Source organism: Martes martes, assembly GCF_963455335.1.
Source record: "Martes martes genome assembly, chromosome: 8".
NCBI classification, from domain to species: domain Eukaryota; kingdom Metazoa; phylum Chordata; class Mammalia; order Carnivora; family Mustelidae; genus Martes; species Martes martes.
In genome coordinates, this window is record NC_137895.1 from 80,934,055 (window position 1) to 81,006,143 (window position 72,089).

Below are 72,089 nucleotides of genomic sequence, written 5' to 3' on the forward strand. Positions count from 1 at the left end.
CTTTCCTGCTGTATTTTTACATTCTTTTAATTTTAAATGTTTTATGTTTTTATATTTCTGATGGGTTTTAGGTATGGCTGGATTTTAAGTCTATTCTGAAACCTCTGTCTTCTAATTAATGAATTTAACTCATTTATATTCAGTGTTAAGCTGATATTTTCAATTTTGGCCATTTTATTTTGTGCTGTCTACTTACCTTTCCTTTATTATGCTTTCTCTTTCTTAATTTCTTGATTGTTATTGAATTGAAAACATTTTGTTTATTCCTTTTTCCCTGCCTACTGGGTCAAAAGACAAAATGTACTCCATTACTGTTCCACTAATGGTAAATCTCAATGTTTTAACATTAGGCTAAATTTAATGAATATCTCTACTGCTGTCCCAAACAACTTAATTCTAAATACCACTCGACTAATTTACATGTTTTTGTGAGGTAAGTTTCATCTTGTTTTATACTCTTAATATGATGATTGATTATTTATACATAGTCACCCAATTATAAATTGTTACTTTTCCTTCTGGAGCGTCATTGGTATTTTTCCTATGTATATAGTCCATTTTTATGAAGTACCTCCTTTTTTCAGTGAGTGGCAATTCTTACTGAAAACGTCTTCAGTTTTCTGTCATTCTTGAATGATGGTTTAGCTGTTTATAAGTTTTAGATTTACAGTGGTTTTCTATGGACTTTTGGAGATGTTATTTGGATTCTGTTGGTGTTGGTAGAAAGTCTGCTGTCAGTCTGCCATTCCTTTGTAGGTAATCTGTCTTTTCTTTCTTGGCTGTTTTTCTTTTTTGGCTGTCTCAGTTTCATTAAGATAAATCTAGTGATTATTCTTCTTCCTTTTTAAAAAAAATCTTCCTCTGAACTTAAAGTGCTTTCTGAATATGATGATTTCTATACTTGATCAATTCTAGAAAATTGTCAGCTATTATCTTTTTAAATATTACTTCTCTTTCATCCATTTTCTAGGCTCTCCTAAAATCCTGTTAGACCAATTCTACCAATTTTCGGCCCTATTTTCTCTTATGCAATTTTTAAAATCTTTTCATCACTTCAGTTGATTAGGTAATTAGGTAAATAATTTATCTCTACATTCCAGACACTATTTCTCCCTTCAGCTGTTGAATTTGCTATTTAATATTAGCTAGTGAATTTTTAATTTAAATTATTATACTTTCAGGTTTAATTTTAGATGTTTTACTAGTTCTCTCTTCAAATTTTCCTGGCCATTTTTAATAAGATATTGATCTTTTCTCATATTTTAATTATTTAATTTTTAATATTTCTAAGCAATTTAAGCATATTTTGTTAGTTCTATCAATAATTTGTTATCTGAAGATCATAAAGACCTATACCTGTTATTTTTTTATCACATGAAATTTGCTTTTATATTGTTTTGTTATGTATTGCAATTTTGGGTTGTGAAGTCATTTTTTATTTAGAGGCAGAGATAGAGAGAGAGCATGCAAGCATGGGGGGAGGCAGAGGGAGAGGGAGAAAGAGAATCTTAACCAATGTGGGGCTTGATCTCGTGAGATCATGGCCTGAGCCAAAATCAAGAGTGGGATGCTTAACCACCTGAGCCACCCAAGCATACCATGAAGTAATTTTTAATGCAATTGTGTCTTATAGAAATCCACTGTTATCTGACTTTCATGTGTGTCACTTTAGAGATACTTTGTGGCTACTTCTGCCAGTTTTTCCAGCCCTGTCAAGATGAGGTCTTGGGAAGATGCATATTGAAGAATTCAAACTGAAACCCAAGCTATATATTTTAAAAGAAAAATGCCATATTTTATGCTGTAATTTTTGATTATTTTGTAGGTTTTGTTTTTATTTTACAGGTGTATCTCAGATGTATTGTGGCTTTAGTTCCAGATAACACAAAAAAGTGAATGTTACAATAAAGTGAGTCAAATGAATTTTTGGTTTCCCAGTGCATATGAAAGTTATGTTTACACTATACTGTGTCTATTATGTGTTCAATAATATTATGTCTCAAAAATGTCCATGTCTTAATTTGAAAACATTTTATTGCTAAAAATGCTAACCATCATCTGAGCTTTTAGTGAATCATCTTCTTTCTGGTGAAGGGTCTTACCTCAGTGTCAATGGTTGCTGACTAATCAAAGTGGTGGTTGCTGAAGGTTGGGGTGACTGTGGCAGTTTCTTAAAATAAGACAACCTTGAAGTTTGCTATGTCAATTGACTCTTCCTTTCATGAACAATATCTCTGTAGCATGTAATGCTGCTTAATAACATTTTATCCACAGTGAAGTTCTTTCAAATTTGGAAACCACTTTCTTTACACATCTATAAAAAGCAATTACTCATCCACTAAAGTTTTGTCATGATTGCAGGAATTTCAGTGACATCTTCAGGCTCCACTTCTAATTCAAGAATCTTTACCATTTCTACCACCTCAGCAGTTATTCCTCCACTGAAGTCTTGAACTTTCAACTTGTAAAAAAAAAAAAGGAATATCTATTAAGTACAGTATAATGAAGCACAACTAAGTGAGGTGTGCCTGTATTTGGTTTTCCCATATCACCAAAAGTGGAAATACTTTATTTTCTACCAAGAGTCAAAATAATCTTTTCATGGAATATAAGTCTAGTCCTAGAAATCCCCAGCTTAAAACTCTTCAGTGGTTTTATTTTTCTTTTCTAAGAATAGAATAGGATCTAAGATCATTAACATGTTCTTCAAGGCCCAAGTTAATCTGACCCATGACAATTTGCCAGTTTTATCTCAGTCGCTTTCCCCAACTTACTGCTCTTTGTGTGTTCCTCAAGAGTATCATGTTCCTTCCCAACTCTGAGCCTTTGCACATATTATTCCTTCTGCCAGAAAGCCTCTTCTCTGTCTAAGCCTCACTTAGAAAATGCCCACTTGTCTTTTTGGTCTCAGCTTGAATGTCTCTTCCTCAGAAAACTTTCTCTGAATGCCCTAGTCTCATAGCCAGTCAAGGTTATACTCCCATATTACTTACTTTCAGAGTACTCTGAGGATTTTCTTTAAGTATAATTAAATAATTTCTTTTTAATTTAATGGCTGTCCTCTCCACCTGAATAAGCTTTGTGTACATGAGATTGAGTCAGTCAGTTGTTCTGTTCATTCCTAACAGTTAGTACATTGCTTGTGTTGCAGAAGAAAATAAACAAAGCTTAGGATTGTGTTTTATGTTTTAAAACTGATAACCACATTTTTTATTTAATATAAATTTTCTACAAAGAGCTGTATCAGGAAATCAAATTGATGTCCCAAATATATTGAATTGCAAAACTTTCAGAGTGTGGAAGATAAAAAGCTTAATTGTAGGCAGGAAGATAACTGTTTAAATTTTTTAAGTAATGTATGTTAAATTTCATTGTTTCTGAACCAATAAGTCATAAACATAACAAACTATTACTGTTACACTAGCTATTGTTACCACTTTTTATTACTATTCATGTTTCTCAAATCTTGATATTCATAAAGAAATAAGAAACACATTTCATCAAAGACAAGCTGTAATAATGATACTACCATCTAATAAAATAAGTCCCCTTTTCTTTTCAGTGGCAGGAAACTTAAAGAAGTATGTTGCTTATAAGAAAGAACAGACCAGGGATACCTGGGTGGCTCAGTGGGTTAGGGCCTCTGTCTTCAGCTCAGGTTGTGATCCTGGGGTCCTGGGATTGAGCCCCGAATCAGGCTCTCTGCTCAGCAGGGAGCCTGCTTCCTCCTCTCTTTCTGCCTACTTGTGATCTCTGTCTGTCAAATAAATAAATAAAATCTTTAAAAAAAAAAAAAAAAGAAAGCACAGACCAGTCAAATTTCGTTAGCTAACCGAATTTAACCTCCTTAACACAGAGACATTTTATAAAAAGATAATCTGAATTAAACAAATACTGTTTAGTTCAAGTAATTATTTTCATTGTCTTACTTTTTTTTTCTCATTGTCTTACTTAAAGTTGATTTGGTTCTTAAAGGAAGATGAATATTTCTGCTTTTGTATTTTTTTCTTTCTCAAAGAAGGAGCTTATATCACTCTCTGCATGTGCCACATTATAGGTAGCAATAAATATATGCTGAATAAAATGATCAGTTAACAATCTGAATGCCATTTAATAATGATTTATTGAACTTTATTTTTTTAATGTGAACTATTGACTTTATTTTTTTTATTCTGTTCAGTTGTCCAACATATAGTATATCATTAGTTTTTGATATAGTGTTCAATGAATCATTAGTTGCATATAACATTATATGCAACATTAGTTGCATATAACCCAGTGCTTGGATATGGATAGAAGCAAGATGTCAGAGACAGACTTCAGGGTAGCAATTATGAAGTCAATAGCTAGGCTTGAGAAAAGCATTAGTGACAATATAGAATCTCTAAGGGCAGAAATGATATCTAATCAGGATGAACTTAAAAATGCTATGAATGAGATGCAGTCTAAACTGGATACTCTAACAGCCAGGGTAAATGAGGTAGAAGAATGAATTAGTGATCTAGGAGAGTCATTGAACTTTAAACTTTTTAAAGATATATTTTATACTCACAAGAGGCCATTAAAATGACTCTTCTTGGATTTTCCTTCCAACAAAAAAAATTTATATATATATATGTGTGTGTGTGTGTGTGCATACATATATATGTATACATATATATACACAATGTACATATATATACATTGCTTCTTTCTCTCTCTATGTGTGTGTGTATATATCCTTCTTGTAAAAAAAATATTCCCAAGACATTTTTTAGCACTGATTTGTATCTCTGACCTGAATTATTGTGAGAGCATCCCAGCGATATTTCTTACTTATCTCTGTTTTCTTCAACCACACCACCATGCCAATGTATCATATACCTTTCCAACATTTCTTTATTCAGAATTAATTAAATGAGTATTTACTGAGCATCTGTATGCCTGGTATTGCTCTAGGTTTTAAGGACTCAGGAGTAAACAAAACTAGTGCTTCCCTTTCCTCGTAGAACTTTCTTTCCCCAGGGTAGAGAGGAAACAAACGAACAATAAACACAAGTTCTATTGGTAGTTAGATAAACTGCTATAAAGATAACAAAGGAGAGAGAGAGAACAGAGTGTAATTTTATTTTGGCTGGGATTTTCAAAAAGACCTTTCTAAGGAGGTAGTGATATTTCGGCAAAAATTTAAATGAGGTGAGGGCATGAGGCATGAAAATATCTACAAAAGAGGGTTAGAAGCTGAGGATCACCAAGTACAAGGCCAGAGGTGAGTGCACGCTTGGTTTTCAAGAATAGTAGAGGCCAGTGTGGATGGAACATGAAGAGCTTGGAGATATTGGAAATGATGTTGGGGAAAATAGCCTAGAACCTGGTCATTTATAGCTTAATAGGTCATCAGAGGACTCCCAGTTTTATTCTAAGTGTGAAATGCAGCCAATGGAAGGTCAAAACAGGAAAATTACATGATTTGGTTTATATGATAGAATTCTAGCCTCTAAGTAAGGGAGTTGAAAGAGAACTGAAGTTATCCAAATGAGGGATAACAGTGGCATGGACTAGGATTGAGATAATAGTGGCAATAAGAAATGGTCATATTTGAGGACTACTTTGAATTTAGCTTCTACATCTACTGATGGACTAGGAGTCAAGGATTACTACTTTTAATTTTATCTGAGTGCCGTGAGGTGCTCTGAGGTGCTATGAAATCACTTCAAGGTATTATTAGTTTGGGATGCCTATTAGACATTCAGGTAGGGATATTGCTTAGGGCATTCAGTACAGGAGTTTGGAATTCAGGGGAGAGTTAAAGCTCAATATATAAATTTGGAAATCAGCAACATAAGTGGTATTGAAAAGCATACAATTAAGTGAGATATTTCAGGATAGTGTTTTCCAACCTTTTTTCATGTCATTGCCCACCCCCCAAAATATAATATCTGTACACTTGAAAAGGCAGACAAAGCTGCCTGAAGCTAGAGGTGATGAGTAAGAACCTGCAGGGATCACATCTTGGAAACATTTATAACCTGTGTGTTCACACTGGCTAGAACAATAATCAAAAAGCATGCCATGGTCACTCAAACATTTTTAGAGATCACAAAGTAGGAGAGGATTTAGCAAGAGACTAAGAAAAACTTGCTGGTGGAAAAACTAGGAGCAGGAGGCATCCTAGAGCCAAGAAAAGAAAGTGATTCAACAAGGAAGGAGAATCAACTAGTCAGCTGCTGCAGTAAGGTTGAATAAGATGAGGATCAAGAATTGACTACTACCTGTTTTTGAGATAAATGAACTAAGGCTCAGAGAGTTTTCTCAAGGTCAGGCATGGGCCCGAGAGTCTACATTTTAAATATGATTCCAGGTAATGCAGATCCTGATGGTTCATTGATCACATTGAGTATCAAGGCTCTTCTGGTTTTTTTCATATAAATATTCTTTTCATTTTTTAAATTTAATTCAATTAATTAGCATAAATTATTGGTTTCTGAGGTAGAGGTCAGTGATTCATCAGTCTTATATAATACCCAGTGCTCATTACGTCACATACCCTCCTTAAGGTCTGTCACCCAGTTACCCCATCCCCCACCCACCTCCCCTTCAGCAACCCTGCTTGTTTCCTATGATTAAGGGTCTCTTATGGTTTGTCTCCCTCTCTGATTTCATCTTGTTTTATTTTTTTCCTCTCTTTCCCTATGGTTCTGTTTTGTTTCTTAAATTCCACATGTAAATGAGATCATATGATAGTTGTCTTTTTCTGATTGGTTTATCTTGCTTAGCATAATACCATCTAGTCCCATCCACATCATTGCAAATTGCAAGATTTCTTTTTTTTTTTTTTTGATGGCTGAGTAGTAATCCTGTGTGTGTGTGTGTGTGTGTGTGTGTCTGTACACAACATCTTCTGTATCCATTCATCTGTCAATGTACATCTGGGCTCTTTCCATAGTTTGGCTCTTGTGGACATTGCTGCTATAAACACTGGGGTGCAGGTGCCCCTTTGGGTCACTACATTTGTATCTTTGGGGTAAATACCCAGTAGTGCAGTTGCTGGGGCATACAGTAGCTCTATCTTAAACTTTCTGAGCAACCTCCATACTGTTTTCCAGAGTGGCTGCACCAGCTTGCATTCCTACCAGCAGTGTAGGAGGGTTTCCCTTTATCAACATCCTCGCCGAATGTGTTGTTTCCTGACTTGTTAATTTTAGCCATTCTGACTGGTGTGAGGTGGTATCTTATTGAGGTTTTGATTTCTATTTCCCTGATGCCAGATGAGGTTGAGCATTTTTTCATGTGCCTGTTGGTCATTTCTATGTCTTCTTTGGAGAAATGTCTGTCCATGTCTTCTGCCCATTTCTTGATTGGATTATTTGTTCTTTGGTTGTTGAGTTTTATCAATTCTTTATAGATTTTGGATACTAGCCTTTTATCTGCTATGTCATTTGCAAATATCTTCTACTCTGTCAGTTGTCTTTTGGTTTTGTTAACTGTTTCCTTTGCTGTGCAAAAGGTTTCTACCTTGATGAAGTCACAATAGTTCATTTTTGTCTTTGTCTCCCTTGCCTTTATCAGATGTTGCTACAGCCAAGAAGAAAGAGGTTGTTGCCTGTGTTCTCTAGGATTTTGATGGATTCTTGTCTCACATTTAGGTCTTTCATCCATTTTGAGTCTATTTTGGTGTATGGTATAAGGAAATGGCACAGTTTCATTCTTCTACACGTGGCTGTCCAATTTTCCCAACACCATTTGTTGAAGAGACTATCTTTTTTCCTTTGGATTGTCTTTCCTGCTTTGTCCAATATTAGTTGACCATAGAGTTGAGAGTCCATTTCTGGGTTCTCTGTTTCTATTCCTTTGATCTATGTGTCTGGTTTTGTGCCAGTACCATCCTGCTCTTCCAGACCAAACCCTCCTGCCTAATTTTTTTCTTTAATTTTTAAATAGTAAATACATTTTTTAAATAAAATGGATTATTAGATTGGGCAAAATTCAGATTCATGGGAATATTAACAATTATTATTTTAGTCCAGTCATGAAAATGAAAGCCTTATTGGAATGGGTTCAAAAGAATATAGAAGACAAAGAGAGAGCAACAGTGCATTTAAGGAAATCTCTTGAGGAGTTTTACTATAAAGGTGAGCAGAGTAATAGAATAGTATCTGAACAGGGTTGTGTGAGGGTTTTTGTTTTCTAAAGACGCTATTATAACATGCTCATAGACTGAATAATAATCTATTGTAAAGGAAAATGTGATATTTCAGGAGAAAGAAGGGATAATTGTTAGGAGGTAAGTCCCAGAGTAGGTGAGAAAATCTTCATCTGCACAATTGGGTTACGTGGGTCCATGTACAACCAGTTTAGTCGGCTTTATATAGGGAAATGGACAATTAATCTTTCAACAGGCAGAATGGCAAAGACTATGAGAACAGACATAAGCTGGTTAGCAGATTTTTCAGCGGGAAAATGTTAGGAGGCTAAGGGACAATAAAGTATCCTCCAGACTGAAAAGGTACTTTAAGGCCAAAAAATGAAGAAAGCCACTCTCATACCATTGATACAGAGTTTTATTCAGGGTAACTCACTGATGGGGGTTGGATGGATGACAGACAGTCCAGGTCACTCTGCAGCTATTCTCCACTCTGGACCTTAATCCTCAGCTTTCATAGAGTGAGGGACATTGTGGTGGGGTCAAAAGATAGTTACCTAAAGTAGCACCTTCTGCAAATACACAACAACAAAAAAGAGAACTATAGGCCAATATCTCATGAACATAGATACAAAAATCCTCAAATATTAGCAAAGTACATACAACAAAATATTAAAAAGATCATTCACCGCAACCAGGTGGGATTTATTCCAGGGATGCAAGAATGGTTCAATATTCGCAAATCAATGTCATATATTACATCAACAAAACAATAAGAATCATATGATAATTACAATAGATGCAGAAAACCCATTTAACAACATACAACATCCAGTCATGATAAAAACTCTCAACAAAGTGGGGTTAGAGGGAACATTCTTTGACATAATAAAGTCATATACAAAAAGTCCACAGCTAACATCAAACTCAGTAGTGAAAAACTGAGAGCTTTTCCCCTAAGGTCAAGGACAAGACAATGATGTCCACTCCCACCACTTGTATTCAACAAAATACTGGAAGTTCTAGCTATAACAGTTAGACAAGAAAAAGAAGTAACATATATCCATACTGATAAAAAGTTAAACTGCTGCTTTCTACAGATAGCATGATACTATACATTAAAAAATCCTGAAACTTCACCAAAAAACTACTAGAAATAATAAATTAAGTAGCAGGATACAAAATTGACACTCAGAAATTAGAAGGGTTTTTGTGTGTGTGTGCCTACATGTGTGTTTTTTTATTACATAAACAATGGATTCATTACAGAACACTCAGGAGACACAGAAAAGGATGAAAAAGAGATAAGAACCTAATAATTCCACCAGTCAGGTCCACCTGTGCTGATCCTACAATGCTTTTCTCTCATGGGAGCAATACGTACCCGTCATAACCTAGAAGCATATACATCCCTCCATTCCCTGACTTATTTGCTCAGTACCACACATTTCTTCCCGGATGATGAATTGTTCTTAACTCTGTTGTTAATGGGTCAGGGGTGGTCTAGAACCAGAACCAGCCTGGCCATCTCTTGGCTGAGAGGCACTAAGTTGCCCCACAAGTCCTTGGGGTCACAAACAATCGTCTCCACAGCAAAGAGCTCACAGATCAACTGTTCCCTTTGCTTTGAATTTCTTGGCAGATCGCTAACTTGACAGAAGCTGGAATTTGTTTCCATAGATGTTGGAGATGAAGCTATCGATGTCCATTGTGTACGCACAGTTTAGCTTGGGGATAACCTTCAGGCGGTCTTTGGTGAGGATTTTGAAAATGTGCTTTGTTTCCTGTAGAAGGATTCCTGTAACACCCACATAGGAGGCGCATTCGGATTTTGTGACTGAAACAAGAGCCCCATGAAGATCTGCCTTTAAGAGCTTGGCCTGAATCATCTGTGGCTGCGTGTCTGGGTTGAGACCACTGCACAGGTCCTGGTGGTACTGTTTTCAGAGTTCTCATAGAGGGAGAGAAGACCGTATCTCTGCTGCTCTGGCTTAATGTCAAAAAGGTGCAGCTCCCTCCTCTGCCTGAAAGAAAGGTCTTTGGACTTTTTTTTTCCTTCTCTTTTCTCTTCTGGTGAGTGGAGTACTCCAAGACCACAGTCTTGCGTTGCAGTTAGTCCTCGCAGGTTTGCTGGCTCATGTGGGGCATGCTGCACTTCAGGAAGACCCTCGTGGAGGCCTTCGCCTGCTGGGCTCCCAGAAAATTAGCATCAAACTCTGGCCACTTTCTGAGAAAATGCATGGTGGATCACACGCTTCAGTATCGGGCCGCTTCCGGTGCGTTCTGATGACGTTTCCTGGGGGCGACCCTCACTCTTTACCTTTCTTCACTTTTCTCTGCAGCCTTGGCCATCAAAACTTCTCTCATCAAAGTCCCGCGTGGAAGGACATCTCACGCCTGAGCTCAGGGAGCCGCACCAAGTCGCCAGACTGAGATGCTCCAACTCTCAGCGAGGGTTGCAGATTGCGGGCCCCAGTAGTGTTTCAATACACTACGCAAAGTGACAAAAAGAGAGCTCCATTTACAATTGCGCCAAAAAGGTTAAAACACCTAGGAGTAAAGTTAATCAATGGGGTAAAATACCTGTACTTCAAAAACTATAAAACACTGATGAAAGAAATTGAAGATGATATAAACAAATGGAGATATAGTTCATGCTTTTGGATTATTAAAGTTATTATTGTCAAAATGTCCTTATTAACCAAAGCAATCTACAGTCACTGCAATTCTTATCAAAACACAAACAGCATCTTTCACAAAACTAGAACAAATAATACTAAAATTTATATCGAACCACAGAAGACCCTGCATAGGCAAAGCAATTTTGAGAAAAAAGAACAAAGCTGGAGGTATCACAATACCAGATTTCAAGATATACTACAAAGCTTTAGTAATAAAAACAGTATGGTATTGGCACAAAAATGGACACAGACCATCAATAAAACAGAATAGAGACCCTAGAAATAAACCCATGATTACATGGTTAATTAATTAATGACAAAAGAAGCAAAAAATACAATAGAGAAAAAAAACAGTGTTTTCAACAAATGATGCTGGGAAAACTGGAAAGCTACATGTAAAAAATGAAACTGGACCACTACTGGGTATTTACCAAAAAAAAAAAAAAGAAGAAGAAGAAAACACTAATTTGAAAAGATACATGCACCCTTGTGTTTATTGCAGCATTATTTACGATAACCAGGATATGGAAGCAACCTAAGTATCCATCAGCAAATGAATAGATAAGGAAAATGTGGTACATATATGTATGTATACACAATGGAATAGTATACAGCCATAAGAAAGGATAAGATTGTGCCATTAGAGACAATATGGATGGACCCAGAGGGTATTATACTAAGGGAGATAGGTCAGACTGAGAAAGAAAAATACCATATGAGGGGCACCTGGGTGGCTCAGTGGGTTAAAGCCTCTGCCTTCAGCTCAGGTCATGATCTCAGGGTCCTGGGATCGAGCTCCGCATTGGACTCTCTGCTCAGTGGGGAGCCTGCTTCCTCTCTCTCTCTGCCTACTTGTGATCGCTGTCTGTCAAATAAATAAATAAAAAATCTTTAAAAAAAATGCCATATGACTCTACATATAAATAGAATCTAAGAATGAATAAACAAAAGGCAGAATCAGAACTCTAAGTATAGAAAATAAACTCAATGTTGCCAGAAGGGAGGGTGTGGGATGTTAGGTAAAATGGATGAAGGGGAGAGGAAGATACAGGCCTCCACTTACGGATCAATGAATTCAAAACCCCCATGGAATCAAAGAATTGTTAAATTCAGAGTGTTTGAGGAACTGAGTTAAAATATAGGAGGTGTGGTACTCTATAGAGAGTTGCATGCTTGCTATTATGGGTGTTATGGACTGAATGTGTCCTCCCCCCAAATTCGTGTGGGGTGGTGTCAGGTGACGGGGCCTTTGAGAGGTAATCAGGTCTTAAGAGTGCTGTCCTCATGAATGGCATAAGTGTAACTGAAAAGAGACTCAAGAGAGATGGTTTTTCTCTCAGCCATGTGCAATGAGAGAACGTCTACAAACGGGGAAGGTGGGCAGGGCGCCTGACGTGGTGCTCCATCCCAGGACCCTGGGATCATGACCTGAGCTGAAGGCAGAAGCTTTAAACCACTGAGCCACCCAGGCGCCCCTTGTTTACCAATTCTAAACACACACACACATGCTTATAAAAGCTAATTTTTGTTTATATAATTAAAACTACTTAAGGACATTTTTAATCAATTATATCTCCTTTTATTACAATAGGTGATAAATAGGTATAATTATTCTGTTATAATGTAATAGTATGCATATAATATTAAATGTACTGTGAAGTGAAAATATGATTTCACAGTTTTACAACTTTTTCCCTACATAAGCATATTTTACTGTTTTAACTTTGCTGAAAAGATTTATTTTAAGATGTACCCATTTTATTTTTAAATGTGCCCTTGTATTTCATGTTTCTTTTTCTGCTTAGTGATACTTAATCTTCTTATTATAAACCTTTTATGTGATTTGTATGCATATTACTGCTTTTCAAAGTTGATGAGCTGTTCTCATATTCTTTCAAACACACATAATAGATTGATTTTCAAATTCCCAAATGTTATAAATAATTATTTCTAAAGAATTCTATGTGAAATTAAAGTTTTTCTCTGGAAAACAGATGAATTCTAGCTTACTTAAGGTTCTCAAAACTTGTCAACTAATTCCTGTGAATACGTTAATAGAGTATAACAAAGACTTTGAGGGTGGCACTAAGAGTCAGTGTATGCAGGTTATTTTATAGTTCTGGGGTAAGAATTAAGTTACAGTTAAAATTCATTGCTTTTAAAGTCGTACACAAGTTGAGACTGTATGGCCATTCAGTGTGGTCTCCGGAGTCAGGCTGCCTGGGTTCAAATCCTAGCTTTACCACTTAAAAGAAATGTGACCTTGAGTGAGTTATTTAAGCTGTCTATGGCAGAAACTATTGTTCCTTAAACAAAAACATTCTCTACCTATTCTCCTCTGCCTTTTTCTCTTGACAGGACTTTCACACCCCTACAGAAGCCTAGAATACCGACTATTCTCCTGGCTACCCTCGAAGTTAGGTATTGGCCTGTGATCCAATCCTGTCCAATGGGATGTGAAGAAAGTCTGCCAGAAATATTCTAGGACAGGTTTTCCTTGCTTTTAAATAGAGAATGGGAGGCAATGCAATTCTTTTTTGGCAAATATTGTTCTTTTTCTCTGTGGCAGCCAATTTGTGAACTATGAAAAGACAAGCCCAAGGGCCAACCTGAGAGGGACAAAGCAGAAAGAGCTTGGGTCCTTGATGATATCCCTAAGCCACTGGGAAAATCCAGGAAGTTTTTATCAGAGTTCCTGTTATGTTAGACAGGAAAATTTCATTATTTAATCCATATCTAATTGTATATTCTGTTACTTGCTCATAAAAGTATCTTAATATACTCTCCAATTCAATGTGGGATAGATACAATGAAAGCAGATAACCTGGTCTTGTTTTTAATTTCAAGAGAAAGTTTTCAACACTGTACCACTATGCATGATGACATTTATAAGTTTTTTTAGAAACGTTTTATCAGTAAACCATTTCTAGTTTATTACTAGTGTTGTTTAAATTATCATGGAGGTTGAGTTTGTCTGCATTTATTGAAATGATCATATGATTTTTCTCCTTTATTTTGCTAATGTGACATAATTTATTTGCAAATTCTATCTAACCTAGAATTCCTAGGACCCCAACTTGTTTGTGATGTGATTAATCTGTTACCATTTTGGATATTATTGAATTTGGCTTGCTATGTTCCCTCATGTTTTAAATAAGATTGACCTTTAATTTTCCTTTCTCGGATGCCCTTGTCAGATTTTGGATTGAAGATATGCAGGATTGATAAAACGATTTCGCAAATGTCTTTTTCAATGTTCTGTAAGAGGTATGTTTGTAAGAGGAGGACTATTTCTTCTTTAAATATATTTTAGAACTTGATAGTTAAACCATGTGAGCCTGGAGATTTCTTTGTAGGAAAATATTTAATTACAATTTTTTTAAATAACTGTAAGAATATTGAGATTTTCTATTTCTTTTTATGTCAGTATTGGACCAAATATGTTTTTCCAAGAATGTATTTCAATAAATTTTTTAATATATTGGTATAAAATCACTTATAACCTTATTTTACTACCTTTTTTAGTATCTCCATGGTTTATAAAAATGCAATGTTTTTGATTCTTAATGTATTGTTTATGTCTTGTATATTTTTTCTCTTAATCTCTTTTTATTATATTAATTTCTGCTTTTATATTCATTATTTTCCACTATTTACTTTCTTAAGGTTAATTTTGTTATTCTTTTAACCTCTCGAGCTGCTCACATATTTAATTTCAGATTTTTTTCCAAGTATTTGCATTTAAGGCTGCATATTTTCTAAAGTCCTTATATCTTTACATTTCCATAATGTCTAAATTGTTATGTTGTGCTGTTTAAATCTTCTGTATCCTTGTTTTTTTTATGTTTTGTTTGCCTTTTCATAACAGTTACTCAGTATAATTGTGGCTTTGTATTTCTTTCCTTGTAGTTCTGTCAATTTCATTCTTTCTTAAGTAACATTAAATTTATACACTGTTATAATTGTTTTATCTACCTGCAAAATGAGCCTTTTCCATCCTTTTACCTTCAGCTTTTCTGAATATATAGCATACATGCTCTGTGTGTATCTCTTATAAACATATAAAGTTAGATATTTTAATCCAGTCTGATACTCTGCTTTTTAATTGGAATATTTAATCTATTAATATTTAATGTAAATATTGATTTACTTGATTTAAAATACATCATTTTAATCAGTTTTTTGTTTGTCCCATGTATTTTATGTTCCTTTTTTTTCTCCTTTCTTCCCTTCTTTTAACCCACTGAGCCACCCAGGTGCCCCTCTTCCCTTCTTTTAGATCAATTTTTTTTCTATTTCATATTTTTCCTCAGTCAGCTTGGAAATTAGTTATATGCTCTTTTATTATTCTTTAGTGATTATCCAGAGATTTCCATATGCATACTTGATTTATCAAAGTAATCTTAGTTGATGCTTTTACTCTCTTCTGAAGCAATGAAAAGACCTTTGAATACATTAATGTTATTAACTCTCTTCCCAACTTATATGCTATTATTGTCATATATTGCAAGTCCTCGATATTTTTTTAACTACGTAAGTCAGGGTGTCTGGGTAGCTCAGCTTGTTGGGCCTCTGACTCTTGATTTCCACTCAGGTCATGATTTCAGTGTTATAGGATTGGATCCCCACATCAGTCTCTGTACTCAGTAGGGAGTTGAGTTGGGATTCTCCCTCTACCTCTTCCTCTGCCCCTCCCCCTGCTCATGTGCATACACACTCCCTCTCTCTAAAATAAATAAATCTTTTTTAAAAACCTGCATAAGTCATAATAATTATTGTTTTATTGATTTATATTCACCCAAATTTTTACTATTCATCTTCCCATTCTTACTCTCTGAATTTCTATTTGGTATCATTTTCCTTCTTCCTAAAAAAATGTGTTTTAGGTTTCATTTACTTTGGATGTTCTGAAAATAAATTCACTCCATTTTTGTTTACTCTGGAAGGATATTTTGATTAGGTAAAGAATTCTAGATTGGTGCACCTGATATTTCATACTTTTGTCTTTGGCTTTCATTGTTTCTATTGACACAGCAGCTCTCAGACCTATTTCTTTAATGTAATCTCTTTTTTTCCTGAATGTTTTTCCTCTTTTTAGTTGTTCTTCTTCAGTTTTATTATGATGCATTCAGATATCTACTATGTGGATATCATATTAATCCTGAATCCATTTACATAGTTAATTAAACTTATGATTTGTTGTTTTTCAGCAATTTTTGAAAAAAGGCATCCTTCATCTCTTTGAATATTGATTCTTTACATTTCTCTATTAAGTCTTCCTGGCATTCTAATTAAATGTAGATTAGACTCTTACATTCTTTCCTCTGTGTTTTTCATCTTTCTCTTTCTTATCACATTTTGTCTTATATCTCCATCTGAATTTTAAATATTTTGTTCCAAGCTCTCTCAATTCACTAATTCTTTCTTCATTTGTATTTAATTTTCTCTTAATGGACCCACTAATTTCTTAACTTTTATTAAGATTGTAAGATTTATACTCTGACAAGGATTTTTTTGGAGAAGTCAATTGTGTCATGTCATTTTTTGTAGTTTCTAGCTCTCAAACAAATTTATTTTATTTTTTATCTCCTTGAACTTGGCATCCAAGCTATTTCAAACCAGCATTTTATTAATTTAATATCCAGTGGTCTTAGGGTTCTGTTTTTATAGTCTGTTGTTTCTACTGATTGTCTTTATACTAACTAGTCTCATGATATGCTGTGTTATTATTGACTGACCACATATTATATATAGAAATTCGTGAAATCATTTGAGCCCTAGGATAATGTTGTCTTTCTCTAGGGAGGATTTTTCATTTTATATTGTCAGGTACCTGGGGATATTACGAATTCAGAATACCTTTATTTAATTTCAAGAATTGAGATTTTCTAGGGCACTTTGATATGTGAGCTAAATTATATGTAGTTCACCTTTAATAGTAAAATTTAGCCCTTCAGAGTCCCAAGCCAAAGTGTTTACCTGAGCTCCCAACTCCAAAAGGTCCTGGACTCAAACTTTTGTGGCCCTCACTCTATAAACCTAAAGTGCTCCACCCAGCCATCTTTTGAAAACCTTCAAGATCCAGCTGAGAAAACGTTCCCCTCTTCCTATGTACCCTTTCCTCAAATACTAAGCTCACATTTCTGTATTTTTGTAATCTTCTGGTTTGAGGGCTACACTACCTCATCAGCAGTCCAGTACCTTCAAGCAGACTTTTTTTGGGGTTTCCCTCTGACTTTTCTAGTTGCCTATGATAAGTCTAAATTATCTTATCTTCCATTTTCTAAAGCCACTGATATACTCTCTAGGCTTTGGTCTCCTTAAATGAAAAGTGAGGATAATAATTACATTTCTATCTTACAGGTGAAAGAATTAAATAAAACTAATTAAAGTATTTAGCAAAGTGCTCACATGTCATAAGTGCTCAGTAAGTGTTGGCAACAATAATAAATGATAATAATAATGCCATTCTGATTATTATGATATTTGAGAAATATTTTTTTCTTAGCATGAACAGTTCATAACCAAACTATTAAGGCAAAGAGAACTTTAAAGAAACGCTTTGTACTAACCAAACCAGATATAAACACCAATTCGTAACATGTTTCCCTAATGTCTGGCAGCATTTGGTTTAAAGTTTTGATGATAATAATCCCATATATTTTCCAATCAGTGATTTTATCATAGGCCATAGGGAGAATTTATCCAAATCATAAACATTTACAGATTAAAAAAGATACTTAGCTATCAGAAACACATATCTAAAAGGAAAATTGCTGTGTATAAAAATTCCAGTTGGGTTAAGCTGTCTCTTTTTTCTTCTTGTGATTTTTTTTTTTTGATAGTTTAAGTTTCTGCTAATCATGTCGAACTATACTTTTTCCCTGCCTTAACTTTTCCCCATAATTGAGTCAGGTGTACCCATTACAATTGTTCAGTTGTGTATAACAGAGAAATCTAACATGGCTCAGGACCAGAATGACATCTCCATAAAGTTACTGAAGACTCAGGATCCTTCCAGTTCATAGCTCTCCTACTTATAGGATGTGATTCCAATCCCCAAAGTCCAGATAGCTGCTAAAGCTCCAGCAGCATATCTGTATTCCAGGCAGATTTCCTGGAGGACCCACACAATATTTTTGTTTACAATTTATTGGTTAGACCACAGTCATATCAGCACACCAAACCCTGGGAAGGCTGAGAAATGTAGTCCATTATCTGTGCAAAATGTGTGTTCATTCATGAAAGAGAAAGGGTTGAATCAATATTATTGAGGAGAGTACTGAGGAGTTCACAGATAGCCTCTACCTCAAAGGACTGTGGACTGAGAAATAGAGAATTGTAGTGAATTTACGAGAAAGACTAAATTAAATTGTGAAAATGTAATATTTTCCAGGTTATTTATCCCTAAGGCAACCAATAGCAAGGAGGGCATCATGAGGAAAGAAATCAAGGCTTGGGAAAAAAAATTTAGACAAAAAAAGGGATAAAAATCTATACGCAAAAATAGGTGAAGAGTGACTTTCTGGGCAGCTCAATACAGTTCAGAAAAGTTGTAAATTAAATGCCAAGCTCCTGTTTTTCAGATGCGATATTCTTGTCCTGTGCAAGAATGAAAACCAGAACACCTTTAAAGATATGCATGTCTCGAAAAAAAGAAAAAAAAAGGATATGCATGTCACCTTTTGAATGTTTTTAGAAAAGATGAATGCTTTTAGAAAAGATCCTCAAACACCTATATCTACCTCTTAATTAAACACATGACAATTTAATTTCTCACTCATGAAATATTTTCTCTAGGCCATGTGCAGAATAGCACTTTGGCTGGCCAGGTAGGTGAGGAATTCTGCATGGCACCTGCCTGTGCTGAATTCCAGGGGACTCCGGAGGATTTTATACAGTGAAGTCAAAGGGTAACACAGGGTGTTGTGCAAAGCAGGTTAATATAAATCTTACCAAATAATTATTTGCTTTGGAGACTATCTACTCACTTAAAAACTTTTCCAAAGATTCTCATATTTAGTAAACTCCTCCAGAGCCTCAAATCAGCATACATATTTATAGTGTTAATTTTCCAGTGACTCCTCTAAAATATGTCACTCTTGATCGATGGATCTAAATTCTAAGTGCTGTCATGTTTTAAAATGCAAATCTGTATTGTACAATGTCCCTAGCCTCCTTTTTCTTTCATGGCATTCTTACCTCTGGCCTGTGCTTTAAAAATACTACAGCTTGTAATAATCTGCCTTTGATGCTAGAAACCAAAGTTAAGAAAATCCGTTTAATTCAATAACAACAACAACAACAACAAATTCTTGGAGGAAAAAGAACGTACTTTTTTCCCTCGGTTTATTCAAAACCAAATGAAAGTTTAGCTTTAAGGAGGGAAGAGAGATAGGTCAGACTGTCTTTTGCCCGCTTGCCAGATGATGCTAACAAACCATTGTCTTTCCTCGCTCAGGCATGAATGCCTGAGAACTCCTTTTTCTTCTGCTTACCATTGCCTTAACCAGTAATACTCTTCTCAGACAGCAAGATACCTGAATGTCTAAACATTTATCTGCACTAATACAGGCTCATTCCATGTGAATGCCGGCCAGGCAGGAACTAGGCTGTCAGCTTCATCCCATCAAAAAGACTTTCAGTCCCAAGGACTGATGGCAGTTTCCAATTGTTAAGTCATTCTTGCTTGAACTGAATTTTAAAGTCAGGCTCCTACTGTTAAAGAATGGAGCTCAAAGAGGGTCTTTAGCCAGAAATGTTGCAATTCTAAATAAAATACTCTTGGCTATGGATTTTGTTCTTGTTGTCATTATTTTTTAAATTTGGGTACTGAGTGAAACTCGAGGGCAGCAAATATTGTGTAAGGGCAACCAATACTGCATAATAGTTCTTGTTTTGGTACATTTGCTTTGTAGTGATTTATTAAGGGAGACTGAAAAAGCCTGATTAAAATGCATAAACAGTGCTGAACAGTAAACAACCATGTCTAAGGATGAAAAAATGGGACCCACATGCTGTGCATGGAAATTGCCCTTAACAACATAGCCTATTGTTGAACAGATAGGAAGCCAAAGGTTGCTTGTAATCAAATTTGAAGTTTCCCATCACTTATAAAAGCAACACTTCCTTGTGCAAACGTTTCAATTTGTTGTCGTTAAAAACTGCTTCCTGACTTAATCCTTACAGAAACCAGGAGTTCTTTTGACTGTCAGGTGGATAGAAAAATTTAGACAGAGAGCCCACTAGACTCAAAAAGACAAAATAAAACCAAGTTTGTGTTGAGGAAAAAAATTACATCTAAAGAATTAGCAGCAGCAAATAAAACAGCCATAGAGCTCAAGGTATTTTTTTTTCTTTTTTAGTATTTTTTAGTATTTAGTATTTTAAACAGGGAAAAAAGGAGTACAATAGGTTGGCTAGGTGCTCAGATCACTTCTTTTTTCTCATTCAAGAATAAAATAAATTTTAAAGAAAATAAAAAACAAAACAAAACAAAACTGGCTCATTATAGCCTGAATCCAGTGTATGGGAAAAGACTCAAAGAAAAAAATCTTTAACAATGTGACAAGACTGATCTGATGGGCTGAATTTTATAAGTATCCATTATAGTATAATAATTCCTAAAATTTATGGTTTGAAGAATACTGATTAATTAAAAAGACACAAAAATTAACTGTAAACTTTTAAGTCATGTTTATTCTTCCACTGTATGGATAGTAGAGTATAAAGAAAAATAAGGAAGTTTAAATAATTTCTTTTAAAATACTATTGTATTATCATATAGTGTCTTAGTAACATGGAAAGCACTTTTGAACTGCTTTAATACCTTTCTCAAATAAATTTAAAGAATGAACAAAAAGTCATCTTCCATCCTCCTAACCAGTTACCCTTGAAGCAGCAATTAAAGCATAATTCACAAATCTCTTACTCTTAAGTATTTAGTTTTTTTTCATTTTCCAATAATAATATTGTAGTGAACATCCTTATCCCGTAATCTTTTATACCTTTCTAATTATTTATCTGGCACAAATTTCCTCACATATAATTTCTGGATCATGCGGCATTGAAATTTCACTTATCAAAAATTGGTCTTCCAGAAAAGTCTTACCAATTTTCATCCTACTAGTAGTACATGAAACTATATTGAAACCAGCACTTGGAGTTATTTCTTCTTAATATGTATGAAGTTAATAAGTAAAAATGGCATCTTTTAAAAATAATTTGCATGTCTTTGAGATACCTTTTAGAATTTTAATAATTCCCATGATATTTTCATTGTTCTTCCTATATGAATTATCTTACTAACATATTTATCCATTCATAGGATAGTGAGTAGATTAAATGAGATAATTCATATAAATTAATACAGTGACTAGAAAATATGTAGTGTTTAATAATAGTTAATGATTTTTAGTTACCATTATGGGTATTGATTTGTTTTATCTCTTATTACAGATATAAATAAAGTGGTCAGTGGAGAAGTTCAAACTAAGAGAATTAAGCATCTAAATGAAGATACATGCTTAATAGTAAAAATAAAATCTTTTCCATAAAGAACTTGAAATTACAAATCTATGGAGGGAAGAAGTTCTTGATAAGTAATTTAATTCATGCTTTTCCCAATCCCTGTAAGCAACATAAGCACTTCCCTTTATATTAGGATCAGAGTGGTGAGTCCAAGTTTTCAGTCCAGAGAAGTTTAGGGATATTTGTTATCCCAAGAATTGTTCTGTGTACCACTTGGATATGCAGGGGGATACAGAACTGCTAGCTATGGGGAGGAAAATGGCAGGTCTAGGCCCCATAGGATGTCAGAGGCCAAGATCAACAACAAGAAGGGGCATTCATGGGGCTCTTACTTCACTTCAACACAGAAAGTAGGCTTTTCAGTACATTAAAGAGAAAGTGGCTAATTTTTCCTAAAATCGTGAGTATAATTCCCCATTTGCCCATAATTTGCCATCATCCTACTAAACTAAAACTCCCTGCCTCTGAACTCTTGCCTCACCCATCCATCATTACGTTGCTACAGATGTGTCATCCTAATCAAAGCGTGGATTTATGCTCTTCTCATCTCAGAACAATTTAAGCTCAAAAAAAAAAAAAAAAAGAGAGAAAAGAAAAGAAAAAAATCAGAACCTTTAGGTTCTTCCTCCACCTCCATACCTTTGCTCATGAAAGTAAGTCTTAACAATTAGCATAACGTCTGAGACTATCCTCCATTCAACCCTAACCTAGCATTTTCAGCATCAACGCACCTCATTTCTCTGTACATTTTGTGCCCCTGCTACTAGTCTACTCACTACTTCTCAAACATGGACCATGAGCATTTATCCCTCCCATATTTTGCTCATGTTTACTGTTCCCTGAGCCTGGAACACCATTTCTCCCTTCTCTGTTGACAGAGATGCTGCATATTCTTCGAAGTTCTATCCAGATTCTTTCCATCAAACTTAATCACTCCTTCTGTAGTCTTTTTTTTTTTTTCTTCTGTAGTCTTAATACACAATCTGTTTGGCACATTTCCTTCTGCCTTGTATTATTGATGGTTATTTACACAAATGCTTTTCCCTTTAGATCGTAAACATGGAAGAAAGAGTGATGGTATTTTAATCATGTTTGATTTCCCCACAGCCTAGCGCAATAGTTCACAAAACGGAAGTGCCTGCCCAGTAATTGTTTTGTGATTCAAACCGAATATTCAGTTCCCAGTTTTAGTTGCTTTCTATATAAATATGAAGAGTACGTGTATGAAAAAGACACTCCCTCTTAGTTCCAAAGTAGAGTTGCCAGATAAAATACAGAACATACAGTTAAATTTCAATTTGACTTTGAAATTCAAATTCAGCTGGATGCTCCATATTTTTATTTGCTAAATCTGGCAACCTTAGTCTAAAGACACACCAATTTCACCACTATTAGGTTTAACTTCAGGGCAACAGTGAATTAGTGTGGGTATACATCTGTCCCCATCCAGTTCTGCTGTAGTGAAGTGTAGATAGCCACCACGATCCTCTTCATGTAAGGGGAAGGAAATACTTTTCTTTAAAAAGGGCAGAAGAACAGAAGTAGTCATTTATAACTGATTCTGACTTTCTCACAAATATAGTGGATATTTGAGGAACTCAGGAGAATAGTTCCAGGTATTAATACAAATTCTTCAAATAGCTTGTTGTTCTGATCAACAAGAGAGCAAGGTAAACCTTTGAAGTCCCTGAGGCATTCTGTTTTTGTATCATCATCCAGGACATTTCTTCATGCTGCCCTTGGTCTCTTTTATAATCTCTCTAGTATCCCAACCACAATGGGGTCATTGTGTCGGCTCTTCTTATGCCAGCCTTCCATGTTCAGCTCTGAGGATCCATGTCTACCTCAGGTTATTTGATAACATCCTCTAACTTTACCGCTCACCTGCACTTACTTCTCACCCCCACCACTTTCCTGGTTTCCTAGGGAACAGTTTGTTGGTCTAATAATAAGCCAATGCTTGCCATTGTACAATGAGAGATCAATAGAACCCACAGGATTCTCCTTTGCTTCTAGATAACATCTACAGTTTAACCTTCTGGGGACAATTCCTGGCTCTCCCTAAGTTGTCTGATCGAAGAAGGTTGGAATTTCCTGTAGGAGTGGGTGATGTACTCTGGGAGGGAATTATTTTTTGGAAAGAGAAACTTTGCAATAACCTTCAAATCAAATTATATGAGCAGCTGTCTGTTGATGAGTTAAGCAGAATCTTTTACTTTAGGACACATATCTAGTACATTCACACCTCACCATTTTGACTGCAAAGTAATTTTCTATTTATTCAAATGACACCTAAGTTGAGCTCCTATTTGCCCATAAGGAACTTTGTAGCTCCTCAGAAGGGAACTCTCATTGTCTCCTCTGAGGCTGAGGCTGTTAAAGAAGACATCCCTTACAGTCTTCAAGCCTGGACTCCTCATACTCCTCTACTTCTGCAGACAAGAGCTCCCAGGAGTCTATGGATTCATTGGAAAAATACTCCCACAGAACCACAGACACACTTAAAGTAACAAAATTGATTAATTGCAGAAAATTCATTTCTGGCCATGCAACATATTGAAAAAACAACTGTCAGAAGGATAAAGCTAATGTCCTTGGCCATTTCAGCAACTGCAGTGGGTCAGCCACACAAACTACTAACATATGTGAAGGATCCTGTAGGGAAACTGTGCCTGCTGAATTAAGCAGAGCAGAGCTGTGCTTGGGTATTGAGAATGCCTTCTGACGGGAGAGTGAACAGCCTTCCATCTGCCAGCATATTGTTCCACACGCTGAAGTTGTGAAGGCCAACGTGCAATATGTGTGTTAGCCCTATGACTCCTGGTATTTGAAACCAATTGCAGATAACTTTCAAAAAACAGAAGGAAAAATGTATCACAAGGACATAATGATTCAAGGAATTGCAGAGCAATTCAAGGGAATTCTCAGACTTCAAGGAAAGAAGACACTAATGGTTCCTGAAAATAGGAATCTCCAGAAAATTCATAATCCTTCCTCTCCACTCACCTTGTCTGTTTTTCTTTCCTTTTTTACCTCCTGCCATCAGTTTCCTCTGCTCCCAAATCTTCATGGAGATTTGACCCACCACATTGTGGTCAGTAGTGTCATAAGTACAATAAAAGTTTTCCTTGAAGTGTGGAGTTCTGTTTCTCAGATTGGCTTTCAGGGGCCCAGCCTCAGTAGGACAGGAGGGTCCCATCATGGGGTCATTGCAACCTGGGCAAACATTACATAAGCTGTCAACTGCTAGCAATCACATCTACATTTCCCTAGTTTTTGCCTGATTAAGGCACACCTGGAAGAGGAAATAGTGGAGATGCCAGATATCTGGTTATATGCTGATGTTAAAATTATGCAAAGCAAATAGTCATAAAGCATATTTTAAAAAAGGTAACTCAAAAAATGGAATATATTATAGCATATATCAGAAACTCCTATCCCATGAACCCTAACAGTGCCTTTATCTGTCTTCCTTAATTGCTAAGCAGAACATCTCTTAGAAATAAAACTTAGTTTAACTGATTTAAAATAACATCATTCCATTTGGGCTCATAGCTTTTTTGTGTTTCTGTTTTGTTTTTCTTTTTAATCTAAAATTACTTCTAGTTTACCATTGGCAGAGGTTGGACCTCCTGCCTGAGTAAATTTCCTTAGTGCAATCAGATTTTATTCAAATACTCTCAAAAGAAGTGAAAACTCATCTTATAAAAAAATAACTTTTGGATGCCATTCAGCTCTGTGATGGGGAGCTAATACATATGAATGAAACCTTACTCAGTGTTTCTCTTCATTTTTAGTCTTTTCTTTTGTGCCCCTTTCACGAACAGTTATACTTTCTAGTTATCTCTTACAGTAATTTCCAAGGCATTTTTGTGCAACCCTGCCATTAAAAAAAATCAGTATATTCCTCCAATTTATGTTTATTTGTTTACTAAGTATATGTATTACAAAGTGAATAAATAATAAAAACTTTACAAGATGATCTATAATAAATATAAGCAGAAGTGCTAATATTTTCTTTCTCTGCCCCAACAATCATGTCATGTGCTCGTCTGTTGTCACAGGACAGTCAGTCCATCTAAGCTGGGTTGTTGTCAGGATGTTACCTTTCGCATCCTAATGGATAGTTGTGAACTTTAGGTACAATGTATTCTTGGTTCGGGTTCACCTTAAAATGAATCCTCCAAGGCTAAACTTTTCATTGTGTAAGTTCCATGAATATTTGTTGACAGTACCAAAAACCACTGAATGGGTGTAAAAGTGACCTTCATCTTACCAGCAAAGTAAATTTTCTGAAAAAAAAATTGGGAAAATTAGACATGAGGGCATGGCTGGGCTTTGACAGTAAGGCTACACACACTGAAGGAAGCAGAGCAGTGGTTCAGGCTGTGGCTGACCAAACAAACAGGACCCTACGAGAGAAGAATAATGATGCTCTCCAATGACCAAGTGCCCTTGCTTCTTCTTTCTTTTTTTTTTTTTTTTTGTCCTTGCTTTTTCTTTACATTTTTTCCTTCTGTCCACTCCCAGACACTGAGACCCTGAGGTGATGCTGACTCTGCCAGCATTTCAGACCAAAGGGAAATCACAAGAGATAGTAACAAATAAACCAGCACTCCTTCTTTTAATAAAGCCCTTATCACAAAAGGAATGACTAAAATTTAACAACAGACAAAAAATGATATTTATCAAATGAATGGCAGGCAAAGTATTAATATCTCTGATCTAAAATAAGTACATACAAATTAATGAGAACAGTAAGTCTTGCCCCTAAGTAAATCAACAGAGACCAGTCACAAAAGAAATGATTGATGAGCAAATGTGTGGGGAAATGTTCAGTTTTCATTTTTTTTAAAAAGTCATAAGTTAAAACAAGATATTCTCTTTCCTCTATCAAATTAGAAAAGATTTTAGGCTGTCATAAAGGTAGTGGCCAGGGCAGTGATATGAGCAGCTGAATTCATCACAGGTAGAAGCATATATTAACCTGATGCTTTGGAAATCAATATTTCCATAGAGATTGACAATGATAAGATGTATATTTCCTTCCACGTAGTAACTCTTCTACTAATTTATCTTAGAAAAATCAAAAACAAAGATTTAGAGACTAATATGTTTACTGACACACTATGTATAAAGCACTAAAAAAAGTTCACTGATTATTTTATGATATGAAAATAGGTAAACTATGATATAGCTACACAATACATCATCATTCAGCTTTTACAATTTATGTTTATTAGGAGATCTTGGTAGCTGATGGATGCTTCCATTAAAGTCATTACTGAAAAAAGTAAGATAGGCAGTTGGCCTACAGTAATAACAACCAAGAAACAAAATACATAGAAGGCTCTAGGTAGAAGTAGCCAAAAATTCTGGGTAATTTTTCTTGGTTGGTGGATCTATGAATGATTTTAGTTTCTTCTTTCTATGTTGTAGTTTCTATTTTTTACAAGTCTTTTCAAATTTATATTCATGTAACAAATTTATATTCATGTAACATCTTTATTGAGGTTATATCTACCATGTTCCAGACACTATCCTAAGTGCTTAGAATAAAGCAGTGACAAAAACAAAATTTCCACTCTCAGTAGTGCTGCCAGATTTAGCATAAAAATATAGGCATCTAGTTAAATTAGAATTTCAGATAAACAATGAATAATTCTTTAGTATATGTATAGTATTTTATTTGGCACTCCTGTCAGGGAATTTAATTTAGTGGAATTTCTATGATGAGCTTGATTAAGTTTTTAAAATTTATTTTTTATTGCAGCAAAATACACTTAACATACAATTTACCATTTTAACCATATTAGAGTGTACCAAGCAGTGGTATTAAGTCCGTTCATAATGCTGTCTAGTTCTGGAACTTCTTCATCACCTTGAATGGAGAACTCTGTACGTATTAGGCATTTACTCCTCATTTCCCATTCTCCCCCAGTGCCTGACAATCACTAGTCTGCTTTTCGTCACCACAGCTTGGCCCGTTCTGGGATATTTCTTGTAAACGGAATCACACAAGATGTGGCCTGCTGTGCCTGGCATCTTTCAGCTGATGTTTTTAAGGTTGGTCCATGCTGTAGCATGTATCAGAATGCCGTTCGGTTTTGTGGCTGGATAATCCTCTATTGTGTGTGTATACCACATCTTGTTTATCCGTTTGTCTCTTGATGGACATTTGGATGGTTGCCACCATTTGGCTATTGTGAGGTATGTATTAGTTTTATAATTAAAAAAATAAGTTTGAGTTAAACTATTAAAAGGCCCAAGGGATAATGAGAATCTTTCTCAGAGCCTCCTCTCTCTCAGTGTTATTTGTTTAAATAACTGAGTAAAGTAGAAGGCCAGGCAATATTCAATCAAGACAAAATAATGTTTTCAGCAAAATAAAACGTGGCAGATATAAAGAAGTATAAAATACAGAGTTTGCAGGGCACCTGGGTGGCTCAGTGGGTTAAGCCTCTGCTTTTGGCCCAGGTCATGATCTCGGAGTCCTGGGATCGAGCCCCGCATCTGGCTCTCTGCTCAGCAGGGGGCCTCCTTCCCCTGCCCCTCTGCCTGCCTCCCTGCCTACTTGTGATCTCTGTCTGCCAAATAAATAAATAAAATATTTAAAAAAATAAAAAATAATAAAATACAGAGTTTGCCATCAAGAAGCTTATACCAAATTATGGGAAATGAAAGTCAAAAGTCCAGCATGTAATCACAGCAAGGCTACTCTGCCTCTGTTAGAAACAGCTGAGTTTAGATGACCAGTTCAGGGCTGCCCCTAGAACAATAAGTAGGGCACATCATATCTTCAGGATTAAAAAGCTTACCAAAAAAATTGTGCTTAAAAAAAAAAAAAAAGCAAGACCCTTATCCAAATATAGGTCATATTTTCCAGTCCCTAAAGCTACAAAAGTTCAGAAGTATTGGATTCCCTCTTCTACTCACAGCCCATGTGAAAGGACTTATTCCTGCCTTCCCATTTTTAGAGAATGTTCTTTTGTTTTAGGTCCTCTGAGGTTTTCAGACTTACATCAGTAAATTCTTTATCCAACAGCTGGGGGAAGCTGGCTTGCAAAACCTTGTATTGGCATCATCTCAGAGCATTATGAAGCATAGGAGGTAGAAGCAACATGCAGGGCACCTTCACATTTCTTCCCAAACAACCAGTGCCCAACTCAAAGCCAAAGGAGACGAAAAAGGAGCGATGAGAAGTAAGTTGGGGTGCTGAAGAGTGGAATCAGAGACTCCAGAGTCCTCAAATGTCTTCTGTGGCTCAGTTGGCTCATTCCCTCTTCCAGAATGTGTCAGATTTCTCTGCCTTTTTCCTTTGCTCAAGTTACCTGCCTTACCTTGCCTCCTACTACTCACTGATGAGAATTTTATGCGTTTTTTCCCTTCGGGTTTCTTTAGGGTTCAGTGTAAACCTTACCTTCTTCAAGGAGGCTTTGCCAGTCTTGTTCTTCTTTGGAAGTGTTTGGAAAGTCTTCCAAAGAGGTTTTGCTGATACCTATTCCTTCCTTTCAAAGAAAGAAGATGTGATTTTTTCCTTCTTTGGACTTTATCTCCCCATATGTTTCATAATTGCTGAATATTCTACTTATTTATTTTTTTTAAAGATTTTATTTATTTATTTGACAGACAGAGATCACAAGTAGGCAGAGAGGCAGGCAACGAGAGAGAAGGAAGAAGGCTCCCTGCTGAGCAGAGAGCCCGATGTGGGGCTCGATCCCAGGACCCTCGGATCATGACCTGAGCTGAAGGCAGAGGCTTTAACCCACTGAGCCACCCAGGCGCCCCATTCTGCTTATTTACATTTGTGTTTTTATGTTAGCACTTATTCCCACTTGCCCTAGTGTCAATGGGCAGACATAATACATACCCAAAACTTTGTCTCCTTGTGGCAGCCGCTACACTCCACTTGTTTCTAAAGCTTCCACATCCTTTCATTGCTTCTGCCCACACCCATGACAGGTTGAGCGGTTTCATACACAGGTTTGATGTTCAGAAGAAAGCATTTAATGGATGAGTCATTGACTTTTTTAGAGTCGAGTTTCAGAGGCAAAGAAGTTTCTTCAAATACAAAATGCCTGAATAATAGGGTAGTGGTGTTTACGCGCTCGGTGCAGGCTGGAAGCATGTGATTCTCTACATTATCTGATAGATGGGGCATCTCTTCTCTCCTTTTGTTCCTAAAAGAATTTGTCTTTGAGGGTGTAAAAGGGAGAATTTAGCTCTCTTCTTTGTGGATATATCCCAAAGAGTATCCTTCCTTCATTTTTTTTTATAAAGATTTTATTTATTTGACAGAGAGAGAGTAGGCGGAGAGGCCGGCAGAGAGAGAGAGGAGGAAGCAGGCTCCCCACTGAGCAGAAAGCCTGATGCGGGGCTCGATCCCAGTACCCTGGGACCATGACTGGAGCCGAAGGCAGAGGCTTTAACCCACTGAGCCACCCAGGCACCCCCTTCCATCATTTTCATTTTTTTTTCTTTAACCATTATTTTTCTACACTTAATTTCTCAACTTCCTACACCAAGTCATATAAATTTTTATCCTGTTACTGTTTTAAGATTTTTTTTTCCCCAGGGGCGCCTGGGTGGCTCAGTGGGTTGGGCCTCTGCTTTCAGCTCAGGTCATGATCTCAGAGTCCTAGAATCGAGCCCCACATCAGGCTCTCTGCTCAGCGGGGAGCCTGCTTCCTCCTCTCTCTCTGCCTGCCTCTCTGCTTACTTGTGATCTCTGTCTAAATAACTTGTGATCTCTGTCTAAATAACTAAAATCTTAAAAAAAAGAATTTTTTCTGTGGTATTAACCCAAATGATCATACACTAGACTAATTGCCATATTTATGTGAAAAGTGGGAAAACAGCACTCTCAAATGGAGAAAATAACCAAAGAGTTAATGTCCTTAACCCAAAACACCTGGGGATATTGTTGTTCTCGTTGTGATGAATCATGCTGCTGACCTTCCGTATCGTTTCAATTGCAGTATAGTTGTCAACGTTTGATTTTATTAACTTATCCATCCCTTCAACAAATACTTTTGACTCTGATGTCTGAGATGCTGAACTAAGTAACACCATGTGACACACTGGCTCATGTTCCTCCTAACTCTGTTCTTGTTCTCTCTTACCCGCACAGACTTTCCCACTGTCCCTAAAGGACTGGTGTTCTCTAGGGGTTGGATCTTGCATCCCTTTTTTTCCTTACTGGGAATGTCTAATGTCTGACACAGATGCAACCGTTTCCCTCCCTGGAGCCAGTGGTGGATATAATCATGACTCACGGTGCTCTTTCCCATTCTGCCTGAAAGGGGCCTTAAATTCTTTCCCAACGGCATCTCAGAAAGCTCGCTGCCATTTGGAGGTGATATGCAACAGGAGATCTGCTTCCCCTGAACCTCTCTCCCTGCGTGATTTCAGCTATGGTTTCCCCATTCACTTCCGGTCAGGTGATTCTCAAACTCTACCTGACATGTTCCCTGAGTTCTGGATTCGTATTTCCAATAACCTGAAGTGCTTCCCCAGTTGGTGTCTCAGACTCAGCACATCCAAAACCAAACTTACCATGTTCTCCATGAACCTGCTCTTAGGAATTTCTATTTACAATTACCCAATTTGGAGACTTTTTAGGCTTATCTCTTTCTCTTATCTCTCACTGCTCATCTGCATATGCGGTTGGTCATTAAGTTATATTAATTCTTCATACATGTCTCCTAATTATTTCTTATCCTTTTTGCGTGTCCTTAGTTTAGACCTTTTGGATTGCCTTCACGGATTCTTGGAATCGCCTCTATCATTCTCTGCGAACAAATTACTCCCTCTCCTGACTAGCCTCCACCTGGCCATCAATTATCTTCCTAGAGCAATGATCTGACTATATTAGTGGTTTCTTTCATTTCCTTCCATGGATCCTTGAAATCCTTCAGTGTCACCAAGAGAAATATCAAATTCCTTCCTGGCAGGATATCCAGAGCTAGCACTTCCTGACCTTCCCAAGCACATTTCTCATCACTTCCCCAACTCCTGGCTTCCTGCCTCAGGTGTGCAGTTAAAGCTACTCCCTAAATACACCAGGAATTTTTACACCTGTTTGTCTTTCCTCATGCTATGCAATCTGCATACAATGTCTGTCCCGCATTAATGACCTAGGAAAGTTCTCCTCCTTCAAAGTGTATTCTTCCCCTTTTCTTCTTTCCCCTCACACTCCCCTCCTGTCCCAGCCTCTGTTAATGGTACATGTCTCTGTGTTGTATGGTGGTTAGTTGAATCTGCTCCACCAACCTGTTTACACGTAGCATAGTCTTATCCAATTCTGTATCTACAATATGAATAGCAGAGTTCCCAACACAGTAAAGGATGAGTGAATGTTCTTGGCATTTGTCAAGCTAAAGCATGCCCTATGTTCTAAATCACTTTGCTCTTTAAAGAGTAGCTGGTTAGTTTAAGAAAAAAAGGTTGGTAAATTTGGCTTATATTTGAGTCTTATCACGTGGTCTCAAGTTGGAAATTATTGAATTGCCAATATTTCCCCAAGCTGCCAATAAAATTTTTTAGAAAATTATTCAGTGAGGTGATTCATCCAGACTTTGTAAAACAAAATTTTCTCTTCATTTTCTTGTTTTAGAAACAAAAATAAAACCATCAATGCTTGATTGACATAAGCGGAAAAATCCTTTTGCTTTGTGTAATCCAGTGTTTTCATTAAGTAATTTGCAGAGTATGAAGAGGAAAAGAGTCTTTGTAGGGGGTTCCAGAGGCATTCTTCCCAAAAAATATGATTAATTTGAATAGTAGAGTTGGAATCTCCAACTGTACCTCATAAAAGCCATCCCTAGGGAAAAGGACTTCACAGTAACAAACGGCTTCTACTTCTGGATAGAAATCTCATTATCCCATTTCATGCTGCCTACAAGCCCCTGGAAGAAAATGTTTCATGACACTCTCAGACTAAAATCTGTTTTAAAAAGGGAAACCTGCTTATGGTGGTGGTTGGGCATAGTAATATGATATAATCAAATTTTGGTCTATGTAACGAATGACATAACTCTTTACTACAAAATTTTAAATATTAGAAGTTGTATCAGAGAGTTAATGCACACTGACTTTAAAATAAGGCTAAAATAACAGTGTTGGTGGCAGGTGCCCCAAGCCAATCTAATAATATTTAGCTGCATTATAAAACTGTATTTAATAAGGCAAATAGGATTAGTGAATTATAGTGTAGTTTATGAGGGAATAAGGGCCTGCTGTCCAGATACTGCTGCCAGCACTTCCTATTGGAAGTGTTTCATGAACTGTGGAAATTGGTTTAAATTACGCAACCCAAATTTTAGGTGGAATCTTTAAGAAATGGGTCAAGACATAGAAAGGGGAAAAAAAATCCCAGTAAGTCAGAATACCAGTAAGTGAATCTTTCCTACAAAGAAAAAGATGCCAGATTACAAATGAGCACTCTCTTTAGTTAGCGGGCTGAATCAGTGTGCAGGCCTGGATAAAGGGAACAATGGACACCTTCTGACACCAGGCTGTGTGTCTGGTGAGCATCCCTCAGTGGAAATGTTAGTACTGTGTGAGTATTTATTGTGTTTCTATAAAGTCCTAATGAGCTCCTTGGGTGAGAGTGAAACCCTTTGCTTTTTCACACTGTGCTCAAGACCCCTAAACTTCATGGGGTCAAATCTAAAGAAAGGGTAATGGACCATGAGGTCCAGCTTAATAGACCTGATATTAACACAGCAGCAAGAATGTCACCAAATGCAAAGTTTAGGGCAAGCAATGAATGAAGTATTTGTTACACTTAAATAATATACAAAGGTTATAACAGAGTAGTGGCACTATATCAATGTCATCATTGCAGGACTTTGAAAATCTGCCATGTATGAAATAACCCTGTAACACACATTTTTAGGTTCCAATAGACGAATTTGCTTTTCAAATAATAGATTAGAATAGAAAGTTATGCCACTACAGTGACTACCTATAGTTATTTTTAGATACTAAAGATCTCTTGTCCATAGAAATAATCAGGATACTTTCAGCATCTATTATTCATGTAATAAAGACACTGCCCTCTATGTTGATGATACAGTTCATATACTTAAGTGTACATTTTTTCTAAATGAAGTAGATTTTTCTCCTCGAGTGGTCTGGTTTTTTTAGGTCAGGACAGATGTCCCTTGCTTTGAAATGAGCAAAACATAGCCACACCGAGTATGATGTCATGAAGCAGAACAATGTATATAAATACAGGACTTTTTCACCAGAGACTCCTTCGTCCGTGTACTTGTTGGCTCATCCCAATAAGCCTTGTCTGTTCAAGTGAACTTCAGTTCAGATGATGCAACGTTCGCCTCGGACTTGGGATCTGAGAGCACTGCCCTCTGTGGTTTTGTTTGATGATGAACATGTCATCACTCTCTTACATGGGTAAGAATGGGACGATCTGAGGGTTTTGTGTGCTTGTTCACCTTCGGGTTTTTATTTTCTGCTGGGTTAAATACTTTTCTTTGGAATCAACTCAAGTCGGTTGTAAATTATTTGAGGACAAGGGCTGTATTTCTACCTCTGCTGTTTTATGTTTCTATTCCCAACACCAAGGACAAAACCATGGTATTGTCTACACACTCCACACCTCCTGCATATATATAAAAGAAATGTTCATCATTACTTACAATTATCTCTTTGTTTCCATGACTTGATGATCACAAAATTGGAAAACTGCATTTGTGCAGGAAATTCAGGCAGTGTACTGTCAAATTAATTAACTAACATATGCTGTCAAGAACTTTCAGCAACTTACTATCTGCTAAGTCTCCATTTCATTTTGCATTAACTTGATTTCAAGGAGTCTGCCCCATCTACCAATTGTCAGAGGTTACTAGAAGGTCACTTTCATATTTGTAAAATGAGACCAGGTTCAAAGAGATGAAACACCTCACAGGTTTCAGAAAAACTAGTTTCGGTGCTTCAGTACATAAAGCAAGGACATTTAGAAACAAACAAACAAATAAAATGCTTCTGGATTCTTTAAGTTCCTTGGTTAACTGTTGTCATTTCTCTTTGTTCTCTTAGGACTCAGGGATGGAAAGAACGGCATGACCATTTTACTTTCACTTGTTCTTTTTAAGGGAAATACAGAGAAATTCAAAAGTGGAAACCAAATTCATTTTTATTAATAAAGGAAAAGACAAAAGCACTCATCTGTTGATGATGTTGACCCTAAAAAAGGGAGACTAGGAGCCGGCCAAATGTGTGTGATACATGAACATCAAAATTCTGACCTACCTCAAAATATCACTTCCACCAACCTGCCAGCACACCTAGAATTTCTGTCATTGGAATCTTTACTGTGTATTAGAACATCATTTACAGATAGTCCATTAAAATGCAGACACAGTGTACTTACCCAATAATATCCATTCCCTCTGTGGTTCGTATTAGCCAAGGGCAGGCTATAGTCCAGAACAGATGTCTGAACCAAAAGAGAGTAAAGACTTGAGTAAAATAGGATGTGAGGGGAATTCTGGAGACTCAGGGTGTCCCAAGACACAGGACATGGGTATTAAGAAGGCCCCACCTGAGACAGTGGGGTGATACTGAAGACTGCCCTCTTCAAAAGTGGGCATGGGGGCACCTGGGTGGCTCAGTGGGTTAAAGCCTCTGCCTTCGGCTCAGGTTATGATCCCAGGGTCCTGGGATCGAGCCCTGCATCGGGCTCTCTGCTCAGCAGGGAGCCTGCTTCCTCCTCTCTCCCTGCCTGCCTCTCTGACTACTTGTAATCTCTCTCTGTCAAATAAATAAATAAAATCTTAAAAAAAAAAAAGTGGGCATGAAGCCTAGTTATGCTTCTTAGTGAACTGTTTCTAAAGGTTTCCCTAAGATTAGCAGTTCTTAAAGGAATTTAAACATACAAAGGCATAACTTTTAAAAAAATAGTGTAGAATTCATTTCTTCTGATATAATTTGATCAGTGAGTCCAACAAATATATTAGAAAAGAGGTACTTCTGCTTCCAGGAAGATGGAGTCAAACAGACAAGATTCACCTTTCCACTGCATTCTATACATCCATAAATTAGAAGCAATTATTTTTAAGACAGTGAACATAAGGGAGTGAAGGACAGTGATACCCAAATGATGATTTTTTAAAAATAGATGGTTTTTTAAGAGTACCTTTAGATTCACACCAAAATTGAGCAGAAAGTATAGAGCGCTCCCACATATTCTCTTCTTCCCCTGACACACAGCCTTCCCAAGTATCAACGTCCCACACAAGAGTCGTACATTCATTACAATTAATGAACCTACATCACTACATCCTCATCTCCCGAAATCCATAGTTTACATTAAGGTTCACTCTTGGTGTACATTCTACAGGTTTTAACAAGTGTTAAGTGACATGTATCCACTATTATAGTATCATACAAAATAGTTTCACTACCCTTAAAATCAGAGGGGGGAGATGAACCATGAGCGACTGTGGACTCCGGGAATCAAACAGGGTTTTAAAGGAGAGTGGGTTGGGGGGAATGGGTGGGCCTGGTGATGGGTATTAAGGAGGGCACAGATTGCACGGAGCACTGGGTGTTATATGCAAACAATGAGTCAGGGAACACTACCTCAAAAACTAATGATGTACTATATGGCGACTAACATAACATAATAAAAAAATTTTAAAAAATAAAAATCTGGTCTATGGGAGGGAAAATCTACTATGTTCTGCCTATTTGTCCTCCCTCCCTGTTAAACCCTGGAAACCACTGATCTTTTTACTGTCTTTACAGTTTGTATTTTCCAGAATGTCATATAGTTAGAATCATACAGGATGTGGCCTTTTCAGATTAGCTTCTTTCACTTAGTGATGTATATTTGAGATTCCTCCATGTCTTTTCATAGCTTGATATTCGTTACCTTTTAGCTTGTAATGATAGTCTATCGTCAGGCTCTACTACATTTTATTTATCCGTTCACCTACTGAAGGACATCTTGGTTGCTTCCAAGTTTTGGCAATTATGAATAAAGCTGCTATAAACATCCATGTGCACATTTTTGTGTGGACATAAGCTTTCAGCTCTTTTGGGTAAATAACAAGGAATGTAATTTCTGGATCAGATGGTAAGAGTATTTTTAGTTTTGTCAGAAGCTGCCAAACTGTCTTCCAAAGTGGCTGTATTATTTTGCATTCCTGCCAGCAATGAATGAGAGCTCCTGTTGCTCCACATCCTCTCCAGCATTTATTGTTGTTAGTGTTTTAGATTTTAGCCATTCTAATAGATATGTAGCACTACCTCATTGTTATTTTAATTTGTATTTTCCCTAATGACATATGATGTTGAGCATCTTTTCATGTGGTTGTTTGTCATCTTTTTATCTTCTTTGATGAAGTGTCTATTCAGATCTTTCGCCCATTTTTTAAATTGGGTTGTTTGTTATTGTTGAGTTTTAAGAGTTCTTTGTATATTTTGGATAACAATCCTTTATCTGATATGCCTTTCGCAAACATTTTCTCCCAGTTTGTGGACTGACTTCTCATTCTCTTGGCGGGGTTTTTCATAAAGCAGAAGATTTTAATTATAATCAAGTCCAGCTTATCAAGTGTTTCTTTCATGGATCATGCCTGTGGTGGTGTTATCTAAAAAGCCATTAATTTGTCCAAGGTTATCTATATTTTCTTTGTTATCTTCTAGGAGTTTCATTGTTTTGTGCTTTGAATTTAAGTCTATCATCAGTTTTGGTTTAGTTTTTGTGAAGTGTGTCAGGTCTGTGTCTAGATTCATTTTGTGTATGTGAGTGGATGTCCAATCATTTTAGTGTCATTTCTTGAAAAGACTTTCTCCATTGTATTGTTTTTGTTAAATATCAATCGACTATATGTATATGAGTCTATTTCTGAGTTCTTTATTCTCTTCCATTGATCTTTTTTGCCCATTATTTTGTCAATACCACACTCTCTTGATTATTGTGATTAATAGTAAATCTTGAAGTCTGGTAGCATCAGTCCTCCAACTTTGTTCCTCTTCAATATTGTGTTGCTATTCTGGGTCTTTTGCTTCTGTATAAAGTTAAAATCAGTTTGTCAATATTCTCAAAATAACTTGCTGGGATTTTTATTGCTATTACATTGAATCTATAGATTAAGTTGGGAAGAACTAATACCTTGACAATATTGAGTCTTCCTATCCATGAACATGGATACCTAAGGATTTTTAAAATATTTTGCATATAAATAGATAAGAGATGCTTTAATTGGGAAAATTACTGACACATTATTTAAAAATAATAGTAAAGTCAGTGTTTTTTTTAAAAAGAACACTTTTGATGACTTTAATTTAAAAATTAAATATCCCCAAATTTCCTAACAAATGGTAAACAATTCATTTATTCAAGAAGCCAAACCCTACACAAGATGATGAGAATACAAAAGCATAGAAGACTTCTACAAGCTCACAGTTTGGAGGGGAATGAGAAATAGGGGATTGCATCATTGTGTCATAAGGATTATGGATAGATGTAAAAACTACAGGGTTCTCTGGGGTCAAGTAGGAGCATCACTTACCTTGAAGGGTCAGGGAAGGCTTCCTGAAGAGGGTGATATTTAAACTGAGATGACTCTTTCTCTTCCCAATTTTTAAATATTGAAGGACTCCATCCTCTTCCCTATCTACCTTCAGTCCCTAGATGACTACAACCATTTCAAGACTAAACAACTTTAGCTCTTGGGTCCCAACACTGATTCAAGCATTCCTGACTTCTCTCTTGAACTCTGAACTCAGATATCTAAATGCCTCCCAGACATCTACATTTGGATGTCAAAGAAGTGCCTCAAATTTAACTTGAGACAATAGTCTTGACTTTCTTCTGTTGAATCATTTGAAGACCTTGGAGTCACCCATGACTTCCATCTTTCTCTCCCATTCCACAGCAGATTCATCCGCAAATCCTGTTGACTACTTTCAAAATAAATCCCAACTTCAGTGACCTCCCCTGCTGTCCCCCTAGCTCACACACATCATCTCCTGTCTGAAGTATTGTGATAAATTACTGGCTCTTCTAATTCCAGCATTGTTCTTCAGAGCAGCCTAAGTGATATATATTTATTTAATATTTGTGGTATCAGCTCTCAGTTTTCAAAAGACTTCCAACAACACTTAGACTAAAATCCAAATTTCATACAATGACATACCTAGGTTGTTTGGCTCCTGCTTACCTCTCCTTGGTTTCCTACTGATCCACCCTTGGCTTACCTCCCTCTTGCTACAGCTGGCCTATGCGCTGATCCTCACAGAGGCCATTCTCATTTTCATATTAAAGCCTTTGTATTTATTTGCTCTTCCCTCAGCCCACAACTTTCTTTCCTCCAGTCTTGGCAGGGTTCTAGACCCGTCTCTCACATTGCAAGAGCCCAGGGCAAAAGTAAAATTAGAGTTTCTGCATCTTGTGTTTACAATGATAAGACAACAAACTGCCAAGTAAAATATATTATATTCTCTTGCCTTGACAAATAGACTTTCATGGTGACAATTTTATTTCAGTGTAAAGCTATGGTCATTTTATAATAGAGTAGACAAAATATTAAAGATTACCAACTTTAATAATTTTATAGTAGCAATCAAAATTTTAATTAAATTGATTAAGTAAAGATGAACTTGTACTTCTTTTTGGAAAAGGTACGTAGATTGTAATAAATATTTTTGTACATATAAAATGATCCACAAGTCTAGTGTTCAGTGTCCTGATAATTTCAATGTAAAAAGTCAAATTAATTTCTATCTCCAAAACTACAAATCAGAGCATGAGGAGAAGGAAGGAAGTGGACATTTAGCACACTAATGGGAAATAATTTGTCATTATGCAAGAATCCGTTCTTTCCTGAGAAAAATCTGACAAGTCAATTAACATGTCTTTTACGGTGCACCGCTGTTCCTCCTGCCCTCTCCAGTATGAACAGCAGTACAACTCAACCACCCTTAACAGCACTGGGACGTTGTGGCCTTTTGTTTTGAGGTCACGGCACAAGAGATTTTTTGACAAGAGTTTCTCTGGCGCCTGAGCGATTTTATTCCCAAGAAGAGACATTTAGGGTCACTCATTGTGCTGTGCTAGCTCTCAGTGCCAAGCCCTGAGAAACAGAAGCACGCGTGTATTCTTTGATAAACATGTTTGTGTTTGTGATATGTGCGTCCCTCTAATGAGCAGAGCCTGGGGAAGCTGCCCTCTTGCCTGCATCTCGGGGTGGTATTACAAAGCTCATGCCTAGGATTCTTGCAGGCTTTGATTCAAACACCACCTAATTAGCTACTCCCAACACACATAAACACACACACACACACACACACACACACACGCAGCCATATAATTCTCTAGTCCCTCTTCTGGATTTCATTTTCTTCAGAGTACGTATTCCTACCTGACACCTGCTGTGTATTAATTTTTTTCTTGTTTATGTCCCCACCTCAAATGTAAGTTCTGTAAATAAATACTCCCTTCCTCTTTCCTCTCTAGGTCACTGCTGGGCAGTGCATGTGTATGTTCAGGGGAGTGGGAACAGGAGCATCAGCTAGAAAGAAGGGAACGAACAATATGGAGGACAAGGGTAGATGGAAAGGAGAAGGGAGTTGAGGGAAATTGGAAGGGGAGGTGAACCATGAGAGACTATGGACTCTGAAAAACAACCTGAGGGTTTCGAAGGGGCAGGGGGTGGGAGGTTGGGGGAACCAGGTGGTGGGTACTAGGGAGGGCACGGATTGCATGGAGCACTGGGTGTGGTGAAAAAACAGTGAAAACTGTTACTCTGAAAAGAAATAAAACATTAAAAAAAAAAAAAAAGAAAGAAGGTAACACAGGGAATGCAGGACAGTTACCCAAGTCACTTGTGCTCAGGTATACTTCTGACAAATACTCTAAGACACTACTGTTTTCCAGATTTCTGTGTTTACAATGGAAACTAAGGGACTCTTCTGCTAGAAGTTTAATTCAGGAGTTGAGAAATGAAGGTGACTTGCTGACATTCATTCCCCAGTTTTCTGCAGTGAGAACTTGAGGGCATCCTCTGAGTCCTTTCTCACCCTCTGTGGCCCCCTTAGCTTGTGTCCTTGAATGAGGTCATAAACGCATTACCAAAATCAGACCCTTCCCCTTACAAATATGTCTACGTGATCCTATCACTTATGAAGTAACAAAATGTAAAGTGAGAAAGCTAAGGGTATTGTCCTGCCCAATAAAACTCAGTGGAAGAGCCGTTGGCAAGACAAATGCAATATAAATGCAAATAAAAAATAAAATATTCTTTTTTAAAAAGATTTTATTTATTTGGGAGAGAGAGAGAGAGAAAGAAAGAGAGCACAAACAGGGGAAGAAGCAGAGGGAGAAGCAGGCTCCCCGCTGAGCAGGGAGCCCGATGCGGGACTTGATCCCAGGACTCTGGGATCATGACCTGAGCCAAAGGCAGAGGCTTAACTGACTGAGCCACAGAGGTGCCCCCCAAATTAACTCTTCTCATAAATAGAAGAATGGCATATTTCCTGAGCTTTTTCTTTTCTTTCTTTCCTTCTTTTTTATTTTTTTGTTTTTTTTCCATTCTTTCAAACCGTCAGTCCTAGATTATACCAGTAAAAAGTACATAAAGGAAATCATTGTAAAAATAAAGTTCATATATCATGACTGAAGCCAAAAATATACAGTTTCTTTATAATAGCAGTGAAGGAAAAAAATGTAGAACTCATCCCATTAAAAGGGTTATTAATAACACTTCGCTAATAACATCGACTTCTCGGGGTCAGCAGTTTAGCTGAAACAGTCCCTGACAGCGAGCAACCTCATCAGAGTTTGGTTCGTTTTTTTCTTTTGAAACATTTCTTCATGAAATTGTTTCTGATGTGCCTGTGTCAATAGCTTCAAAGCATTTCTTTTTCTTTTTTTTTTTTAATTTTAAGCTTTAAAATGTGTGATCTCCCCACAGAATTTTCACGCAGTCTTCTAAGCTCTTGGAAATTGAATCTTTTCATGGCAGTAATGATGATCAGTTAGCTGATGTAAACATTCGGGAGCTATCCAGAACATCCGCATCAAACGCTAAGTGAAAATAGGAGATTTCATGTTTCATTCTAAAGACTTAGATAGACTCTTTTATAAATAGATGTCAAGATTGAATAGTGATTTGTGCTTTCCTTGGAAAATTCTGCCACCTAGAATTTATATATAAGAGTCTACAGTTAGAAAAATGAGGTAGGCCTCATAGTTTTAGGGAGAAGACATGCTGGACGATTCTATACGCAATTACCTGGGGAAAAAAGGAGAAAGAAGGAAAGGAGATCTTAGTCATAGATTCTCAGTGTTTTGGGACAAGAGCTCTCAAATTAACTCTACTTCAGGTGTGAGTAATTCTCCAGGTACAAATTGCATGTGGTTAGTAATCATGGCTCTAGACCTTCCTTAGATAAAACCTCCAGGTATCTATCAAAGAGTGTGTTTTATTAATGAGCCTTTATTAAATTACTATGTGCCAGGAAGTGTGCTATCCACTAAAAATGTGAAATTTAGTTCACATTCCAGTGAGGAAGAGATACTAACTAAAATACACACACACACACACACACACACACACACATTTAATACCCCAAAGAATGAAAGCAGGGTCTTGAAGAGACCATTGGACATCCCTGTTCACTGCAGCATTACACACAATAGCTAAAACTTGGAAGCAATCCAAATATCCCTGGAGAGATTGATGGATAAACAAAATGTGATATATATGTACAATGGAATATCATTCAGCCTCAAAAAGGAAGGAAATTCTGGCACATAGAGGATGTCTTTGAGGACATTATGCTAAATGAACTAAGGCAATGCACACAAACTAACACCGTGGGATTCCACTTATATGAGGTACCTATTATATTTAAAATCATAGGCACAGAAGTAAAACAGTGATTGCCAGGGACTGGGGGAAGGGACAATGGAGAGTTATTGTTTAATGGGTACATAGTTTTGGAGATGGATGGTGGTGATGGTTGTCTAACGATGTGAATGTAATTAATGCCACTGAACTGTACCGGTAAAAATGGTAAATTTAGGTTATGTGTATTTTATCACAACAAAAAATTTTTAAAAACACAGCCACATTTAAGAATGATAAGTATGCACTAGAAACATAGCATACTATAGGATCACTGAAGAGGAGGCAGTTCCCTCTGTGTCAGGTGGAGACACAACTAGAGAAGGCTTGCAGTGGAGGGGATAGCCGAGGGCTCTGAGGACACAGAACACATCAGCACTTGCTCAGTCACCTTCATCTAACACCAGGTTACCCAACCCTCCTAATCCCTCTATACACCTACTGCCTGGAAACCATGGCTCCCGATTCCTGATTGGAGAACCTGCCCTCTGGGGTGCCCCAGACTTCCCCTCTCGCTCATGACATGTGTGCTTTTCAAGTCAGAGGTGTTGATTCCTCGGGGTCTATGCCAGTTGTATTAACTAGTGTCATTACTCAAACTAAATGTTATGTGAATCAACCTGGTTTCAGCGTGAAAACAAAGAGAATTCTGGGTCTATGAAAACAAATGCTTTGGAAGGGCTCCCTAAATTGAAAAAATGAAAATCTGAAATGAGAATTGAAGATGTTTTTGCATTGTGGAGGTCAGACACCCAAAAATAACTGGAAGACACGGTAGACGTCTCGATGGATTTTGCACTCATTACTTTGCGAGTGCATTTCAACTTCTCTCTTCAATGAAATGAAAACTAGAAATTATAGAACCATGCAAAAAGGACAAAAATAATTCAAGATCAATGTGGAGGAATTTCAATCAGCAGACGTCTTCTCAAAGAAAAAGCCTGGTCCCTACATTGAAGTTTGACCACTTAAATGAGACATTTGTATTTTAATTTTAAACAGTTAAATAAATACAGATAGATTATCTTTTATCAATTCCCTTTCTCTACCACAGTATCAATTACAGGTGTGAGTTCCTTGGGTATGAAGACATAGTGGTTTAGAGCATAGACTCCGAAACCATGTTGCCTGGGTTGGATTATGGCTGTACCGCTTAGGAACTATCTGACTTGGAGCAAATTAATCTCTTTGCACTTTAATTTTATCGTCTATTTAATGGGGCTAATAATAGTACCTATCTAAGACATTTAGTGTATGCAAAGCCTTAGGAAATTGCCTGTCACAATTAATGCCATGTAAGTGTTAGCTATTCCCAGTGCTCATGACGGTACTGGTACTATTACTACTAACTGAATTCTGCCAGGGAGTGAAGGAAACGGGGAAGGGAAGAGGAGCGGGTATTTGGAAAAGGGAATTGTCTGCAAACTACAGAGTTGTGATCATGCCAACTGGAGGTGTAGTACCTGTGGGAAAGCTGAATGATGAGATCGTCCCCGGTCTAGATGGGGAAGGTGCTCTTTTGCCACCCCACTGCTGACCCACCCTGTATTTCTAATCCTCTCTGCTCTCTCAGTCACTGGTATGCCTGGTTTTGAGACCCTAATGAACATGGAGTTTGAGTGGTCTCAAACCCTAAGCAATTTACAATGTAGAAAAAGATTCTCACACATAAATAATACAAGAGAATACATGTTGTTAAGAATACCTTATATATTCTGTATGTAAAAATGTGTTACAGCTGCAAAGAAGAAGGTACAACAAACTGACCTGAAAGAAGGTGATAGAAAGTGTGCATTGAGCTGGATGAATAAGCATTTATCCATAAATGGTCGCATAAAATAGTAAGCATCCAAATGCATAACTGCCATGGCTAGAATTAATAGAAGAGGTCATCAGAGTGCCCTTTGCAAGTTGAGCAACAAAGAAACCTTCTGCCCTACACTAAAGGATTTGGAAAATATAACATCTGTATCACAAGGTCATGGGTATTTTCAGTTCGACTTCTCCCTGATGAAACTCTGAAATATGTCACTGAGCCAAACCACCTATCCATGATTAAGTCGTATGACTTCTGAAATATTTCTTTCTTCCATCTTCCTATTTTTTAACTCTCTAGCTTAGACAACTGGCAAGATAAAAGTGAACATGAAATGTTGAGAACAACCAAGAAAAGGCTATAACCATTGTTCACTGTCTTTCCCTTCAATACAACACAATAAAAGGGGATTCCATAAAATCATTCCACTTTGGTGTCATACTTTATGGGCAGTGTCATTCTGGCATCATTATTCTGTGTCTTATGTTAACATTCTAGAAATGGAGATGGGAACATTTTCCTGAATGCTCACTAAAGATTGGAAATGAGCAATGAGGAGATCAAGCACTCAGCAGTGGAATTTGCCACAGAAGAGCAGGTACTGATTCCTACCCCAAAATTTATTCACTGTGTGATAATGGAAAAGCTACAGAATGTCTGTAAAATGCAGGCACTAATTCTTATCCTCTTGCATTTCTGGAAAATTAAGAAAAATAATTAAGATAAACTACCTAGCACATTAGAGATACTTGGTAAATGTTTCTTGGATGAATAAACTTACAAAATGCAGTTCTTTTTATTCTTTACCTTTTTCAAAAATATTTTATTGGTTTTTAGTTTCAAGAGTGATTGTATTTGTTTGCTAGGGCTGACAACAGAAAGGACTGGAAATCGGGAGGCTTAAACAACAGAATTTTTTTCCCTCACAGTTCTGGAGGCTGGAAATCCAAGAGCAAAGTGTTGACAGCAAGGTGGGCTCCTTCCAGGGGCTGTGAGGGAAGGCAGTGGCTGCTCCAGGCCTCTCCCCTCGGCTGTAGATAGCCATCATTTTGTCTTCCCAGATTCTGTGTCTAATTTTCCCCTTTATATGGGCATATGGGTGGCTCAGTTAGTTAAGCGTCTATCTTTGTCTCAGGTCATGATCTCTAGGTCCTGGAATCAAGTCCCACATCAGGCTCCCTGCTAAGTGGGGAGTCTGCTTCTCTATCTCACTCTGCTCCTCCCTGCCGCTCCTTCCCATTGTCTCTCAAGTAAATAAAATCTTATATATATATATATATATATATATATATATATATATATATATATATTTCCCCTTTTTATAAGGACACCAGTCATAAGAACAACTACTCCAGTATGATCTCATTTTAGCTTAGCTAATAACACCTATAGCTAATTTCAAATAAGGTCACATTCTGAGGTACTGGGCGGTTAGGACTTCAACATATGAATTTGAGGGAGGACATAATTCAATTCGTAAGAGTAATGAAGGCTTTGTGCAATAACTCAAGCATAAAGAGGTATAAAAATTAATGCTCTTCTCCTCCAATCTAGTCCCATTCTTCAGCTTCCAACATTTTGGAATGTATCCTTCCATAAGTCTGTCTATGACTGCCCCCCCACACACCCCAGGTTTTACATAGTCCTATAGTTAGACACGCAACCAGGTATATGGTCTTTTTATTAAAAATAAAATGTATTACACCTATTTTTAGCACTTGCTTTTTTCACTTCACAATATATCACAGATATTTTTCTAAATCAATGAGTGTAGACCTATGTAAATATTTGAATAATATTCAGTCTTATTGGTGGTAAATAATAATCAGTTTTATTGGTGGATGTTCAGGGTACATTCCAGGGCTTTGGAGAGTTCATTCCTTAAATGTAGCAATATGCAATTTCACTCAGCCTTTTCCTTAAAACTAGCACTTTTATTTATTTACGTTAGATTCCTAGAAGTGGCATTTCTAGGTCAAAGATACACACATTTAAAGTTCATATTACCAGGTGACTTTCAAAAATGTTGTTAACAATTTACACATTTGCCAATAGTACCTAAGAGGTATGTTTTCTCCACACTTTTGCCAAAATAAATTTGATCCATTTTTAAAAAATTCTTGTCTCTCTGATACATGAAAACTCCCTATATCTTTAGTATACATACCCCTGACCAACACTGTAGTTTAGCATCTTTTTAAAATGTTTAATGGTTATTTGTATCCTTCATTAGATAATTGCTAGATCATCTTGTGCACTCATTTTTCTGTTATATTTCTTGTCTTTTGTTTATTCACAAGTCATTGTCTATAAAGGAAATTAATGCCTTGTCATATTTGTTGCAAATATTCTTTCCCAATCTATCATTTGTCCCTCAACTTTTTTAAAAAAAGATTTTATTTATTTATTTGATAGAGATCACAAGTAGGCAGAGAGGCAGGTGGGAGGGGGCAGCAGGCTCCCCACTGAGCAGAGAGCCCGATGTGGGGCTCGATCCCAGGACCCTGGGATCATGACCTGAGCCAAAGGCAGAGGCTTTAACCCAATGAGCCACCCAGGTGCCCCATCCCTCAACATTTTAATGGTGCCTTTGACATTCAGAAATGTTAGGTTTCTTTGTAGTCAAGTCAATGCATTTTTAATTTTTTTTGTGGATTTTTCTTTTTTAAAGATTTTATTTGTGAGAGAGAGAGGGAGAGAGAGTGAATGCACCAGCTGGGGGAGGGAGAAACAGACTGCCCACTGAGCAGGGAGCCTGACATGGGGCTTAATCCCCGGACCCTGGGATCATACGTGAGCTGAAGGCAGATGCTTAATGGACGGAGCAACCCAGACACCCCCGATTTGTGGATTTTTCTGTCTAACATATGAATGTCCCTTCCCTACCCTCAAGTTTCATAATCTTCATATATCCTAATATTCTCTTTGTATTTACTCAAGTTACAAATCTATCTTTCTTTCTTTCTTTGTTTCTTCCTTCTTTCCTTCCTTCTTCCTTCCTACCTTCCTTTCAGGTGAATATTTCATTACTTTAATGCTCTATATAAGGTGATTGTTGCTTTTCTCAATAATTTGAAATATAAGCATCGCCATATACAAAGTTCATATTTTAACGAAAACTTGAATCGGTTTCTGCGCTGTCTGTTCTGTTTCATTGATCAATTTGTTCATCCCTGAGCTAATATTCATATTATTTTGATTGTAGCAGCCATGCTGGAAAGTTTAATATCTGCTATGGCTAGTTCCCCTTCATTGTTTGTTTTCTTTCAAAACTTTCTTGACAATACTGACACACTTTTTCTTCCATGTATTAACTTCAGAATTATTTTGACCAGTTAAAACCAATAATAATAACAACAGTGGGACTCTGACCCAAATTGCTTCAAATGTACGTATTTGGGAATATTAATGATTTTCCCTATACAGAAATCATACTCATCAACTATATGAGCTCGACAGGAAAGCCGTGGCTTAGAAAGGTCGTGTTCCTTGCCCAAGGCCATGCAGCTGGCAAGAGACAGAAACTGCCTTGCCTTTCTCTCGGGCACAAACTCCACAACATTAATTACCTCCTTCATTCATATCAGAGAAACAAAGTGATAAACTAACTTTCTGAGATTCTCCTAACTAAACTACACAGCAGCTTAACTATTTACAAAGCTGTCAGAGGCAAGCAGAACGTGACCAAGCGTGGCACCAGTTTGTAAGCAAATCGTTAGCCTTTATCCCAATACATTGTTTCTCATCCTTCAAGAGACCGAGACAGAATGAGAATAAACTTCCACTCATTAAGTACCTGGAAGATTCTGGTTCAAACACGTCCTTACTGATACAAAATTGGTCATCATCGCTCCGCTTTTTTGGTTTAAACACATATTCCTCCGAAATGTAAATATTTTTATACAAATTACAGCATATATTGGTATGAATTGGTTTAATTGCTACTCTTTTAACAACCAGCTAGAGGAATCTCTATTCATAAAAGTTTGCTCTAGGGTGGTGGGACATGGAAAGGGGAATGGATCTGGAAAGGGAGACATGACCTCAGAGCAGCCAGGGTTACAATGCTGGAGGCTAGAAGAAGCCTAGGTAGGTGGACAGATTGACCAACAGACAGCGGTAAGGGGCCAAGGGGCGGGGAGGTGGGGCTGGGTAAGAGGCAAGTTAACTTCACACTTGCCTTGGAGCTCATCCCTTCTGCCCAGCCACCAGGTGACAAATGAAGCAAATCCTCTCTAAGAAATGGAGGGCTGCCCTGCCTTCCTCCACTGACAAGACTGATAGCTCGCCTATTCCCAGAACAGCCACATTTCTTCAAGGGAGGTCTGGCCACGGTTTGCCATCTCTCCTGCTCAATAATGAAGCCCTTTCCAAAACATTTCAGAAAATAAAACAACAGCAAGAAGGTTGGTGTTATGCGAAGAGCCTCGCCTAAAGCTGGGAACTAGTTGTTAATAGATGGACCCAACAGGCAGCAAATAGGAAAACCAGCAAGGACTAAACCGGGCAAATCAAGAACTAACCAAAGTCAGTTAACTGACCCATCAATACTATTGAGCACCAGCTATGTGCAAAGTGCCGGTTAAATCGAGTTTTTAAAAATTCGTCAGTGTAACAGACGGATGTGGGCTACCTATCACCTCAGGGCTCACAATTTTGCATGTCTCCACCCCCTTTTTGTTCTGGGCAGAACAAAATTAGATTCTGCCCCTCACATGGAATCAAAGTGGGGATGTTGAGAATAAATTTTCTACTCATTCTGCTTGTGCGCAATGAGTATTTCTTCAAATTATTGGGTCAGAGTCATGTTTATCATATTTCCTCAGAAAAAGCAATGTGTACAGCATAAAGTGATGAGCAAATAATTTTCAGTGCAGGGGGAAATAATATCAAATTATTACCCCAGAATGTAGGAAGAAGTATCTGTCAAATATTCGTTAACTTGGAAAAAGAGAGAAAGAAACCAAGAAATAGATTCTCAGGTGTAGAACAAACTGATGGTTACTACAGGGGAGGTGGGAGGGGTTGGTGAACTAGGTGATGGGGATTTGAGTCCATTTGTAATGTGTCGCAGGTCATGTATGAAGTGTTGAATCTCTATATTGTACTAAGATTACACTGGATGTTAACTAACTGAAATTCAATAAGAACTTTAAAAAATATTAACTTAGTAAGAAAATGTGCTTCAACCCTAAGTTTGCCATACGTGGGTATAATAGGTTTGCTTATAACATTCTGAAATGGAAGGGAGGTTATTTTAAAATGTAATACAAAATGTCCATCATTTTTTTTAAGATTTTATTTATTTGACAGAGAGAGAGCCCAAGCAGGAGGAGTGGAAGAGGGAGAAACAGGCTCCCCGCTGAGTAAGGAGCCTAGTGTGGGACTCGATCCCAAGACTCTGGGATCATGACCTGAGCTGAAGGCTGATGCTTAACCAACTGAGCCACCCAGGCGCCCCCAAAATGTCCATCATTTAAGGGTTTAAAAGGTGTGTCTCAATTCTGTCCACTAAACGCCAGCAGTATTTTAATACAGACAGTGTCCAAACAAATATATGTTACCTGCAATAGACATATACCTCCACTAAAAAAAAAATCCAAACAAACCACACACAACAAACAAACAAACAAATGCCTTTGTAGGAATGCGGTGGGAGGAACTGGTGCTGGCTTAGAGGTCATGGGCTCTCTACCAGGCTGTGTGGGTTCTTCGGGGAGAGGGGGGTGTAGCGCTGTTTGCCCACAGCTGGTGGAATATGCAAATCAGAGGAGGCCCAGCAATGGGCTCCTTTGCAAAGTGCAAAAACCTGCCAAGTGCAAAACATCCTACTCTTGTGTGAAAACCAGGGTGCTTTACTCTGGTGTGCCAGAGTAAAAATTGTAAAAGTTTACAATTGAACATTTGTAAATGCTGTAAAATTGTAAATGCTGATTTCAAAATTTGTATTCCGTAGCTCACTACTTGAAGAATTTTGCAGGTTTTTCGTAATGTAAACCATACCATCCCTCAATCAATGTGTTTTTGTGAACTTAATATATTTGGTTTTCCTAAAGTGAGGTTGCTTTACTGGACATCTATGACGGTTTCATGTTTGTTCATCTAATTGATTCCTATCATTCTGTACTCAAAGGCCCCCCGAAGTGTGCTGTTCGGTAGTGAACACTTTCATTTCCAAGACTAGCCACAGAGAGCAAAGGCAGTGCTGCCACCACCAGGAGCCCCAGCATCTCCACTGAAAGTCAGTGCTCCAGGTTCCCTACTTAGAACTGTTGTTAAAGAAACTAAAGCATGGTATGGGCCACAGGGAAGAAATGGGAAGAGCTCCTTAGTTGCATGAAACTTAAACTGAAAACTGAAAATCCCGTCTTGTATCAGCAACAGTGACAACAAAAGGCATTGCAGAAAAATAGACTCAAAGGCAAAGGTTTTGGAGCGGGGTGCAGTGCGGACCTCCTTGATAGTGATCGATCTCTAGTCAACATTTAATAAGGAGTCCCCATGAAAATATTCTTCATGAAAGTATTCTTCCTTGTCTGCATGACTAACATACAAGGAATAAAAGCCAAAGAAAATATTAGCATGCATTTAATAAGGAATGTGGTTGGCATAATGTGTTTTCATGACTGCACTTTTGTATGAGCATAGCTGTGTAATTTACGCTCCACTTGCTGCAAACTTAGGCTTTTATTGCAAAAATAAAGGTTTCATTCTGTACAAGCATTATTTAAGGGACCAGAAAGAGTGAAATACTAACATTTAAAAAGTATACAAGACGATTTTTCTTAAAACCTAAAGGTTCATTTAGTTATAATTTATAATTATTAACTTATTTATATTATGATAATATGATAATATTTTATTATAGGATATAATTTTTAATTTATAATTATTAATTTATTTTATTTATATTGATTCATATTATAAACTTATATTAAAATTTGGACACAATTGAAAGCGAGGTGTATATATCCATATAAGTCTTTTCTAATTCTTACATTCAAAGGGTCTCATGGTCCTTGATCTAGAAACATCTTTGTGTGCATTGTGGGAAATTAGAAAATGTTCTTTCTGTAGTCACAACCATGAGAAGAAAATTGTGGGTTGCCATTAAGCCCCAGCTCCTCCCATCCATTTTTAAACTACTCAACCCTTCTCATTTTAAACAGCTCGAAATTACAAAAGACCAAATTCCTCATTCAGTTTCACCCACACAATTCCCATTGCCTTTTTTAGCGAATTGTATTAAACACATCTGAAGCTACATTTATCCAAAATGAATATAGTATTTGTTTATTTGACTTCCAATTTATATTTGTTTGGTGTTAAGGAAATTTCTTAGAGTTTTCATGAAAATCATCAGAGGTCTTAGAAAATCTATTTTAGTTCATGTGTGTTTAATTCTTGACTTTTCAACCACCTATTAAGCACTTACTGTATGGTGGCCCCTGTCTCGGGTAGCAAGTGTGGGAAAATGAACAGAATATAGTCTTCTCAATTCTAAAACTAAGAATTAATAAAGGAATAATTTTTTAAGTCTAACCAATGTATATATTTATTTGCAGATACTCCATTAGAATTCAAATAAAATAAACATGAGATGATAAAATTGTGATTATTGGTGAAATTTCACAACTGGTAATTTCCCTACCTTGTTTCATCCACTTCTTAAGTCCTCCATGTCGGTATCAGTGTTCCCGTGTAAATAATGTTGCTTTTTCCTTCTATCAAGTGACATTATTAGACTACACTACTGTGAGTGTGTAATTCTTTAAAAATAAAGATGACTCATTTAACACTCCTTAGAAGGGCAGAGAGCACAGATGGGTTCCAAATTCTTCCACCCCCACTTCTTCTTTCCTAGCAACCTCTCTAGCCACAGCAGACAGCTGTAGGATGTTGGTGATTCGAGCTGTGGCCCCGCAACTTTGCCTCCAGACTTACCACATGCCAATCCATTCTCTACTTATTTGATCATTTTATGTCTACTTAAAACCCTTCAGTGTTGTTTTAAAACCATCAGTTTAAAATCCAAGCTTCTTGGAATGGCATTTGAGAACCTTCATGATCTGGCCCCATCTTAGGTGCAGCTCTGTCAACTGATTGCAGTCCCCAAAATATACCCTGCTCTCCTTCACCTCCTGACCTTTGTCTATTTTAGTCCCTAGAATTCCTATCTTCCCTCCGTTCCCTTCCCCCATTAAACCTTTATGAGTCCTTCAGTGCTCAGCTTAGCCATCTTCTTACCCCAAACCTTCCCTGATGAGCAAAGAGATCAAGTGACTGTCATAGAGTAGGTGCCTGTCAAAAATTGTCCTATAGAGGGGCACCCGGGGAGTTCAGTCGGTTAAGCATCTGCCTTCAGCTCAGGTCATGATCCCAGGGTCCTGGGTTGGAGCCCTGCTCTGCAGGGAGCCTGCTTCTCCCTTTCCCTCTGCCTGCCACTCCCCCTGCTTGTGCTCTCTCTCTCTGTGTCAAATAAATAAAATCTTTAAGAAAAAATTGTCCCATAGAACCTTGTGCTTACCCCATTCTCAGTGCCTATCATTTTTTGGTGATCATCTGTTTAATTACTTATTTCCCCAATTATAAAAACAGTCAGCCTTATTCACCTTTGAATCTTCAATCCATGACATATAGTAGGTGCTCAATAAAAACACCCTGCAGCATTGAGAAGTGAATCTGCTCTCCCTAAAATGAAACCTATGAGTTTGCTCACCTTAATATGAGGTTCTAATCTGCCAAGCTAAGTACCCATGGAGGGTGAATAACTCATTGAAGATCCTCTTGCTATAAGTTATGCAAATGAGAATCTATATGAGAATAACCGTTCAAAACACATTCATTCGGCCGGCATTAAGAATTGACTTGCATCTAAGCTGGTGCAACCAGCTTAGATTCCTCAAAAAAAAAAAAACTCAAAAAGCTGAAAATAGAGCTACCCTATGACCCAGCAATTGCACTACTGGGTATTTACCCTAAAGATACAAACATAGTGATCCGAAGGGACACGTGCACCCGAATGTTTATAGCACCAATGTCCACAATAGCCAAACTATGGAAAGAATCTAGATGTCCATCAACAGAGGAATGGATAAAGAAGATGTGGTATATATACACAATGGAATACTATGCAGCCATCAAAAGAAATGAAATCTTGCCATTTGCGATGACGTGAATGGAACTAGAGGGTATTATGCTTAGCGAAATAAGTCAATTGGAGAAAGACAACTATCATACAATCTCCCTGATATGAGGAATTTGAGAGGCAACATGGGGGGTTTGGGGGGTAGGGAAGGAAAAAATGAAACAAGATGGGATTGGGAGGGAGACAAACCATAAGAGACTCTTAATCTCACAAAGCAAACTGAGGGTTGCTGGGGGGGAGGGGGGAGGGAGAGGGTGGTGGGGATATGGACATTGGGGAGGGTATGTGCTATGGTGAGTGCTGTGAAGTGTGTAAACCTGGCGATTCACAGACCTGTACCCCTGGAGCTAATAATACATTATATGTTTATAAAAAAATAAAATTTAAAAAAAAAAGAATCGACTTGCATCTAGTTTTTAATTTACTGATGAGCAAGACAATACATCACATGAGAAAAGGAATGGAGAGCTCAGTACAGATTGTGGAGTCATAAGCCACGTCTATTTGTCCCAAAGAGCCGCTCACTGAAGGTTGATTAACAGGCAAGAAACAGTCTAATCACCTTCACACTTTGTCAAATGGCCAGCTGTCCTCCCTAGATGACACATTTGTCACCTCCCAACTATAACGCATGCCTACACATGAGTATCCAGAATTAGACTCATGACTCACAGAGTAAAAGACGGATCAATACAGGCTGACTGAAGACCCACTCAGGAAAGTCAGCCTGGTCAACACCTATTCCCATGGCTGCCCCCGACACTGGATTTTCTTCATCACCCAGATACCTGCCCTTAGACCATGGAATCCCCCCCAGCACAGCAGTCTAGGATTTCATTCTCATTCTTGGCACTTCTGGGTTGTTGTGAGTTGTTGTTTTTTTTCCCTCATATATGTGTTGCTATTGCTTTTAGTTAATATAACTTCTTGAACTTTAAAAGGAACCACATGCAGCGAATGTCAAGATTACTTGGCACTGAAGATTACTAGCCAGGTGGAGAAAACCACTTCTGCTGCTGGTACCATGTCTCCTCCTCACTTGTGAGGGCAATTTCCTCTAGCGATCTAGGATTTTCACTTTAAATGCTGAAAATGAAGCTGGTGGGTCGGGGAGAGATGAAAATTTAAAAAAAAAAAGAAGTGTTAAAGGAACAGCACACAAAATTTCATACGAAGGGTAATGCTTACCACTCAAATAAGCAGTATAGATATCTTGGTTCTGTATTTTTTGTTCTTAGGTCCAAGAAAAATGTCTATATAAAATAACTTTATCTTATTAGGTTACATGGTGTCACTGGTAAAAGCAATATATTGGAGTTTACTACAGGGGAGTCTTACTCTGCCAGCATCGGATTAACATTTTTTGACGGCTACTTCCCTTAGCTACAGGATGATAAATGGCATACATAAAAGTTAGCCTAAAGCATTGTAAGATTGTGTGACTTGTGATCGTCAAACAGTAATTAAATAATGGTTAGTCCTGTTCTGAGATTTAAGTGTGTTTTATGGTATTTGGTAGCTGCAGAGAAGTAAAAGGTACGGAGCTCTGAGTCTGAGTCTGACCTGTGTGCCTCTAGGTTTGTGGTTTGGGGGTAGGCCCCTTCATCATCCCTGTCTGTCTGCCTTCCTTTACTCACTGGACAAGGCAGTGAAAATACAAAGACAATTTAGTCAAGGTCCTATGAGAAGTCTCTGATTCTCAGTTCCCTTTTCTATAAAATGGGGCTTCTTCATGAGGTTAAAGTGAAACAAAATATCTGGAAAGTCTTTGTAAGTGGTTCAGAGGCATGCAGGTATTAAGTGTTATTTATTTAATAACTAAAAATAATGACGAGAATGTTTAATGAATAGAGGATCTCATTAAAATACTTGTTTCTCATCTTAAAAATTTTGCTATTTGGAAATAAATTCGAATTTATGGAAAACTTGCACAAATAAGAACAGCACAGAGGCCCCTGGCTGGCTCAGTCGGACAGGTGTGCCACTCTTGATCTCAGGGTTGTAAATTCAAGTGCCACATTGGGTGTAGAGATTACTTAAAATAAAATCTTAAAAAATAGCACAAGGAATACCTATTTACCTTTTGTCCAAATCATCTACTTATATCATTTTACCCCACCTGCTCACTTTCTCTTTCACTCTATCTCTCTCTATATATATTTTTTCCTGAACCATTTAGAGATAAGTTACATGCATCATGGCCCACCACTCCTAAATAGGGATATTTGCTTACAGAACCATAGTATAGTTTTCAACTCTAGTAAACTTAGCGTTGACATAGTACTTCTCCCTCATTTGCCATCCATATTCCAATTCTGTCTATTGACCAATAATGTTTTATGGCATTGTTTTGTCTCCTCTAGTAGGGGATGCAGCATAGATCAGAGATCATGTGTATTCAACCTATCCCTTTAGCCTCCTTTAATCTGGAACATTTCTATAACCTTTCTTTGTCTTCTATGTTGACAATTTTAAAATATAGTCCTCCTCTTGAAGAAAAATAGAACATCTCTCATTCTTCAGTTGTTTCACTTTTTCAATGATTATTATTTTACATTCATCCATTGAAGATACCCCTGCCGCTGGGAACCCAGAACCCAGAACCCAGAAGGAAATCCATCCCTGCACGTAAAGAGATCATGAACACACGGTGTCTGACTTGCCACGGGTGATAATGTAGTCCTCCTCTCCTGCCCTATTTCTTCCCCTTCGTTTTTCTACTGATCCTTGGACTGTCACATCCAACTTACTCTCCCTTCCTGTTATCTGGGCTAAAAGGATGGTGGACAGAAGGCCATATCTGTTCCCGTCATTCCCAAAAGGGGGAGAGGGGGACCAGGAAGAGCTGCTGGTTATGACTGCCCCACCAGAAGGCACCATCAGGTTTTGCTTCCGGTTCTAAATCATCCTTGATTCTTCTACTGTATCCCCTGTCTTTCCAAGCTCTTCAGCTTCTTCCTATTAAATGATGGGTTCCCATCAGAGTTGCTCTTCCAAGTTTTCAGTATGTTACCTTGAATCTCATTTCACTTGAACCTTCAACCAAATGCATTCAGCAGAATAGGTTATCACCATTTTGCAGATAAGAAGACATAGGCTCAGACACATTAAGTGATTTTCCCCCGCAATCAAGTGCTTGGAGGATGAGAGGTTCAGGCTGAAATCCAAGGCTTCCCCACTGTATTTTTATGCCTTTTGATGTTTTTGATACAGTAAAATTACTGTAGGATCCTGTGCAATCCCCTGGCATGATGGCCCAAGGCACAGTACACTAGGGTTAATTTGCCTTTTCTTTTATGGAAAATGGTAGAGGGGTTTTTAGATGGCATATTTAGGGCATATGGTGCTTAAACTCACTTAAACTTAAAATTTGGCAAAAATGAGAAATACACATATAACGCACATTTAGCAAATTTGAAAGAAACTTATAGCTCTGAGAAATTTTCCAAAAGTAGTCATCAAAATTAATCTGAGATCTTGAGAGTAATAGTTTTAAATGAAGAACTCATATTGCAAGGAAACTAATTTGCAAGTAAACACAATGGCAAAAAAATATCAAACAAGGTACAAGGAAGGAATCTAAGAGATCCTACCCAAAGTCCTTATTAATAGTATAAACAGGCTGATTAGAGAAAATGTAAGAATACATACAGTTCGAAAAGGGAGAGACACTTACCACCTGACAGCTGTGGAAACCCAGAGAGATCAAATCTTGTCCTGTCCGTGGCCACACTGGTTGTTTGTAACAGACCTGGGATTGGACCTGCCATCTCCTGGCTGGTCATCCAGTGCACTTGTCTACATCTTATGAGTTTTTTAATGACCTATAAATTTAAAAAAATTCCAATTCTTTCATACACAACACAAGTATACACAGCCCTACGTTACATAGAGCCAAGAAATTTTCAGAAAAATTAAACATCAAATTGAGCAAATACTTTTTTTTAAAGAAAGAAAATTCATCATATGCAGCCTCTCCTGAGAAAAATGCAGGTGAGGTATGTTTAGCCTCAGGGGAGTAGGAGAGAATAAGGTGTCCTAGAGCGGTTTTGTTTCTCCAAGGAGGTCCTTAAACTGGCCATTCAGCTGAGACTTAGGGGATTTGTGATAATTGCATCCATTTCCAGTTAATGTTTGTTTATGCTGTCAGCTAAGAGTTGAGGTTCATTTTTTGGTATCTGGTTGTCCCATTGTTCCAGCACCATTCACTTGGTGTTCTGACTTAGTAAGATACGAGATTGACTCCTGAGGAACTACACATCAAGACTAGACATGGGTGACATATATATCATACTGCAGAGGCAAGCTCTCTTTCTTTTTAAGTAGACTTCCCTAGGAAATAGGGTTAATATTTTAAAAGTTTCCTCAGAGGTAATGAGAAACTTGTTTTCTCTCGAGAGGTAGGAAGGTGAAAAGTAAGCCCCCATGTTACTGTACTTCATAAATGCTTTGCTTGGGAATTTTCTTAAATCACAAGTAGGAGTTAAAGAGAATAATATTTCAAGAAGCATAAGGGAAGCGGTTGTTAGAATTCATCAAACATCCTAGGTAGAAAATGCAGAGTGTGAAATCTGCCATTCCATCCATAAACCAACTGGCCACAAATGGTTTAGGAGTTGGGTTGTTCAAAAACTGTCCACTTGGTGGCACCATAGCGCTGCGACAAGACTGAGCCTGTTGCTTTGGGTAAAGGTTCAGTTAAGGGACCGACTTCTTAATGTAGGGTTTCATGATTCTTAAACATGTGGTCATACCACAATACGTGCCAACCACAGACAATTGCCCTAGTCATTTGCACAAGGAAAGAAAAAGAAAAAAAGCATTGTAGGTTGTTCAAGCAAAGACAGAAGGGGCAGGATTTAAGAGGACTTGTAGAGCAGGTTGAACTAGTGGATGGATAAAAGCCAACCCAACCTGTCTTTTATCCACATTCTTAGACAGAAATGGCTCTGCTGGGTTTTTTCCTTTCCCTTATAACTTGATTCTGAGCAGAAAAAGTGACACTAATGACATCAGCCCAAATGAAAGCTGCATTATAAATATTTATTGAGCACCTGCTGCGCCTTCATTCTTTGGCACCAAAAGTCACACAGTAGAAGGCTAAACACACTTCTTACCCTTGATGTCCTCGCAGTCTACCAGAGAAGACAAGACATATGCGTGAAACTGTAATTGCTGAATTGTGTGCTGAAGAGAGCCTACTGGAAGCCATAATTAGGAAAGCCTTCCCGAAGCAGGTGGGACTTTAGCTGGTCTTAAAGAACGGTTTCATTGTGGCACACAGCCTGTTGCTACACAGCTGGGTGGAAACAGTGCAGGAGGGAGCAGGGCTCCCATGGGCAGTCTTTCTAGTGGCTGGCTAGGGAAGAGAGAGGTCAGAAACTTCAGCTTTGCCAACAGTCAGTTAGAGAAGCAGCCATCCCAGCTGGATTTCCCTGCCTCTCCATCCAGCTGATCCATTACTGAAAGGATCCATTGACTCTTTCACCCGTTTTTGAAATTATGTAGACATTTTTCTTCCAGATGTTGGGGTAAACACAATCTATTGATTTATTTCATTTATATTTTATTTATTTGAACTAGAAATCCAAACCAAATGTGTGGGATGTCTATGAAATAATTTGGTAAGTAACAAACCTAGAGACTAAAGTCCATACTTCTTAGCAGAGCGTTGGCAACATTGAACAGCTTGCCCTCGGTCCGTATTGAAATATGCAGGGGTGAAGTGATAAGAAGCTGGGGGTAGACCTTAACATATTTCAGCAAAGAAAAAAAACAATACATATGGCAGTGCTGTGCAATTTTTTTTTAAGATTTTATTTATTTATTTGAGAGAAAGAGAGAGTGAGAGAGAGAGCATGAGAGGGGAGAGGGTCAGAGGGAGAAGCTGACTCCCTGCCGAGCAGGGAGCCCGATATGGGACTCGATCCCGAGACTCCAGGATCATGACCCAAGCCGAAGGCAGTTGCCCAACCAACTGAGCCACCCAGGCACCCAGTGTTGTGTAATTTTGATAATTCTTGATTCTGGGTGATGGGTACATTGGGATTTATTGTGCTATTCTATTTTGTGGATGTGTGAAATGTTTCCTATAATACCTTTTTTTCTTAAAGATTAGTTGATAGTTTGAAAAGATAATTCTGGGAATGAGCAAGACTGAGCCGGGAGTTGAAGGAAGTAGATCCAGGTGAGGGGGAAGAGAATGAGAAAATGGAGCAGAAGTTGGCAGGGAGACCTCCAGCTGGGAAAAGCACTAGTCACCATTTATTCCACCCAGGGCATGATGGAAATGATGTCTGTCTTCCCGGGGAGATTTCCCAGTTAAAAAAGAACGTTTAGGAAATGGAATGCTGTTTCTTGCTTCAACCCACTTGCCCACATGTGACAAGTGGGAGTTAAAGGGGTGATCAGTTGAATGTGGGTTATCAGGGACTAGGTACTGGGAAGATAATTGCACCTGTTAAGCAAGGAATGTGTATGCACTGAACTATTAAAGTACTTTTATACAAATTCTCTCAAACATAGATAAGAAGCCATTCTGTCCTCTGTTCTCCAGAGCGTCTCTAACTTTCTCTTCTCTCATCTGCAGGCTAAAGAGGAAGAGGCTAGCGAACCAAGAAACGTTGAAAAAGGCAAAGATTTTTGAACAAGCCATTGTGTTAAAACGAAAGAGCACAGGACCGAAAGGTAAGAAAACTTAGCTTAGAATTCTGGTTCTCCCACTTTTGAATTACAGGACTAAGGACAGCCATTTACCTTTTCAAAAACTCAGCTTATGCCTCTATGACACAGAGGGGCTAATAACTTCACAAGTCAGCTTGTAAGGAACAGACAATATAACGAAGTGACTTTTGAAGAGTTTACTTGTGGCCATTATTTGCAAACACTCTCTCCTCTGCCTTCCCTTGTATTCACCGCACAAGTCTTCAAGTCCACAGCAGATACGGAAAAATACACAAGATTACAAATTATAGGTTCAGTAGAGACTCAACCGGGTATGAGATGAAAGCCATCTGGGAATGACAGGAAAAGCAGAACCTGTTTAATCTCCCCCAAGAGGAAGACAAGCTATAAGAGCAAACAAGAGGGTTAGATAGGGAGTAAGGGAAGTGTGGGGAGCAGCCTTCAAACGGAGAATGATACAGGGACACCTGGATGGCTCAGGCAGTTAAGTGTCTGCCTTTGGCTCAGGTCATGATCTTGGGGTCTTGGATCGAGTCCTGCATCAGGCTCTTTACTCAGCACGGAGCCTGCTGCTCCCCCTGCTTGTGTGCTTTCTTGATCTCTCTCTCTCTGACAAATAAATAAATAAAATCTTTAAAAAAGACAGAGAGAAAGAGAATGGTACAAGGAAAATCACTTCTCACTCCCAGCATTTCTTTCCCTGTGGAGGGAGTGTTTTTCTAAAGTGACAGTCCTAGCCTTTTTTTTTTTTTTTTTTTTTTTTTTTTTTGCCTTCTCACTTCACTCCCTGCAGAAGTGGAGGAGTGCATTGGATTGGTGAGTGTGGAATGAGACACAGGACAAACAGAAGCCAGCTCTTTGCTCATCCTTCCTCTCACGGCATCTGCCTGCCTGTCTGAATTCTCAACTGCCTTCTCACTGAGAGCACTGCTGTCACTATGGCGTGGTAGGTGGCAAAAGGGGCTTTCTTATACTGAAATCCAGTGTTAGATGGAATTATCCACATATTCCATTGATGCTAGAAAATTGCCAGCCTACCTCACATAGGGCAAGTCCCCACTTATAGCTAAGGTTATCAGAGGGCCCACCCAACCCGCCATGAAATATATTGAGAAGAGACAGATGGTGTCATGTATTTCATGTTTGTGTCCACTCCTAATACTGTCCACTAATACTGAAATTCTAACCCCCAACGTGATGCTATTAGGAGGGGGGGCCATCGGGAAGTAATTAGGTCATAAGGGTGGAGCCCTCATGAATGGGATTAGTGTCCTTAGAAAGTGACCCAGAGCCTCGTCACTCTGTTCTCTGCCATGTGAGGACATGATGAGAAGCTGACCGTCTCAAAACCAGGAAGTGGGTCCTCGCCAGACACCAGATCGGCTGGCACTTTGATCTCGTACTTTCCAGCTTCCAGAACCGTGACAAACACGTTTCTGTCGGTTACGTCTAAGGTACTTTGTTATAGCCGTCCAAGCTAACTAAAACCGAGTGATCTTTAAAAAACACATCAGTTGTCATTCCTCTGCTTAAAACCTCCATGGCTTCCCACTTCTCCTGGAATAACAAACTTTTTGCTGCAGTCTCCTAGGCCCTACAGGATCTCTCTGCCTCTGCTACCCTCCTGTCTCATCTAGGAGACCATCCCCCCACCATGCTGGCCCTTAACAGGCTCCTAAAAAGTGAAGACATTTGTACTCCTCTTCTCTCTGCCCAGAACTTCCATCCTAGACCTTCACAGGACCGCCTTCTGATGCCGTAAACCTCCACGCCAGTATCACCTGCTCAGAAAGTCATTACCTGTGTAACTTCCGAGTGCAACATCCGTAATAATGAATAATTACTTCAGATAGCTGTGTACCTACTTGATTATTTGTTTTCTTCCTGCTTTATTGAGATGTAATTGACAAGTTACATTGTGTAAGTTTAAGGCATACAGTGTGTTTATTTAATACACTTATATGTTGTGGAAGGATTACCAAGGTAAGGTTAGTAAACATTTCCATCACCTGATATAATTATCATTTCTTTTTGTCATTAAAACACTCCAGATCTATTCCTCTAGCAACTAGCAAGTGTCTAGTACAGTACTGTTGACTAAAATCACCACCCTCTACATTAGTTTCCAGAATGTAATCATCTTATAACTCTAAGTCTGTACCCTTTGATCAACGTCTTCTCATTTCCCCCTGCACTCCCCAACCTTATTTCCATCATTCTATTCTCTGTTTCTATGAATTTGGCTTTTTTAGATTCTACATATAAGTGACAGATTATTATAGATTATTTGTTTTCCTCTCACTTATCTCACTGAGCATCATGTCCCCAAGGTCCATTCATATTGCTGCAAGTGGTAGGGTTTCCTTCTTCTTTTTTTTTTTTTTTTAAGATTTTATTTATTTATTTGACAGACAGAGATCACAAGTAGGCAGAGAGGCAGGCAGAGAGAGAGGAGGAAGCAGGCTCCCTGCGGAGCAGAGAGCCTGATGTGGGGCTGGATCCCAGGACCCTGAGATCATGACCTGAGCCAAAGGCAGAGGCCTTAACCCACTGAGCCATCCAGGCGCCCCCAGGGTTTCCTTCTTTCTCATGGTTCAATAGTATTCCATTGTGTGTATATGTTACACATATATACATATGTGTGTATATGTATATTATATGTGTGTGTATATATTATGTATTATATATAATTATATGTGTTTATATGTGTATATATTTATATATAATTCTATTATATAGGTATATATTTGTGTGTATATATATCTTATATATGTAATTATATTACATTTAGTCATCTATCTTTGGTTTTCTTTGTGGTCATCTATGTGTTTTCTTTGGTATGTCCAGTGTCTAGCACAATGCCTAACTTTATAAATATTTGTTGGTTGACAAAAGGAATGAAAGATTATTGAGTCAGAGTTTGTCTAAATTATAAAGGCAAATTTACAGGGAATCTTGGGTTCAAGTGGACTCTTAAAGTTCTCTAAAGGGACAAGGGAACTCAAGGTAGGGAGAATGCTGGAGTTCTTGGTACCTCTAGCCTAGATAATGGTCTGTCCCTGCCAGTATGCTTCATTGGGATAGTAGAACGTCCATTAATATTTGTTTTTATTTTATCCTTTTCTGGCAAGGAACCTCCACCAGAGAGAATAAAGAAGTCACACATGGGATCTAAGGCTAGGAAAGCAGCAGGTATGTCCATGAGAATCTCATATGTTTGTAAGACATATAAGTCTTAACCTCTCTCTGTAAGGAGGTTTGACTATGTTATTTAGGCCATGAGAAGCTACTAAAAATTGGGATTTTCGCTTTTTCCTGAGAGAATGCCTACTCTTGATGTTAGTGACTTTTAAAAAACTCTATTTTTTAAAAACTTAAATGAAATGTTTTAAAGATATTATAAAAACAACTGTCCTTGCCATCCAAATGTAATAAACATTAACATTTTGCTGCATTTGTAAGTCCTTTTTCAAAGAACTAAAACATGACAGATAACTGTAAAGCCTATGTCCTTTGCTCTCCAATTTAACTCCCTCTCTCCCTCAACAATGTACACATAAACAACATACTGCTTTTTTTCACTCATCTTTTCAATCTGTCTTTACTGATAACTGCTTTGTAGTGTCCTGCTGTATGAATAAACCCTATTCCTTATGAATTCCTCTGCTAATGAACATTTGGATTGTTTCAAATTTTTTGTCATTACTAGTAGGTTTTTGGTATACATCCTTCATTGGATTTAAGAAGATTCCTTATATTTATAATCTGACTGGACTTTTTTTAATAACAAATGAATCTTAAACTTTTATCAAATATTTTATTATGATTATCTGCTAAGATGTTTATGTAATTTTACTTTCTCAAGTAATGTATTAAATTACATGGGTAGATTTTCCAGTATTAAAGTGTGCTTAATTTGTGAGTTAAAATCAATGCTGGTCAGAATTATAGTTTTAAAATAGTGCTACCTGGATTTAATTTGCTAATAATTTATTTCATTATTTTGCATCTGTGACAATAAATGACATTTTTCAACAAGCTTATTGCTTAGTTTTAGCATACAGGGTATGCTAGGCATGTACAAGTCAATTGTCTTACTCTTTTTTCCTCTTGTCTGAAATGCTTATCTATTTCTTGAAATTTCATGCAATTCATATTTTGTTACCTAAAATATATTCTTTGGAAGAATAGATCTGAGAAAACTGGTGCAATTTAGCAATTATTCACTTATTTTGGCTTTTCTGTTTCTTCTGAATTTGTTTTAGTATTTGTATTTTCCTAGGAAACTATCCATATTATTTATATTTTTCAATGGTTAGTCTCTATAAATATATATATACTTTATATATATATATATATATTCTACAATATTTGTGGTTATGTCCCTATGTTCCTATTGCAGTTCATTATTAATGCCTGCTTTTCATTTTTTAATTTTTTGATAAGTTTTCTTAAGGATATATATTTTTATCAGCCTTTTCACAAAATCGGTTTTGAGTTTGTTAATTATTACTATTGGTGATTTTTTGCTTGTTTTCTCTATTCATTTCTGCTCTCATTGTGATTAACTTCTTATATTGTTTTGTAAGTTTACTGCTTTATGTTTACAGTACCTTAAATGATGAAATCATTTACTGAAAATGATTTTTATTAAGTAAATACATTAAAGTAGAAATTCCTTCTAAATATTATAACTGCATGATATAAATTTTGAAATGTAGTGGGGGTGTTTTTGTTGTTCGGACTTAAATATTTTATCATTTCCAATGTGGTTTCCTCTTTAACCCATGATTTGTTTGAGAGTTTCAGTGTTTGTTTGTTTTTTTTTAAGATTTTATTTATTTATTTGACAGACAGAGATCACAAGTAGGCAGAGAGAGGAGGAAGCAGGCTCCCTGCCGAGCAGAGAGCCCGATGCGGGGCTCAATCCCAGGACCCTGAGACCATGACCCGAGCTGAAGGCTAAACCCACTGAGCCACCTAGGCGCCCCAAGAGAGAGTTTCAGGGTTTTTTAAAACTATCATATTACTATTGCTTTCTAACTTAATTACATTAAAGAACATGGTTTGTGTGACAGCATGTCTCTGGAATCTGTTGGAACATTCGGTTACCTAATACATGTTCAATTTTTATAAATGCTCTGTGCTTGAAAAGAATGTTTATGCTTTATATATTGGGCCAAATGTTTTGTGTGTACATGTTTATGTACAATAAACTCTTAATTTAGCAGACCAAATATTATTTATCTTTACTAATTTTATTTTGTCTCTTTTATCTCTGTTCTTGATCAAGGTTTTTAAAATTATTCAACCATGATTGTAGGTGTTTCCATTCCTTCCAAAACGTTGTGTTTTGTAGTTTGAGGCTATGTTGTCAAGTTTATACATGCTCATGATTATTATGCTCTTCTTGTAGATTATTCTTTTATCGTTGTGTACGTCTGCCTCAGTCCTATTAATGCATTTGACTTAAATTTTCTTCTGTTTGACTAACATTGCCACAGCAGGTTTTGTTTTGATTATGATCCCAGTGTATTTTATTCTGTGGTTTTAGTTTATGGGTTTGTCTATAAGCCGTAAATAGCTTGATTTTTATGAAATCTTTTATTGGTATTTTAATAGTTAAGTTTAATCCATTTATACCTATTTTGATTATTGAAACATTTAGAGTTATTACATCATACTGTGTGTTTTATGTTTACCATGCTTTTTCTTTCCTCCCCACCGTTTCTTTCCTTTAGTTGATTTGATAAAACTATTGTAATAAAAATTTAAAGGTTTCAGTATCTCGTTCCTTATAATACAGCTATAATTCTTCACACACTGAGCTTTTCTTTCTGATTTATAAGCATCACTTAATTAATTTAGAAATGTGTTCCCCAATTCGGCATCATACTTCTTCTCTACAGATTTTTTTGTTGTTAGAGTAAATCTTTGTAAAAAAAACTCCTTAATCAAGAACCTCTGGACAGAAAACTATTTTTGTGTATCTGAATAATGTCTATATATATATTTTTAAAAGATTTTATTTATTTGACAACGATCATAAGCAGGCAGAGAGGCATGCGGTGGGGGTGGGGGCGAGCAGACCCCCAGCCGAACAGAGAGCCCGACACGGGCTTCATCCCAGCACCCTGAGATCATGACCTGTAATGTCTATATTTTAAACTCAATTTTAAATAACAGTTTAGCTGGGGATAAAATTATATTTTGTGCTGCTGGCAAAATTCCAAGAAATTGGGGCAAACAAGTCCTTCTTCGAAGGGGAATCTGGATAGTTCTTCACAGAGTCCACCACAATTCTCCTTCTGTCCAGACATGATTTGAGGGACGTCACAAATTGAGTCCCCATGAAAGCAGCGTGACTCACATTCTATTGCTCAACTGTTTCATCCTCCCTTCCTATCCCATGTAGACTATTTTATGTAAATTATGAAGCTCTGGCAGGTGTCACAGCGCATTTTTAGCTTACCTTTACAGTGTGGGGGATCTACCATTGTCCCCATTTCCTTTTACACAATTAGTCTGGCATAAGTTTCCAATGATATATGGAGCAAATGTTGTCAGATCTTGGCTGTTGTCATTGTTGTTGTTGGTTGTCATTTGATCTGAGAGGATCTGAACTTTTGTCAGTTCAACTCATTAAATTTATTTTGATTTGTGCTTGTTAGAACACACTTTTGCTGTCTAATTTTATATTTTCTACTTACTGTATTTGATTCTGATTTTCTACCTTCCACTTGATAGATAAAATTTTGTCTGATGTGAAAGTGATACATTCTATTTTTCTTCTTGTGAGTATTCACTCTTATATTTATTTTTCTATACATTTCTTAACCATATGAATGTTCTATTTTTCCCTGAATAAGACAAGTACTTATCCTCTCTTTCTTTTGCTCTCCTCTTCTACCCTACCTTAATCCTGAAGTGTAACAATATTACCTGACTTTTCTACTTCATTAAGGGTTGTTAGACACATTTTAAAAATCTGGTTTTATAGGCAAAAGTTTACTTTAATAAATTATTGAATCATTCTTATTACTCAAATATTTCTATATTAAAATAAAATAAAATAAAATAAAATAAAATATATATTAAAATAAATGAATGCAGTAAGAATCATATATCATATGTTTGAATTTAAATTTGATAGAGACTCTTTTATAATTTGCTTGCCTGTCTATAAGAACTGAACTAGGGATCTGGGATATCAAAATTAGGGAAAATTTTATAGAAAGTTCTGAGCATGCAGATTAAAAAGGCATACCACAGTTCAGACAAAATTAAACCGTGAACTATTCTGGAAAATTTCTTGGACTTCAAGGGTAATGAAAAATTTCTATGACCTTTCGGGCAAAAAAATTTGTTGCCTACAAAGAAGGAAAATTAGCCTTCCCTCAAACTTTTCTTGTGTAACATTAATGCCAGAAGAGCTTGAAACAAAGATCACAAATTATAAAGGGGAAATTGTGAAACACAAGCATGTGATAACCTGATGAATTGTTGACTATTTACCTAAGCTACAGATAAGAACTTAAAATGCATTCTGTCCTGGAGATAAAATAATCAAAACTTAGAATGGGAAATATGGGATATAAAAAAAAGGGGTTGAAAATATGAAAATTAAGCAGAATTTATTGTAAATAATCATTGGAAATACAGTTACAGGATCAAATATGTATAGTAAAATCAGTTCAAAAGAGAAAATCTGAAGGATTATAATTTAATAAATGTAATCTGGATCCCAGATTATAGCAACAAATTGGGAACCAGCTACCTGGATACAGAGGGAGAGAGAGACCTATGCATCTGGGACTGGTTCTTCCTTCCCTGGAGGTTAAATTTCAGGTCAGTTCCGTGACTTCTCATTACCCTCTGGTAGTAATTAGCATGTCAAATGATAATCAAAATTTAAACTCTATTCAAAGGTTAGCCCCTTTCCCAGCTACGGCCTTTTATAAACAAATTCTGTGTGAGAAAAGTATTGTTTGTTGGCTTCTCTTTTCTGGCACTGTTATTGCTCCTTCCCCTCTTCTAAGCTGGTTCTTTGGCCTCAATTATGTTGGAACCTAGAGAAAGAGAAAAGTAAATCGGCAAGAGAAAGAACTAACCTCATGAATAAATTTGAAGGAGTACCAGTAAATTAAAGTTCCCCAGTGATATGGGTCATACTTGTTCAATATATGTAAGAGTCTCACAATTATATCCTTTGTTCTGTCTCCTGTCCTATCTCCAGCATCATGGATTGCCCGGCACACCACAGGAATTCAGCAAATATTTGTGATGAGTGAGTGGATAAATAAGGAAGTGTATGATACACAGAAGAGATGCCCTAAAACAAAATGGCAAAGGTTAAAAAACAAGAATGGGCCAAGGTTTTCCAGTCAACTGTAAATTAAAATAAAATAGAGGAAGAAGGATAAGTTGCATAAAATAGAATCCAAGTCAGAAAGAAACAGTATAGGGGCGCCTGAGTGGCTCAGTCAGTTAAGTGCCTGCCTTCAACTCAGGTCATGATCCCAGAGTCCTGGGATCGAGTCCTGCCTGGGGGGGGGGGTCCCTGCTCAGCGGGGAGTCTGCTTCTCACTCTGCCCCTCCCCCTGCTCATGCTCGCTATCTGTCTTTATCTCTCTCTCTTGCAACAATAAATAAATAAAATCTAAAAAAAAAAAAAAGACAGCATAAAAGGCATTAGTCCATAATAAAAACATATCAATGACCTTTAAGCACTAAATGCAATAGCTTTAAAATATAGAAAGTAAGTTTGTTAAAAATCAAAGCAGAAACAAAAACATGTGTATTCTAGGAGACTTTATAGACCATTTTTAGCCTTTGACAGATCAAGTATTCAAAAAATAACAATGACATAAGGAATTTGGAATTTAGGGGAAAAAGAACCCTATAAAAATACATATGTCTTGGGTATATTTACAAAAGGGATACTGTAAGAGATTCACTATGTTGGCCTACCCAGTATCATTCTAAACTTGATTCTCTACAAAATAGGTACATTTTCAGTTTTCCTTCTCTATCTGTAGGCTCTTTTGTGTCTGGGGGTGCCCATGGGCTTTAGTTCTGACCAAAGATACATCAGCAAGGACCAGCTAGTACTGCCTCTTGGCTATCCTCCTTCTTGCTGCCTACAAAATCCACCAAATGCCTGAGATGCAACCCCTCTCTGCATATCAGCAGAGCAGGTAAAGGGAAACAACCCTGTTCCTTCATGGCAGTCCTGGGCTTCTTACTGTGGACTCTTCTAGGACAAGAATTGGCCCCTTGCTCACGCAAGCCCCTTACCAGGTCTTCTGGTACTGCCTGTTAGGCCCAGTGCTAACTTACATGGTCACAAAACACATCAATAAATACACCAACACAGAGCCTGTCTAAGCCACGTCCTCTAACCAACAATTCAACAAAACTGGAAATAAGTGATAAGAGTTTTAAAGTCAGTTATAAAATTTAAGGTGCTCTGGCAAAGGAGGAAATAAGAATGCAAACATAGCGGCACCTGGGTGGCTCAGTGGGTTAAAGCCTCTGCCTTCGGCTCAGGTCATGGTCCCAGGGTCCTGGGATCGAGCCCTGCATTAGGCTCTCTGCTCAGCAGGGAGCCTGCTTCCTCTCTCTCTGCCTACTTCTGATCTCTGTCAAATAAATAAATAAAATCTTAAAAAAAAATAAAGAATGCAAATATATACTAGTTAGACAAAAATAAGGTGTTAAATTAAGAATTCTCAAGATATAATAACCTAATTGCAAATTCTATACATACCCCCTTAGGATTTTTTTTAAAGATTGATTGATTTAATTGTCAGAGAGAAAGGAAGCACAAGCAGAGTGAGAGCACGAGTGGAGAGAAGGGGACACAGAGGGAAAAGCAGGCTCCTCGCTGAGCAAGGAGCCTGATGTGGGGCTTGATCCCAGGACCCCAGGATCATGACCGGAGCAGAAGGCAGATGCTTAATGACTGAACCACCCAAGCATAACCCCATTTAGGATTTCTTATCAACTGTTTCTCATTTATTTTTTTTCCCTAAAATGTATCACTTTCTCATATACTACATAAATAACTTTATCTTTTTCACTTTCCTCTATCAGTGTGAGCTCTATGAAGTCAGGGATTTATGTTTGCTCTGTGCACTGATCCTCAGTAGACATTCAATAAAATTGTGAAATGAATGAATAATTCCACTGAAGGCAGAATACATAATCTTAATTTTTATTATTAAAACTAAATATGAAAATAAATAATCCAACTCAAGTTGAAAGAGATAAACATCAGTCAATCATCTAATGAATAAAATACCTAAGTAAAGCAGAGAGAAAAGTAATAAAGATAAACCGAAATGAATTTTGAAAAGTAAGGTTTTATATTAAATGAAACACTTCTTGATGAGAAAAATACAATAGATAAACCTTTGGTAAATCTAATCAAGAAAAGTGGAAAATCCCTAACAAAAATAGGAACAAAAAAAGCTATTATAACAGATGGAAAGTAGAATAATTAATGATGGTAGAGAACTATTTATAATTCCCTGCTTATAATATTTAGCCTTGGAAAATAGAGAGTTTTCTGTGAAAATAGGAATTTTATAAAATTGACTTAAGACGGTCAACAAAATTGGAACGGATCAATAATCATCAGTAACCTAGAAATGGAAGGTTATTAAATCATTATTTAAGAAATAAAAGACTTTCAGGAGGATTTTTTCCAGTGGTTCAAACTGTCGAGGAGATAAAACCTCTGTGCCATAGCAGCTGCTGAAGAGCACAGCAAAACGTGAAATTGGGGATGAAGTTTATCAAGTGGCTTTTCACTATCCATTGGTGGTATTTTCTTCCTGAGCCTATTGATCTGATTTATAGTCTTAATAAAAATCCTAGTTGTAAGTTGCTGCTGCATTGTCGTGTGGAGAACTCTTTTCCTCCACTGTTGAATTCAGTTTGCTGGTCCAACCACACCACAGAATATTAAACAGCCAATTAAAGGGGAGGTTCTGAGGATGTTTTTATGACATGAGAAAACACTGATGAAATAATAGTGTTTTCTTTATTCCATTTTATTCCCTCTGCTGAGGTGAAAATTGTGCATCGTTCTTGCCTACGGCCTCTCTCAACCTTAAATTCCACCTTGTCTGGAATTCCACTGCCTCCTTGGTTTTGGGGGTTTCTTCCAGTGTGCTGTATTGATAACCGGCGATCTCCAGGGGGCCAACAAATGGTCTGCCAGTAGTTTGATAATTTTAAAGAAGAAGGTAATGCCTTTCCACAACTTGAAATATTAGATTAGTAATGATTTTCATAGACATCCCATCCCTTGCGTTTTTGAAGATTATCTATGAACTAACTGAAAAGGCGTGTCATTTCATCTCAGGAATACTAAGGCAAGAGTGTGAAGTTCTTCTCAGTTCACTTATTTTCACATGATTTGCATATTTGCACATTTCCATTAATTAAAGAACTATATTCAAAGGTGCTGGACAAGTTAGACCTCTTTTCTGTCCCCTACACCGAGTAGCTGGTAACAAGCCCATTTGCCTCCAGATTAAAGTTGTAACAACTTCTGCCTGTGTTCTACTTGTGGAAAATCAGCATTTTTTCACATTATTCACATATTTTCATTATTTGAATGTTGTTTACATTTGGTATATTTGCATTTTGCCTTGTATGTTATAACTCAAGTCAACAAAATGGATGAGTAGGCCGAAAGTGTTATATTAAAGAGTAAGCAGAGTCATTGGCAGGCGGATTTGAAGATGTATATGGAAATCAAAAGGATCTAGAGGAGTCAAAACCATCTTTAAAAAGGATGGGATTTACTTTATGAATTTTAAAAACTATTTTTTATGACTTCGAATGGCTTGTGTGGTGTACATATTAGCTCAGATAGCCTGAATCTGTCACTTTAGGACTGAAATGCACAGAACATAAGATAATCAGAATATTTAATAAGACAAAGCAAATAGTACAATGGTAGAGCAGTTGACCCTTTCCCATTACTTGATCATTTTCTTCCCTCGTTTGAAAAGAGATTGACAATACTGGGTCTGTTTAAAAAAAAAACAAACACATCCAGGGTACCTGCCTGGCTCAATCAGAAGAACATTCGACTCTTGATCTCAGGGTTGTAAGTTTGAGCCCCAAGTAGGGTGGAGAGATTAATTAAAAATAAAATCTTTAAAAATAATAAAATAAATTTAAAAATCATATCCAAATGTTGGAACTCTGT

At 37.3% G+C, this 72,089-nt stretch overlaps 1 pseudogene across 1 annotated transcript; it reads right to left on the reverse strand.

The window, feature by feature from the left end:
- Nucleotides 1–9,723: 9,723 nt before the first annotated feature.
- LOC308347093 (ribonuclease P protein subunit p29-like) lies at nt 9,724–10,474 on the reverse strand (annotated as a pseudogene). The gene has a single exon. The product of its transcript is annotated as a ribonuclease P protein subunit p29-like (transcript).
- Nucleotides 10,475–72,089: the final 61,615 nt, after the last annotated feature.